Source organism: Suncus etruscus, chromosome 2, assembly GCF_024139225.1.
Source record: "Suncus etruscus isolate mSunEtr1 chromosome 2, mSunEtr1.pri.cur, whole genome shotgun sequence".
Lineage (NCBI taxonomy): Eukaryota > Metazoa > Chordata > Mammalia > Eulipotyphla > Soricidae > Suncus > Suncus etruscus.
In genome coordinates this window covers 99,280,834-99,352,922 of record NC_064849.1, presented here as the reverse complement: position 1 = coordinate 99,352,922, position 72,089 = coordinate 99,280,834, and the positions used below count along the sequence as shown (strand labels likewise).

Genomic DNA, 72,089 nt, shown 5'->3' with positions numbered 1-72,089 from the left:
TTTCTAAAGAAAAGTGGCTTGTTAGGAAAGGAAAATTTGAATAAAAAGAGTATCCAAGGAATTAAATACACATCAATCTTTTCTTGTAAAATTAAGTTTTAGTTTTTTTAATTTTTAATTTTTTAATTTTTTATTTTTATTTATTATTTTTTTAATTTTTGGGCCACACCCGGCGGTGCTCAGGGGTTACTCCTGGTTGTCTGCTCAGAAATAGCTCCTGGCAGGCACAGGGGACCATATGGAACACCGGGATTCGAACCAACCACCTTTGGTCCTGGATCGGCTGCTTGCAAGGCAAATGCCGCTGTGCTATCTCTTCGGGCCTTAATTTTTTATTTTTAATTATGAGAACAAAGATGCAAAGAAGAGGACAAGGTAAAGTTACAGTGGAAGGACAATCATCCATAAACAGAATTCTCAGTAGTCCCATTGCTGATATCTTAACTTTGAACTTTCAGCCAAAGAACATTAAGAAAAATAAAACAGAACCCATGTACAATTACTTTGTCCAAGTCCCCAGATTGTAATACATAATATTTCTTAGCAGCACACAAAGCAATCTAAAGCCATAAAACTTATGTAACTCCTTAAACATTGAAGGCAAAGTACTTTTTTACATTTCCATGCACATGCATATTAGTTTAAGTTAACCTCAAAAGTTTAAGTGGGTTGTTTTTCTTAAGGATTAGAGTCTAAGGAGCACAGTAAAAACGGTGTTAGAGTGGCAATTATTGTTTGCATAGGCCCACCAAAATATGAGGGACATGGAAAGGAAAAGCCTTGGCCTAAATACAAGAAGACCCTATCCCTAAAGTTTCCTGGCATAAGACCAACTCTAGGCTCCAGGCAAACTAGTTTGATCAATCCAAGTCATTGTCTGTAGTGCCAATACACTTTTATTTTTCACACAGTCTCTGTTGTTGGTATCATATTTCTGTATTAAAGATCCTGGAATCTGCATATCCTACATTGCAGTCAGGATTATGCAGAGCGTCCTCTCATTTCACCTCACAATTAAAGGCAATGCAGAGAGCCCTGTCCTGTAAGCAGGTCATGGTTGTTGTCAAGTCTTCTTAGTGTTAAGGGAAGTCTCTTTTGAGCAGGTCAATGTCAGAGCAGTGGTAGGGTCTTCCCTGGTAGAGGATTGCCTCCAGGTGTTGTTATAAAAACCTTTGGATGTTTTGTAGATAGCTTCCCTGGTTCAGGGGTGAATGGAGGATGCTCATTCTTCTGAGGCTTGTGCAGGTCATTATATCAATGTTCAGGGTGTAAGGTCCCATTGCACTATAAGATTTGTGTGTTCCAATCTCTATTAGATAAGAACTTATTTGTATGTATAGTATTTTTCCATTTTAATGTGCCTATGCAAACAAGGAACAATGCCACGTGGCATTATTGGTGCATATGGGGCCATAAGAACAAGTCCAACAATCCCCATGGCATGGTTCAATCATAAGCATTAAACTGAGGGACTCTTTCACCAAAATTCCTTATTGAACAGCTCACAAAGAGAAGACAAGATAAAAAGTGGGTAGAATCGCCACAGCTGAAGAGACACAGAAGTCCTGGCATGTGGAGTCTTCTGGGTGCAGCCCCTGCCTCTGTAATTTGTGTATGCATAGGGGAGGAGTTTCTCCCCCCCACCCTCCTCCCAGGGCTCGATTTACCAGGCAAGTTTTAGTTTTTAAACAAAAACTTGCTTGATAAAAGTTGAATTTACAAATATAAGTCAGACATTAAATGGTCCCGAGTGACAGTTCTCTATCTTTCAGGATGAGAAAAAGAATTCTCAATAACATGACAGTCCATTATGAAGTAATACAAAGAATGAGGGAGTCATGATACCTAGGTTCTTGCCTTGCCTTCATTCAGTGGGAATTGGAGTACACTTAACTTTCCAGGTTCTTCTCTCTACCCATGAAACAAAAGAATTAGACTGTCTGCTTTCTGGTAATTCTAAAATTTTAACATGGAACCATTCCTTTGGTATTTTTCCTATGTCTATTTTAAGTCTATAGTTATTCAAATAGGAAACACCACCTATACCTCTTTTTTTTAGGGGTTATATAATACAAGACTCATCTATTTGTTTTTTATTTAAGAACAGATGTCTCTCATCCTTTATTTAGAGTGATCATTTAGACATTTTCAAGGTCTTTATCTCTTGTCTTTATGCAATCATATGTTTAACTTTTTGCTCTTAAAGCAAAGATAAAGGATTTCTTTCTTTCTTTCTTTCTTTAAACCTGCCTTGCACAAGAACATTAAAGGATTCTTCTATTAGTTGATTTCAGCTACTTTCTTTCCATCTTTCAGAGTATACTGTTATGCAAGTAAATCTAGTGCCTAGAGATGTTATATTGTAAGTATACACTTGACATTACATGTTTGTAGTTGGACTTCGGTCATAAAAAATGAACACCCCCTTTCAGCAGTGCAACCATCCTACCACGAATGTCCCCCATTTCCCTCCTCCCCCACACCCTGCCTGCCCCTAAGATAGGCATTCTATTTCTCTCACTCACCACTATTGTCATGATAGTAGTTGTAGTTATTTCTCTAACTGCATTTACCAATCTGTGGTAAGCTTCATATCATGGTTGGCCCTTTCAAACCTCATCTCTATTGTCTCTGGGTATTATTACAATAATGTCTTTTATTTTTCTTAAATACCACAGATGAGTGAGACTATTCTGAAGTGTTTGACATTTGGTATTTTTGTTGCCCTCAGGTATAATAAAGTATTTGCTAAGCTATTAAAATGGTCAAAACCCCTACAAAATTGTTTTAGGCTAGTAGACAGACACCTAATCTGATGTCACACATGTGTAATACTTTTACAGTTTAATCAAAACAGTAAAATATGGAAATTTAAATTTTAATGTGTGTGTGTGTTTTCATATTTGATGGTGTTTAGGTTTATTCATATGGCTTTGTGCTCAGAAGTGACCTCTGGTGGTACTCAAGGAACCATATGCATTGCTGGAGATTTGATTGTGGGTAAGTGGAATGCAAGTCTAAAGCCTATAACCCCTGTACTGTCTCCCCTTCCCAAATTATATCTTAAAGTGCATGCAATCTATTGGGTTAGCAAGTTACAATTTTATCTATAAAGTTTAGAATCCAATTTTATTGAGCTCCTGTCTACAAAGTGTTAGTGGAGCACAGTCATATCCATTCAGTATGGACTGTTGGGGACTGCCTCTCATGGCACAATGGCAGAGTGGCGTCACTGAGATGGCTGTTGGATTGTCTGATAGATCTGAAACATTTACTGCCTGATCCTTTACAGAACTGTTTCCTAAATCCCAGCAATGGAGAAAAAAATTGAGCCAAGTAACTCTGTAGCAGGTACCAGGGGATATTTGGTTTACCCCATATCTATTTTGGTAACTGCAAAGGCAAATGTTTCTACTTGATTAAACACCAAATAATTTACTGTCATTTCCTCAAGATTTATTTCTTCATTCTAGCTAAATAGGACTTATAAATCGATATGTAATAGGATTCATTCTTTTCCCACACATAAAAATATTTCATGATAACTCTAATTCAGGAGTCTCAAATTCGCAGCCCACAGGCCGCAAACGGCCCTCCGTACAACATTTTGTGGCCCTGCCCTAGAGGAATCTTTTTTTGTTTTGTTTTGTTTTAGTTGTTTGGGTCACACCCCCCAATGTTCAAGGCTTACACTTTGCACTCAAAGATCACCCCGACTTTACCTCCTGAGGCCCCCAGGTAAATTGAGTTTGAGACCCCTGCTAATCTGTAATTCTCAGAAATGCAGAATTGCTTTTGTTTTATTATTTTGGAAAAGGCAGAGAAGTAGCCCCAGGTTTTGTCTATTAAAGAATCTTATCTGTAATGAAATCAATACATAGTATTTTTATTGTTGTTGTTATTGTTGTTGTTTTTTGGGTCACACTTGGTGGCGTTCAGGAGTTACTCTTGGCTCTTCACTTAGAAGTTGCTCCTGGAAGGCCCAGGGGACCATATGGGATGCCAGGATTCAAACCGGGATCTGTCCTGTGTTGGCCACATGCAAGGAAAACGCCTTATCACTGTGCTATTGCTCCAGCACCAATACACAGTCACATTTGGTTTTGTACTACACCTGGTGGTGCTCAGGGATCACTCCCAGCAAGCGCAGGGACTATATGTGGTGCCAGGGCTAAACCCTAGTTAGCAGTGTACAAGGCAAATGTTCTATCACTGTACTATCACTCTGGCCCAGCAACTTAAGTTGCTGAGTCTATCTTTTTAGTAGCCCTGGATAGTGTGCTGTTCCCATTAAATCTCTAAAAGGTGAATGTGGTTTAAAAAAAATAGCCCTGGAAACTCTGGGACTTTCTTTATGGAAGGGGATTGGGTCAAGCACAACCCACCCCCTCTTGCCTCCCTAGATCACCCAAACTCTCCTTAAATCCAGAATGTCCTAAAAATATCAGTCATCTAATGATACTTTTAAATCACGTCATAGAGACGCCTAGGTCAGTGGTTTTGTAGTTAATGCCATAATTGGAGTCACAGCTAACACATGCCTGAATGAAGTACTATATATTTAATGTCAGTGCTTGCTGGAATCTTATGGGTGCTCATCCGCCTTCTTGGCTGCAGTATGGGGGGGGTCACATGCCTTTAGTTGAGGTACTTTAGTTGATGTGCTACACCTGATTGTAGTGAGGTCCAGAAATCACTTGTGGTTTTTGGGGTCAACAAACAAGCTCATTCAGGGCATTCAGTAGTACCAGGGGTTGGCACTTGGCCTTGACGAGAACCCATGGCTTGTGAGACAGGTGCTTTAAGCCACTGAGCTATTCCTGGGGTCCTCAATGGAGTATTGAAGAGAAGGTAATCACAAGAATTGTACTGATCATTCTGGACAAGAACTGGGTGTTGAAAGGAGATAAAATGATAATGTATGGTACCTCTTCAGTAACATTATTGAAAACCATGCAATCTAAAAGGAAAAAGAAAAGAGAAAAAAGGGAGAGAGAGAATAAATTTTTCTGCCCCCAAAGCAGGCAGAAGGGAAATAGCCTTTGTGGTGGGAAATGTGCACTGGTGAAGGGTGTTGTACATTGTATGACTGAAACTCAATCATGAACAACTTTTGTAATTGTGCAAAAAAAAAAACAAACAAAAAAAACCCTCAACCCAATTGTATTATGAACAATCTTGTAACCACGATGTTTAAATAAAGTAATTAAAAAAAAGATTTGCCATTGATTACTTTCTTGCTCTAAGTTTCTGATCCTTACTTCCACAACACCAGGGCAAAACCATTTTCTCTCCACTTCAGAACCAAGAAAAGGAACAAAAGTTATGGAGTTGATGGTCAAATAGATGATTCCAGACACATTTGTGAGGCCTCACAGAAGATTGGGGTCCTACACAGATCTATGTCCCTAGAAAGCAAAATCAAATCAAATGAGTTTATTAGAAGCCAAGAAACATTGTGGCAAACCAGACAGGAGAGGAAAATGCTGCTGAAACCTGGGGTTACTTAAACACTTAAGAAAAAAGTAGGTTCCAAGAGTAGAAGAAAGTGGGGCCCAATATTTGCTTATTTAATTCTTAGTAAAATTTCCTCAAATTCCATTATATAGTGTTAGAGAGTAGCACCACATGGTCTCCTAAGTAATTATAACTCCTGAGCAGAGTTAGCAGTGACCACTGAGCACACGGGATATGATCGTGGTACCCTAAGCCACCCCCTAAAAAAATCCCAAAAGAAAAATATTTAATCCCAAACACCAAATCCCATTTTATCTTTTATGTGCCACCTTAAATATTTTTTTTGAAATCGCAAAACATACAGCTAAATAAATCAGTCAGTATAGGTTGCTTAAACCCAAAGTTTTTATAAAATGAATGTAAAAATTTCTAGATTAAATAACTTGCCTATATATCAGTGATAGAGCTCTTCCTGCTGCTTGTAAATCATAGAAAATCTCATTTGAGTACCTCAGTGAAATCACAGATTAGTGCTGCATTTTTCCAGTCTTTTTAATCTTGTTTTATCTCAAAACACCTCCAAAAAAAAAAAAAAAGAAAAAAAAAAAAGAAAAAAAAAAGATTGTGGTTGATAGAATCCTAGGAGGACAGTAATACAGAAACAATAAGAGAGCATGAGGAAATAAATGTATTTGAGCTGTGTTTTCAAAAGAAACCCTCAAGGCCACATTTCACTGCAGTTTCTGATAAAATTGAATTATAAATTTAATTAGGAAAATATGTTCTTGCTATTATTTACAGTGTTGGCAACACGCACAAACAGAAAACAACTCAAAGACCGGTATAATAGAAGAAAAAGGGTCGATAATGGGTTCCTGCTAAGAAGATAAAACCTGGAAGCAAAGTTTGAATTTCATTTGTTAGTGTTTATAAACTTTCCTTTCGCATCTAAAAAAGAAACAAATACATCAGCTATATGTTAAAAAATGAGATCAACATGCAAGGAGTCTACAGTTAATCCCATGACAGTATACTTCAGAGGTGGAGAAACCCTGTAACTCTTAGGCCAAGGGAATTCCTTCTATAATATCCCCAATACTTAATGTGCCTATGCAGGGGGGAAAAGAAAAAAAAAACACAAAGTAATCATCTTTCCACACATTTATTTATTGATTGATCGATTTTTTTTTGAAAAAATACAGTTTAATAAAACAAACCAAAAATCAGATACACCAAACAACTTCAGATTCCTTTTAGAGCTTCCTCATTGGCTCTTTTATGGACAGTCAGTTCCCCATGGAGTCCAGGCAGCCTGGGGGTGCACTCACGATGAACAGTCACCCCCTTCTCAACACATGAGTAACAGCAAATGCTGCTCAGGTGTGAATAAAGGCCCACGACCTGAGGATGGGAGCGGCAGGGCTGGTTTCCTAGGAGGCTCAGAAGGCCAGTTTCTTCATCAGCTGATTGATCGATTTTTAACATCTTTATTTTGGTGTAGATTTGAAGTTGATATCTCCAATTTTATTTTATTTCATTTCATTTTATTTTATCTTATCATTATTTTTCTTTTTGCACTCTGGTATGACTTGATTTCAGAACCGAGACTATTGTGTGGTGCTTGTCTTTATAGCTATAGTGCTCACTGGATATTTAATTTGATATTTCTTTCTGTATTGTTGTGGTGTTTCAATTACCTTTTTTATGTCCTTTCTCAAACTAAGGTTAAAAGCCTCTAGAAGGTCTCTGTCCATTTTCAAAGTATTTGACTTCTTTTTTTTTTAATTTATTTTTTATTTTTTCTTATTTTGTACCCCATTCTATTGCTTTTCTTTCCTTCAAACAAAACCACATAACTCGATTTATCTAGCTCTGCCTCTTAAATAGAGGGAGAAACAAGGGAGGGTACCAGGACCAAACAGATATATAACCACTAATAGTAAGCTAGACAAAGAGGGGTCCACCTACTTTAGCAGCCTGGGGGGTAATGGTGGGGTATATGGGTTTCAGAAAGGGAACTGGGATGGAGGGAGGACAAATTTGGTGATGGGTATTCCCCTGATTCAATGTTAATATGTACCTAAAATACTACTGTGAAAGATATGTAAGCCATTATGATCACAATAAAAATAAAAAAAAAATGAGATCGTAGTGCTCTTTGAATTACAGACATGTTCTTGAATTATGTGGATGTTCTTTTATCTTTTCTGCCTCTAGGGGGAAGTGTGTTTTCAACAATTCTCTATTCCGAAGGCTATTTCCTCATAGCTATAAGCTCTACAGGGGTATTTATTTATTCTACAATGCAACTTCAGAGATTCTTTTCTGAAAATTCAGAGGACCTTTATTGTAGAGGTTGCCAAGAGGTGGGGGTCAAAGGTGGAGAAAAAAGGTCAAAGTGGTGGAAAAAACCTCTTCCTGAGGTTTATAGGGACTTTCCTAAGAATCTCTATATATGTTGATCGTCCTTGGGAGTGAGGAGTGCCAACATCACAGAGCCAGAGAACGACACTTAAATACTTTCCAGAAAACTTGCCACCTAATTTTAGCAAACAAAAAATTAAAAATTATGGTTTGTGGATATCAATAAACTCATTTCTAAATCTTATAACAGTTTATCTTTTTTTTTTTTTTTTTTTTTGGGGGGGGGGACACCCGGCGGTGCTCAGGGGTAACTCCAGCTGTCTGCTCAGAAATAGCTCCTGGCAGGCACGGGGGACCATATGGGACACCGGGATTCGAACCAACCACCTTTGGTCCTGGATCGGCTGCTTGCAAGGCAAACACGCTGTGCTATCTCTCCGGGCCCTAATTTCATTGTATTTTGAAACACTTCTCTGTAACTCCCTTTTATTTTCATTCAGCAAGTAAAACACAGATGGAAAGCACTGAGCGAGAAGGTTAGCAGTCTTTTGAATGATGCTTCTTTTTTATTTCTTTACTTCAGTTTTACAAAATTGAAAAGGAAAAATATTTTAAAATTGAAGAATGATGGGGCTGGAGCAATTGTGCATTTACCTGCATTTACCCGGCATGTGACTGACCTGGGTTCTATCCCTAGCATCTCATATGGTCCCCTGAGCATCACCAGGTCTCATGAGCATTACTGAGTGCAGAGTGAAGATTAACCCATGAGTTTTGCCAGTGTGGAAAAAAAGAACAAAGAAAGAAAGAAAGAGAGAGAGAGAGAGAGAGAGAGAGAGAGAGAGAGAGAGGAGAGAGAGAGAGAGAGAGAGAGAGAGAGAGAGAAGAGAGAAGAAAGAAAGAAAGAAAGAAAGAAAGAAAGAAAGAAAGAAAGAAAGAAAGAAAGAAAGAAAGAAAGAAAAAGAAAGAAAGAAATCTAAGAAGCGAGTTTTTTCCTTTTGGTTTTTGGGCCTGAGTTATTTCTATTTTTTTTCTCACTCAACTCATCTAATATTATAAAGATTCTATTATAAAATCTTAGAAATCTTACTGTGCTGTATCCTTAAACCATATGAAGTTTTGCTATATACCATAAAGAATGTATTGATGATAGTTTTATGTGCAAAGTCTCTTTCATCTGGTATAATAGATGGTGCACATGTGATCTCTTACTCAATTCCATCATAAATATATACTCAGTTGATGGAGATATACTTAAACAATCCATTTATAACTGGCCTGGGGACTAACTTCTTCACATAGGCAGTGGGAATTTTATTTTTACTTTTAAAATAATTTTAATTTAATCTCCATAAAATATAGTTACAGAGTTGTTTCTGAGTTTCAGTCATAAGTGTCAAACCCATCCCTTCACTAGTGCACATTTCTTTTTTTAAAAACATCAAAATTTAACATTATTTTTTATATAACATTAACTTTGTTTTCTTCATAATATATATTTTCTTTTTAAAGAGTTATTTATTTTTCTTTATCAATGTCTTTATTTATACAACTTGATTACAAACATGATTGTAGTTTGGTTTCAGTCATATAAAGAACACCCCCCCCCTTCACTAGTGCGACATTGGCAGTGGGAATTTCTTTAAGACTGAGTGATTCTAGAATCTTTTCCAGTGGTCAAGGATGTGTTCAATAAAGCACCTACATGGAACGTGTGAGACATTCATTAAAAACATATTTTTTCCAATCCTAAACTTGGAGAATGCCATTATATATTTAGACCAACTTCCAACTGCTTTGGGAAAAAAAATCTAATTGGATGGGAAGAAAACAGATTCATAATGTTAAAACCTAGATACATCTATTTCTGGTGGCTTTCTATAATCTTGTGTTTATATTTATTGGGGAAAAATCCAATATCTGCACCTTGAGAGACATTTTAAGAGATGTTTTAAGCATCGCCAAGAGTCCTAATCCTGACTTTTGGGGTTCTACTGTGCAATTTGAGAGTCTCTTGCCACACATTGTTTTGTTAGGGTTTTGAGCCACAGATGGGAAAGGGAGAGCGGCGAGCTATGGTCCCCCCACCCCCAGAGAAGGATCCCCATGCGTTAACGCTGCCCTAACAGTGACCCCCGGCAGGGCTGAGCAGCGCCTGATGAAGGAGCGGCCTTCTTGGTGTCCCTGAAACCCCAGACTTGGCCTAAGCCCGCTCTACACTCCAAACCGAATCCTACCGCCCTTGGCCCGCGTCCCAGAACAGGGCAGAACCAGCGGGTAATAGGAAACCCGCTCCTTCACTGTCACCTGGTAACCAGTTTCCAAATCCAGCAAGACCCTAGGAATCTGGGATTTAGCTTGAGTCTGTCATCTGTCTTTCTCTCTCCTCCTCGGGGCTCAGGGGGAAGACTTAATTGCTGTGACTCCTTAAATCTCACTTGTCAATGTTGGGGGACTATTCCGGCGTGAAATTAGGCGCACGTCTTTCCTCCGACTGGCCAGCAACGCCTGCTCCTGAAATCAGCCAAAAGTTCTCGCAGGAGTTAGAAAGCCCTGCAGAAAGTCTCAGGTGCGCCCCGCGCAATCTAAAGGACCCAGGGGTTGAGGGTTGACACGTTGCCTCTTCTGACTCAGTTTAGCTCAGGGTGCGGGCTAGAGATAAGGAGGTGCCTTATTCGTGGGGAGCGCCGATGCTTTCCGTGGCCAGATCCCCAGGAACTCTAGTTGACGGTTTTCACTCTTACAAAATAGATCAATAGCTCTGGGCCTCAAAGGAGGGGAAAAAAAAAAACCCACCTAAAACAGATAACGCAAGAAAACCCAGCCGCCACAAAAAAACCTGAATCCAATCAACTAACCCCAAATAAACCGTGAGGCGGTTGCTGGCCGGCTGCGAGCTTTTGCCGAGAGAGGGCGCAGGGAGGCCTGAGATAGACGCGAATTCGTGGCCTGGGACGGCCGGGGAAGGGGAAAGACCACTTGAAAACCGTCTCAATTTATTTTAATTTGCTGGCCTTAAGTGTCAGCACTTTCCCACCCCATGTGGCGAGTTCGCTTTGCAAACGGCCTCGGTGTGCTACCGCGGGGCGCTGGCTATCGCCACAGCCGCCGCCCTCTCTCGGCCCTGTCCAAGCGTGACTCCACAGCCGGCCAGAACCACGCGGGCCTGGGTCTCCATCCAGGGCAAGCACCCTCTAGCCTTTGGCAGAAGCCAAAGCATTGCGTGAAGGTGCTCCGGGAAGCGGCGATGGGGCTTCCCGGGAATAGGTAGGGAACGGAGCGTGCGCCGACACCCAGGGGGACATTTGGGAGTGCAGACTCGAGGAGAAGGTCTATTTGGTAACCTGGAGTTGCTATAATAAAGCCCAGAACACACTTTGTTTTGGGGGGGGGGGGACCTTTTGAGCCTCTTTACTACCCCTCCAGAGCTAAATCGTTCCTTCGGCGCGGGAAGCAACAAGTCTGGCTTGCCAGCTCTCAGCGCGCCAGCAGAAGGTCCGTGCGCAAGGACGCAGGGATCCCCCAAACAGCGCCAGCTGCGCGACCACTCGCGGCCGGGAGGGAGGAGGCCGGCGGGGCGCTGCGCCGCGGCAGACTGAGATGCGCCCCACAGGCCGGCCTGCGGCGTTCCGGAACGAGTCCGCGCCCCGGCCGTCTGCATTACGACCGTGGTCTCTCTTTTTGACCTTGTGCCAGGGCCCGGGATGGTTCGGTGCCCGCTCCCCGTAGGTGCGTCTGGAGGAATATGGACAAAATGAGAAAGAGGTGAGAGCGAGTGCGTGCGTGCGTGTGTGTGTGTGTGTGTGTGTGTGTGTGTGTGTGTGTGTGTGTGTCTGTGTGTGTCTGTGTGTCTGTGTGTCAGTGGGGTTAGGGAAACCTCCAGATTCTTGGCATCCAAACCATCAATTCCCACCACCCCCGTTTTCTAATTTCATTTATTTTTTGGGTGTCGCGCGCGGGTGTGCGTGTCTGTGTGTGCACACGCACTTCTGAACATGCAAACATTTGCTTTGCCCATGCCGGGAGGCAGAGCGAGCTCGGGCCACATGCGGGACTCGCGGAGGCGCGCAGGGCGGCGCGGGCTCCAGTTTGTGCGGTGCAGGCGTGGGCCGCTGCGGCTTTAAGGGAAGGGCGCGCGGTTGGCGCGGGTTAGGGGTTAGGGACGGGGAGGGGAGGAAGAGATGGGGTGTGGGGTGGAGCCCTGATGTAAGAATGTTAATGAGAGGCTCCCCCAGCCCAGCCCCCACCACTCCTCTCCCCCCCCACCTCACCCTACCCCCCACCCCCGCCGCTGGAAATACAAGCCCGGCCTCGGCGCGCCTTGTGTGGTAACGCGCTCCCGCTGCTGCCACGCTATTTAAACGCGGACCATGGATCCAGGAACCGGCGCGAATCAATGAGATCAAACGCGAGGGGAGATGCACCGTCAATTACAAGCACTTGGACAAGTCTAACTTTTTTTTTTCCTTTTACAAATACGCTTTCAAAAGCAATCTTAGCAACGCCCAAATAAGAAGCCACCTCTAAGCAAAATAGCATATATAAAGGGAGGACGAATATATTTACAATCAGTGTATATAAATATCTTCCAGGCGCACAGGTTTACACCCGGTGAACTTTTTCTTCTTTCTTTCTCTCTTTCTTTTTTCTTTTTCTCTCTTTTTTTTAAACTGGTGATTTTGCAGAGAAGGACTCTTTTGCTTTCTTGTCTTTTTCAGCAAGTTACTTACAGAAGTGGGGCATTCTCTTAGCAAGCCCCAAAGGGGTGCAGGGACTTCGGAGTGAAGAGAAGGGGAAGATCGAGAAAGAGTGGGCAGGGGTCACAGGGCGAGTGAGCGGCCAGGGCAGGAGCGTTCCGGTGGCACCATGCCTTCCCTGCCGGTGCTGACTTTCTCCGCGTGCGCCCTGCTAGGCTGGGCAATGCTGGCTGGCTGCGCAGAAGGCGGCGGCTGGGGCGCGGGCGCCGGGCGCCGGGAGAGAGAGGCACAGCCTCCGCAGAAGATTGAGGTGCTGGTGCTATTGCCCCAGGACAACTCGTACCCGTTCTCCCAGGCTCGAGTGCGACCTGCCATCGAGTACGCACTGCGCAGCGTGGAGGGCAACGGCACCGGGCAGGGGCTGCTGCCGCCCGGCACTGGCTTCCAGGTGGCTTACGAAGACTCCGACTGTGGCAACCGTGCGCTCTTCAGCCTGGTGGACCGCGTGGCCGCAGCTCGTGGCGCCAAGCCCGACCTCATCCTGGGGCCCGTGTGCGAGTACGCGGCGGCGCCCGTGGCCCGGCTGGCATCGCATTGGGACCTGCCCATGCTGTCCGCTGGGGCGCTGGCCGCTGGCTTCCAGCACAAGGACGAGTACTCGCACCTTACGCGCGTGTCTCCAGCCTATGCCAAGATGGGCGAGATGATGCTCGCTCTGTTCCGCCACCACCAGTGGACCCGCGCCGCCCTCATCTACAGCGACGACAAACTGGAACGCAACTGCTACTTCACCCTCGAGGGGATCCACGAGGTCTTCCAGGAGGAGGGCTTGCACACCACCTCCTACAGTTTCGATGAGGCCAAAGACTTGGACATGGAGGAGATCATGCGTTACATCCAGGCCAGTGCTCGAGGTGAGCAGGAGCGTGCCCGGGGCCCCCTGCCCTAGCCTGCCGATCCCTCTCCACACCCTGGTAGGAATCCCATTGCCTACGAGGCTTGGCTTGGGAGAACCCAGGGAATGATGAGCGCGAGCCCATGGTCGAAGTCGACTGTGCGTGCATGTGCTCTGTGGCCCCGGAGACCTTTGGTGACCGAGCGTCCAGGTTGTAGGCTGGGAGTAGAGGGTCCCGGGGAGGTGGAGGAGCGGGGTGGAGATGAGGGCAGGCGGGAGGGGCATATGCGTTGGCAGCTGGTGCGAGCCTGGGTCCGACAGGTGCGGTTCAACCGCAGAAGGGTTTTCCCTTCTTTGATTCCATCTTTTGCGCCTGGCTTGCCGTTTAGGGGCGCACTCTGGTGAATGTCCCTTTCCCGGGTCTCCGAGTGTGTCGAGACCTAAAAAAAATGCAGTCTTAAAAAAAAAAAAGCACCCCCCATATGTACCCTTCGTAGAGCAGAAGCGCCTGCGGACTTTCTAGGGTTCGCGCCCGGCCACTTGGGTCTTAGGTCCGTCTGACCGTCCGCTTCTTCCCGGATCTCGACTTTCTTGTAACCGTTATTGTATCGCCTTTCTCAGCCCTTCTGCGGGCTCTTTGGCCCCTTGGAAGCCGGCGTTTGCCGTATTCGCCTTATTCTATTTCTTCTCCCCCCCCCTCTCTCTTTCTCTCTCCCCCTCTCTCTGTCCCCCCTCTCTTTTGGTTTTTGGTCACACTCGGCAGAGCTCAGGAGCTACTCCTGGCTTTATGCTCAGAAATCGCCCCTGGCAGGCATGGTAGACCCGCAATACAACCCTTCGGGAGTGCCCCCAGGAGAAGCGGTCGCAGCGTCTCTTTTGCCCGTGCTCGCCAAAGTTTTCCCCTTCCCTTTCCACTGTGGATCTGTGGGATTTTGATACAATAATAATTAAACTCAAGGCGTAGGGGGCGGCTATGCCTCCAGAGAACCCTAGGAAAGACGGGCGATCGCGGATACCCTCCCTGCGTAAGCCCTCCTGCTCGCCCATTTTACTGCCCAGTAGATCAAGGCTTGGCTGGTTGCGGTCCTAGCAGAGTGGCAAGATCCCTCTTGGATGAGGTCAGGATTGGGGTGCCTAGGGATCTCACCTCTACGCCCTATCGATGCGCGCACCTCTGGGGCAGCCGACTGGACAGGCAAAGCTCCGCTGGCCCGTACTTGGGGAGACCTAAGGCAAGAGGCACCAAGCCAACTCGCAGCTTGTCTGTGTCTGTGACTTGGCACGGCGGGACATCTGGGCGTTGGCCGAAGGGGATCAGCGCACTCCGAGGCCAGCGGGAGGTTCAGGAACAGGTGAGGGTGTCTAGGGAGGCCAGAGAGAATAGCGCTGCGGCCACCCCTTCCCGTTTGGCCACCTCGGAGTCCTGGTGGACGCCCTTGAAGGTGTTGATGGTTGGGGAGGTCAGGCCAAGTTTGGCATGTTGCGCTGGAAATCCAGACAGCTTGTGCCTAATCCCTGCAGGCTGGCTGGCAGCTGGTGGCTGGGAGGATGGCCGGGCGGCCAGGCGGGCGGGCAGGACACAGGAAAAAATGGCGCTCTTAGTCCGGGTATGCAACTGCCAAGCCCAGTGGCTAGAAACTCCCCATCTCCATTCTATACCAGCCCTCGGTTCTGCGGACCTCATGCCGCCTGGACTTGGGGAATCCTCAGCTCTGTGTTTTTGAGGGCTTGGAGCTAACCGGGTTGGTAGGGGGTTGGGGATGTGGACCTCCCAGTGCCATGAGATGCCCCAGCCTGCCATTTCCCGCAAGTCCGCAAGAACAGCTGCGATCCCTGCACGCATGGCCGCCCTGGTATGGAGCCCAGAGGGGTCTGTGTGTTAGCGCTGAATCCTGATGGGGGTGGTAGAGATCCAACCTGGGGAGACAGAGTTTACATAGTCCGCTGCTGTAGAATCGAGTTTTAGTTCCACAAACCTGTTCCCCAAAGTCTCTTTGTCTTTTAAAATTCGACCCACCAAGCTTGAGTGTGGCGTTGAAGAGCATGCTCTATTGACACTGTATGTTTTACAGGTGATAAAGTTACCATTCTTCTTCTGAAATGTGTTTTCAACAGCGACTTGGCCGATGTTCAGAAATATGGAACAAAATAGCACCTCCTCTCAGTTTATGTCCCGTACCCCATCCCTGCCCCCAACACACGGAAATTCTTAGTCTCTGGAGAGAATGATTACATGATCACAAAGCTTTCTCGTGGTTTGCTATAAATCACTTTTGCCATAAACGGGTATAAAAAGTGATTCTGTACCTTTTTTTTTTTTTTATAAGGGGATCAAGGGTTTGATTTCAAGATTCAGTTATGCTTTGGCCAGGAGAGATTCTTTTAAACCTCAGTTCCCTGCTCTCACCTAAAGCAGGATCCTAGGAATGCTCCTATCTTGTGGACTACAGGGAGGGTTAACTGAGCAAACAAACTGGAATGCCTTGAAACGAAGCCAGACAAGTACTAAGTACCCTCTGAACTGTGAGGTTTTGTTATGCTCTTGTTTAATAATCCCCTTAGCTCAAAGGTGAGGCTTGCTTTGCCTTGGGGAAGGGACACTGGGGTGAGGGATTCGCTCTCAGTCCCAAGTGGCTGTGGCAGCCCCCTGCCTAATTTCCTATTCTATGACTGGGGAGCTTAGAGATGGCCACCACTTCACACTGGTGTTGGTAGTTCTGATTTGTGCTTTCACAGTGTCAAAATGTAACTGACCCTCTTAAGGGTGTTTGAAAATTCCACATTAGACAGAAAACTAGAAAAGTTTTACTTTTGGAGGATAACCTTTTTTGAGGGGGACCTCTGTTTATCTTTAAAATCAGGTCACTTCGTTTAAGGAGATTTTTCCTTAAAGAGAAATCTGGGGGCCTGGAGATAGTTCAAAGGGCTTTAACCAGTTTGAATCCCTTGAACCAAATGCCCTCCCTGCCTCCAGCATCACTTGTTGTAGTCCTGGACGCTGTTCTCAGAACTGCAGAGGTTCTGATCCTTGTAGAATCCGAATCACATCCTTGGCCTTTGCATTGACCCAATTGCATTGGCCAGGTCAGCTGAGAACCACAAGGAGTGGCTCCAAAACTCCATGATCACCCCCCGGGAGTCTCCCAAAGGAAAAAAATTGATATAGCTGCCACTTAATAATACAATAAAATTCATTTGGCTATGTGCTCAACTATAGAAAATGACAGAAAATGGGCTGGAATGATAGGGTAGGGTGTTTGCCTTGCATGTGACCAATTCAGGATAGACCCAGGTTCAATCTCCAGCATCTCATAAAGTCGCCTGACCCGACAGGAGCTATTTCTGAGTACAGAGTCAAGAGTAACTTCTAAGCATTGTCGGGTGTGGCTTAAAAACAAAAACAAAAAAGGAAAAAGGGATATCAACCATTTTTTCTTTTTTTGTTTTTGTTTTTGTTTTTGGACCACACCTGGCGTTGCTCAGGGGTTACTCTTGACTATCAGCTCAGAAATAGCTCCTGGCAGGCACGGGGAACCATATGGGACACCGGGATTCGAACCAACCACCTTAGGTCCTGGATCGGCTGCTTGCAAGGCAAACACCGCTGTGCTATCTCTCCGGGCCCCCATTCTTTCATTTTAGGGATTTATCAAAGTCATAATTAAAATTTTTTTCAAAAAGACAGCAGCAAATACCACAGAACATCTGTCAGCATATCTATATAGAATATCTTCATTCCAGTAATATAATTTATAGTGATCAGTATTCTATACACAATGACAAATTTTTCAAATGGGTAGTTAAAATTTTTTTCAGATCTGCTTAGTGGCAGTATGGTAGCCAATGAGGTTTATCTGAGGCATGCTTATTACTAATTAAAAAATAAACTTTTATTTTAAGTAATAGAAGCTAGTTTTATTTAAGATACCGAACTAGAAGTACTTTGTATGAAGAACTGTGGTTTTATCCCTTTTATTATTAATATGTTATTAGCCTGGGAATGTATGACAACTGTAGCGATAACAGTATTTAATCATTCGGAGTCATTTATTTTTAGAATAAGCCGAGGGCACATGACATTGTGGTTGATCAGAGTTTCTAGGCAGAGAATTCATAATAAGTGTAAATAAAACAACAAATGCCACAGGGATATAAGGAGAGCAGTAAAAGGAAATGGAATAGTTAGAATTTTATGAACAACAGAAATAAAGGTGCAGTTTCTCTTGCAAACAACAATGATTAATATGTACTGTAGAAATAAAACTTTTTCCCCCCCAGGGGGTGACTGTGTGAGCTAGCCAGTTCAACGTTGGGTTCCAGGGAGGCTGTGCTGCTCAGGACCAGTGTATGTGCCTCTAGTACTCTTCCTACGTTGCTCAAGGGGCCCTCTGCAATGCTACTGACAGAAATTGGGGCTGTGTGCATGCCAGGCATACATTCTGGCCATTTGAGATGTTCCCTTCAATCCCTGTGAAAACATTCACCTCAGTTTTGCTAACACACTGGTGATTTAAAAGACTGTTTTAGGCACACATGCTTCAACACCACCTCCCACCACCAGAGTGTCATTGTGTCTCCATAAGCTCCTAGGTTCCTTCCCGTACACCACAACCCAGGAAGCTCAGTTCTGTAGATTTCCAGGGCCTATTGTTTTTGGTCCTAAGTTATTTCCTCACTATGTTTCTTTGCGTGGCACATAGGAGAGAGATTATCCTGTATTTGTTCCCCTTCCTCTGACTGACTTCACTCACCACAATGCCCTCTAGTTCCATCCATATAGCAGTGAATTTGCATGATTCCACCTTTTTTTTTTTTTATTTTAGAGCTGAATAGTGTTCCACTGTGAATATATTCCAGTTTCTTTACCTACTCATCTAACTTTAGATGCTTAGATCTTGTCAATTGTGAATAGTGTCGCAGTGATCATAGGGTAGATATCTTTTCTGAAAGTTTTAGAATCTTCTTTTTGCTCCCAATATTTTAATGTTTTGTTATCGTGTACTTTTTTTTTTTTTTTTTTGTGGTTTTTGAGTCACACCCGGCAGTGCTCAGGGGTTTTTCCTGGCTCTGTGCTCAGAAACTGCTCCTGGCAGGCACGGGGGACCATATGGGACGCCAGGATTCGAACCGATGACCTTCTGCATGAAAGGTAAACGCCTTACCTCCATGCCACCTCTCTGGCCCGTTATCGTGTACTTTTATGTCAAGTATTTTGCCATATGCACTTCAGGGGCTTGTAAGATAAACCACTTCAGAAATTGTCATCATTTAGTTCTGAAAAATTTCTCTTTCCCCCTTTTAGAGGGCTCTCATACCCAGTGATATTCTGGGGTTACTCTTGTCTCTGAACTCAGGAATTATTTCTGGCAGTGCTCTGGAGGACCATATCTCTGTAAACAGATATTCCTCAGGGGAGAAGGAGAAAGGAATGAGCTCAGTGTGAAGTTTTTTTTTTTTCTTTTAGACTCACTGATCAGACATTTTGCTTCTTTTCCTTCTTTTCCTTCTTTTCCTCTTTTATTCCTTTAGGCAGGAGTAGGGGGACAGGAAGAGTTGAAGAGTTGAAGTCTGGCCACCCTATCAAGAGATAGTCCAAATGGAAATTGGATAAAACATAATCCCTTAATATGGTTATGCCAGTGGGAAGGGTTTTAAATATCTGACAGACTTCTCTAGACAGCCCTTTGCACTGTTCTCTCTGTGAGTGGCTGCAAGAATGCCCTGCAACAGTGAGAAGCCTGTTTTAGAAGATATGGGAATCAGATGGATAAAGGGGTGAGTAATCTAGGATACCCCCAAGTCTTCAGCAATGAGGAGAAAATGAAGCAAATGGTGTAAAGTTTATACAGATGTGTAGAGGTGCACTGATACCATCTTTCAGCAGTAGTATATATTTTTTTCTTTTTTCTTTTCTTTCTTTTTGGTTTTGGCTTACCCCGGTGGTACTTAGGGGATATTCCTGGCTCTGCAGTCAGAATTTGCCCCTGGCAGGCTCAGGGATCATTTGGATTGCCAGGAATGAACTAAGGTTTGTCAAGTTTGGCTGCATGCAAAGCAAACACTCTACCGCTGTGCTATCGCTCTGGCCCAGAAAATATACAATTTCATCAAATACTGCAATTTAGGACCAGAGTGGTGGTGCAAGCAGTAGGGTGCTTGCCTTGCACACCCTAACCCCTAACCTAAACAGACCACAGTTAGATCCTCCGGCATCCCATATGGTTCCCCAAGCCAGGAGTGATTTCTGAGTGCATAGTCAGGAGTAACCCCTGAGTGTCACCGGGTGTGGCCCAAAAACCAAAAAATAAAAATATATTATTACTGCAATTTAGTTATTTAGATTGCTTAAATAATATATCTTCAATAATTAAGAACTATCTACTTGGGACCGGAGAGATTAGCATGGAGGTAAGGCCTTTGCCTTCCATGCAGAAGGTCTTGTGGTTTGAATCCCGGCATCCCATATGGTCCCCCTAAGTCTGCCAGGAGCGATTTTTTCTGAGCATAGAGCCAAGAGGTACCCCCTGGAGCGCCGCCAGTTGTGACCCAAAAACAAAAACAAAAACAAAAAAAAAGTAATTACTTAAGCAGGTTGTAGAGTTAGCTAATGTCTTTTTTTCCTAGAAAATATTATTGACTATTAATGGATACTGGCAGCTACTATGCCACTATGTCCGCAAATTTCCCACACATTGTGTTTATTGCCTGAGAGTTTGTCCCCAAATTTGTTTATATCACTATGATTTTTATTATAAGTATGTAATTTATTAGTATCCTGAATGTGTGCTACATCTGAGCAGAAAGAAAAGATTATCTTAAGAAAACCTTTTTATCTGATTTTTATTTAAGTTGAGGTATGCTTGACATGTAGTCATATTGGTTTCAGTGGTCCAAAGTAATGGTTTGCTACTTGTAAGTAATGCAAAATTGGGCCCGGAGAGATAGCACAGCGGCGTTTGCCTTGCAAGCAGCCGATCCAGGACCAAAGGTGGTTGGTTCGATTCCCGGTGTCCCATATGGTCCCCCGTGCCTGCCAGGAGCTATTTCTGAGCAGACAGCCAGGAGTAACCCCTGAGCACCGCCGGGTGTGGCCCAAAAACCAAAAAAAAAAAAAAAAAAAAAAAAAAAGTAATGCAAAATTGGTAATCATAGTTAAGCTTGTTGAAATCCATCCCTACATATAGATGCATTTTTTTTTGTGATAGGGAGTTCTAAAATATGCTTTTATGGAATTTTTCAGCTCTGTAATGCAGTGTAATTAATAAGGGCTTTGACCCCTTTCTTTTGGCAACTACCAATCTGTTCTCTGTATCTGTGAACTTGGTTTAAAAATAAAAACTATTAAAAACCCTCTGATAGGCAAGTAAAGGCAAGTTGCTAAAAATACATGTTCAATGAGATGGTCATCAGAGATCAGCCAATATGCCACAAATCTAGACAGATACTACACCCTGAGCATTGTGCAAATCTCTTTGGGTATTTGCTCCAATTTAAGCTGGAAGGTATGTGTTAAGGGCTTGCATAAGTTAGATCTCTTTTTGATCATGGAGCATGAGGGATGAGATTGCACATGGTAAATGTGCTTAGACACACAGCACTGCCCTCACTTTTTCACCCTCAGTCTGAGTACATACCTACAGAAAAAGAATGTATCCTTCAAAGAAGGTTGATTTTGATGGTGGGAAGATAAAGGCAGAGATGGGCCAGACATGTAAAGATAGACAAAGAAGTGACATAGGTTAGTATGGAACCCCATCCCATTTAGGATGTTTGTGGACATGCAGCCAATCCTAGGACACATACCTCTTGTGTATTTGCTGAGAGGACTGGTGCTTTTGGAGGCCCGAATCCCCCAATAGATCACCCTGGTCCTGATTCTATCACCACTGATACATCTCTTGTCTCCAATCTCAAGACTGGATTCCCATGCCCAGGTAAACACTGACTCAAACAAATTGGTCATCACAGTGATCTTCAGAACATTAAAACAACCTGCATTTCTAAGCATCTAATATACTTGAGTTCTGAGACTTTTTTCTAACCAGGATTCTCCTCTTTCTATGTGGGCAGCAACAGTTTGTGATTCGGGTGTTAGGTCAGTCTCTGAGCTGATCAGTGAATTAAAAAATTGAGGGTTGTCCAGCCATACTATCCTGGGATATCCTGGACTTCTCTGTGGTCCTCCTTGGAATTAATACTCTTAAAAGAGGTGTAAGTGCTGGTGTGGATGCAGGGAGAAGGGGGGCTCTTATTCACTGCTGTTGGGAATATTGGCCATTGGAAAACAAGATTTCTCAAAAAAACTAGAAATTGAGCTTTCAATAACTCAGCAATACAGATCCGACGGAATATACCCTAGAGTCCCCAAAACAAAAAGCAAAAAAGTCACCTGCATTTCTAAGTTTCATTGCAGTGCTATTCATAATAGCTAGAATTTGAAAGCATCCCAAGGGCCTGAAAACAGAAGAATTGGATAAAAGAGACTGTGGTACATCTACACAATAGAATACTAATGCAGCTGTTAGGAAAAATGAACTCATGAAATTTTCTTATCATGAAATGGATATGGAGAGTATTATGCTGAACAGAATGAGACAGAGGAGAGAGAGGGATAGACATTGAATGAATATACATAGAATGGATCACATTCATTTGTGGGATATAAAATACAAAAATAGCATGGATAGTTAATATGCCAGAGACAATGGTGGATGAGATCCAGGAGGACCAGCCCATGGTAAGAAGATTGTCAAAAAGAGCAGGGTAGTGCAGTAGGTGTAGAAAAGGGACCAATGTGACAAAGATAGCATGGATATGATCACTCTGGGGTGCTGAAAAGAGATAAAGTGATATGCATGATATTCCTTCAATAACAAAACTACAGTGTCTAAAAAAAAGGGAGAGAGGTAGAGAAGAAAAATGCAGTGTTCAGCCCTCTAGCCCCTTACTGCTATTGTGCAGGACACTTGGGCTTTTATTTATTTATTTATTTATTTATTATTTATTTATTTATTTATTTATTTATTTATTTATATATTTATTTTTTAACTTAAGCAAAAAGACAGCACCAAATCAGATCTAAAAGGAGAGTCTAGAGATCATAAGGAACATTGAGTTGCTTAGAAAGCATCCTTACTGCGGCACCTTGGAATTTGAGTCTTGACTCCCAAACAAAAACCTATTTATTTTCAGGATATAAATCCTACCTACTCCCTCATCTATAGATCTTGGAGGAGTTTTGTCTTGGTCACAAAAACTTGTTGGGCAGAGCTTTGGGTCTGGACACCAAGCGCCTCTGTAGTCAAAAGAAATGCTAGAGTCTCCGATAGAAGGCGCAGAGTGAATGGGCAACACATGGAACTGCAACAAGGCGAGCTTCGGGCCCCTGTTGACGGTTGCCAAGGCAGCTCTGGTGCAGCTCGGCAGCTGGTTTGATGTCTTTCAGCACCCCGAGTTCCACAAAGAGTTGCTCACGATCCCCAGGGGCTGGTGGTGCCAGTAATCGTGCACAGCGCAGGCTGCCAGGGGCTCCAATGGCTTGGTGCGTGCCTCTAGATCAGGGGTCTCAAACTCACGGCCCGTGGGCCGTTTGGTGGCCCTCGGTACAACATTTTGTGGCCCGCTGCCGGCCTTCAAATATCGCAGTATTCGCAATTATTCACTTACCGAATAATCGCAATAAAAATCGCGTTACCAGAGTAAGAGTCAGGAGTAACCCCTGAGCACCTGCCAAACCAAAAGCAAAACTAAAAAATAATACCTCAAATAAAAGAGTGGACCCTCCTTATGGTTTTATTTATTTATATTTATTTATTTTATTTATTATGTTTGAACCAAGCAAATCTGGTATTTATGTTGATAGCATTTATTTTTGTCTATAATCTTTTGTTAAGTAGGTCTTTCTTTTAATCTTCCTTCTTTTTGGCCACAGCCATCCAAACTCAGGGGGCTACTCTGCTCTTTCCTCAGGAATTGTATCTGGCAGTGCTCTGGGATGCAGGGGGGGGGGGGTCGTTCCTGGGTCAATGTCGACCAATGCCAACCTCATTAAGGCAAATGTCTTTCTCACTGTCCTATTGCTCGTCTATGTAAAGTAGTTTTGTTAAGAGAAAATATGAAAAAAGGTTGGGTGGTGGTGGTGTGAGATACATATTAGGAGAGAACATTGTTTACTCCAGAGATGAGCCTATTTGAAGTATTTAATTTCTGAAATAAGTTTTATACTTTTGGAAAATAAGTAAAAATGAATAAAGGGCCTTGTATAGCTTTCACCCAGATATTTTGCCAGTTGCCTATTATTTAAGCCATATATATAGCTTTAGCAGTTTGGGATCTCTTCCTACCTCTCGCCTCCTACTCATCCCCTCCCTTACCTTCCCATTATATTTTCCTTCCTTCCTCTTTCTTACCCTCTTCTTCCTCTTTCTCTGCCCTTACCTTTACTCCCTCCCTCTTTCCTTCCCTCATATACATAGATGGACACTGCTTCCTTATCTCTAAATAAATACTCAAGAATGTTTCTTAAGAACAAGGATATTATTCACTTATACAACTACCCTATAATTATGAAAAGCAACATTTAACACAAGTCCCATACTATAATGCAATTGACAAACTTTTTAACTTTTCTCCAGTTTTCTTAACACATTTTATAGCAAAACTTCCATCATTTATTATTCAAGGTGCTGAATCCATTCGAAGGTCACCATGGAGTTTAGTTTTCTAGTGTTCTACATCTCTTTCAGGCCAACATGCTTCCTTGGCCTGTCTGATTTTTTGTGAAATAGACTGCTTCCAGGAGCAGGGGACAGCTGTTCTATGACTGACCCTATAAGTTGGGTTTGTGATTGCTTTCTCTAATTAGATGCATCTTTGTCCACATTGATATTTATGTCCTGAGTCTGTTATCCCAGGAAGTTTGTTTATTGTGTTTCATGGTGGTGGCAGTGATGATGATTGTGGGTGGTTAATGGTGGTGGTTCTAATGATGGTGGTGGTATGGTGACGGTGACAATTATGGTGGTGGTGATGTTTATGGTGGTATTAATGTTGGTGGTGATGGTTCCAAGTGGTGATATTGATGTTGATGGTATTAATAGTAGTTTCTTCAAATGTGATGGGTTGGTTGGGTCTCTCTCCTCTGAAGTTACCATTTTCCCTTCCGTACTTAGTTCAGAATTTGTAGCAGTTTCTTTAGGATGATAGATGCCCTGTTCCTGTAAGCCATTCCCTACTTGTCTCAACTCCTGGCCTTCCTCTGCAGGGGTCCTTCACCATGTGGTTTGTTTTTTTTTCCCCAGTTGTGGTCATGTGTGCAAGCAGCGAAACCATCCGGGGCATCATGCTGGCCAGCTCACAGTCATGGGTGATCAACGTGAAGGTTTATGCCTTCTTCAACATTGAGCTCCTTCAAACAGTTCTTACTACGGTAACTGCTTCCAGAATTTTCTCTGCTGTCATGTGTATTACATTGGGATGGGACAATGAGCCAATGATGGGAGTTGACTTCAATAAATTACATTTTTATAAATAGGATTAATTAAATTAATTAATTAATTAATTAAAATTATGTCCTACTGACTTAAGATATAAATTATCAAACTATTTCATATTGGATGAGTTCAGTTTGGAGGTCTAAAAGATGTTCATAGAACTTGTATCCAGATTCTGTGATTATAAATTCCAGGAGTCGAAAAGTCTGTTATCCCTGTTATTCTTCTCTGTGTATTTGCACCTGTAGGTTGCAGTTGATAAAACTATTAAAGAATTAGTGAGATTTAGGAAGAATGTTTAATAGAAACAGATTAAATCTATCAATGAAATGGAATAGAATATGTCAAAGACTTTGACCACCTACCATATATATATTCTTTCACAGAATTGGTGTGTTAGTAATAACAATTGCATGTTTGTAATGAGCGTACATATATAATAGCAGTTATAATGATCTACTATGTGAAAAAAAAAACCACTTAGGTAAATAGAGGCAAAAATGTTTTAAATCCTTCTTTCTAGCCTCCTCTCCTTTCAGATCACTGGCTCATAACACCTCTTTATAAGGAAGTTTGGGATACTATCAGCATATATAACTGAGAGTATTTAATTGTATCTAGGGAAATCTCAAGTTTCTGTGATGGAGGATGTTTAAAAGGGAGGTGATCAAGATTATAGGTGCAACCCTCTTACCAACTAGCCATGCATTTAGGGTCCCTCTGAGATAGACATTGCTGGGTTAGTGGACATTTTCTGACATATATTGTATCCAGGCTACTCAAAAAGCAGAGCCTTTGCAGAGAGCTGCAAGTAATGTGCATCTCACCCCTGGCACATGTAGTTATGTTCCACTCTCATTCTTGCTGTAGACACAGTCAGGATTCAAACTTTAAGTATATACCTCATTTTATGCTGTGGAACCTAGACCAACTTGAGCAATTATTATATTAACATTATGTACAATATTATTGTACATAAACAGATAATAAAATACAGTTCTCACCAGTTAAGAAAATTTTCTGGAACCAAAAGCATCCACAGTTGTCCTGTGGAGATTTATGTCTTCTGAATGAACAATTCCAGGTTTCCTCCTCATGGTTTGTCTTCCCCATTTTTTTTTTGACCCAATGTGAGTTCTGTGTTCACTTCTTGATCCAATATCAGGATGTATTTGTATTACTGTTGGCTACAGTATATTGAGTTCATGGAGACCGTGGTAGAGACTAGTGAAAAATGGAAAACATTCTGTGTTTTGAAGTTGGTAATTACAAATCTAGAATTTTGGAGGCAATATATGTAGAATTGTACCAAGATAGAATGGACAGATATTCTACAAATGTGAGAGAAGGACTGGAATCTCTTTTCTCGTACATGTAAGGTTTATATTAGTCTTCTCTGCCAGTTCCCATAGCAGTATTGTAAAAAAACATGGGCAACATAAATGTACAAGGAAGAAAAGAAATGGACACGTAATTCTACTACCACCTATATGAAAATACACTGGAAAATTTAACAAGTGCACAGATTCTTTTTGATAAAAAATTAAAAATATTTTTTATTCAAATATAGTAAAGTGCACAATAGCAAGAGAGCTATCATGTTGTCCTTTTTTATTTGTTTGTTTTTTGGGGCCACACCTGTTTGATGCTCAGGGGTTACTCCTGGCTAAGCGCTCAGAAATCGCCCCTGGCTTGGGGGAACCATATGGGACACCGGGGGATCAAATTGAGGTCCTTCTTTGGCTAGCCGCATGCAAGCTTACCTTACCTCTAAGCGCCAACTTCACCGGCCCTTCATGCTGTTCTAATCACTATCTTAGTTTTAAATATATATGTTTTTCCCCAGGTTTTTTTTTTTTTGCTATTAAGAAAAAATGTTAGGTGCCAGAGGATAGTAGAGTGGGTAGGAAGCTTTTTCTTGCATGTGACCCAACCTGAGTTTGAAATCTGCACTTACAAATTGTCCTCTGAACTCTGTCAAGAGTGATCCCTGAGTGTATATTCAGGAGTAAGGCCCTGGTATGGTTTTACCCACTCCAAATAAAAAACAATGCTAGTTATTAGTATGTGTACACATGTGAGTTTATAAATATTATCTGTAAGAAAATTTCTAGAAGTAAATTTTCTGGGTCATACCTTATTATACATTTGTGTTTGGTTTCTATTATGGAGTTGCTTCACCAGAGGTTTTCCAACAATATAAATTGTTATACTTATAACAATTGAAGATTGTTTTCCAATATTCTTGTTAACCTACTATCATCTTACTTTAAAATTAATTTATCTGAATTTTAAATGTCTATAAACCAGTGTTTTTTATTTTCCTCATTTATCTTCTCTACTGTTTATGTTGATACTTTCATGTTCTTTCCCCATTAATTATTGAAGACAGCTGTTTGTATAACAATTTCAAATAACAGTGTGTTCTATCAAATTGTAATCATTTTCAATTTGGAATCAAGTTCAAGTAAAAACCAGTTTTTGTTTATTTTGATAGTCAATAATCTTTTTATTTCTTATATTGGTTAGAGCTTTCACAAAAATCACTCTATCATAGATAATTACTTGCATTCCTGGCATTTTTGCCTTGAAATTATGTAAAGTAAAATATAGTACCATTTTTACAATACTGTTAATAATAGAATTTAGGCATTGTTCCTTCCACCCCTTCTCTCTTGGAAAACTTAGTTCTGTAGGTCAACTCTCAGGTCTGTTACTACTGGCCATATTCTATTCCATTACTAAATTCTGTTTTGTCTCTCTCCCTCTGACAAAATTTACATAGCATGATATCCTCTAGTTCCATTCTTGCATGAGCAAATTGCATAATTTGATTTTTTATTATAGCTGTGCTTATTTACTCTATAGTTTCTTTACTTATATGTTTTTTGGTGTCCTTGGGTTATTTCTATATCTTCTGCTTTTTGGGGCCCATACCTAGTAATGTTCAGGGGTTACTATTGGCTTGGTACTCAGGAATTGCTCTTAGCTGTGCATAGAGGACCATACAAATGCTAGGGATTGAACCTTGGATGGCCACGATGCAAGGCAAATGCTCTACCTATTGTACTATTGCTCTGGCTCCCTGGGTTGTTTCTAAATCTTGGAAATGGACTTTTATCTATAGCATCCTGAGAACTTGAGTGCATAAGGAATTACATCTGACATTCAAATAATCAAAACTTCCATATATGGTGATATTTAAACTAACATAGATATTTTTTGGTAGAGCATTTTTTATTGGGCAACGTGAATTACAATTCTTTCACAGTGATATTCAAGGCACATAGTAATAGTGAATGAGGGGCATTCCCACCAACCAGTGTTGTCCTCCCTTCACCCTTATTCCCAGCATAGCATAGATTTTTTTTCTTGACACATGAAGTGGGGCAGTTCCAGGCAAGCATATGGTGGATGCATAAAGTCATTGGAGAAAGCAAGCTTTTACTGCTTTCTCAATCTTAGTGTATGATTTCCATCCTCAAGATCACAGAATCTTGTTAGGATTTCATGAATCATGTTTTAATTCTGAGCAAGAGGAAAGAGAAAGATAAGAGACAATAAGAGATCCCTTCATATTGTCAGTTTTCTTGTCAGGCTCCACTTCTCAATTTCTGCTTCTATACCATTGGCTCTCTTAAGTTCAGTGGATGTCTGGAAATGGTGCTTGATGCCTTCTTGCTGGTCCAGGGTCAATTTAGGAATCTTACTAAGGATGATGGGAAGAGATGGGATGTAGGAAGGCAATCATCCATATTTGCTCTGACCTGAGCTCACTACCTCTTCAAGGTATGAAGCCAGATACAGAATCTTCTGCAGTTATTTGACCTAGACCAAGATTCTGGAGTCCAACATAATAAAGGACCTTTATGAAATTTTTGTGTTCAAGGGAAACAGATAGATGTTCATGAGAAATTTTTCCACACCCTCCTTACCCATGTTTCCCCACACCCATTCTAAATAAGGCTTCTGTTTAATGATTACTTAATATTGAAGTTTTAAAAAACATGTTTGATAATATATCCATTTTTACTGGATTGTTTAGTCTTGTTGAGTTTCTAAGAAAACAGAAGTTTCAATTATTTTATGATAGAATTCAAGTTTGTAAAAATAGATTGGAAAGGACAGGTTTGAAAAAATGAGATGGGGCTATAGATTGTGTTATAAAGTTTTTGCTAGGAACTATGGCATTCTTATTTATTGGCAAATGCTTAGGGTCTGAGTTAGAATGAAAGTTATTTGGGCAACCTAACTTTATACCTACTAATATAGAGCTTTCTGACTTCCTGAGAACTCAAAGAGCACTGAAAAAAGAGGATGGAAAAGCTAGTGGAATGGTCCCTAAAGTACTAAAATGTCTAAAAAAGGGAAGAAGAGAAAAACTGGTAAGGGATTGGATTTATTCTATTTTGTTAGAAAAGTGATAAATGCACAATAATATCAAGATAAGGTAAGGAAGAAAGATGTTTTATCTTTCTTCTTAATAACGAAGATAGTTTTTAATACCCTATTTAGACACTTCCTTTTTTTTTTTTTTGTAGCCACACATGTTTGATGCTCAGGGGGTTACTCCTGGCTAAGCACTCAGAAATTGCCCCTGGCTTGGGGGACCATATGGACGCCAGGGGATCGAACCTCGGTCCTTCTCTTGGCTAGCGCTTGCAGGCAGACACCTTACCTCTAGCACCACCTCGCCGGCCCCTGACACTTCCTTTTTTACAAAACATTTTTATCATTCCACTGCCAGCCATTTAATGTCTTGGAGGAGTCTATACTTTGATGAAAATGTCAGAAGAGCCAGGATACCATTAACGAGTTGTGGCTTCCATGGTCAGACTACTTTTTTGCTCATTCACTAAGTGACTTTTGCACAGGCACCTCCTGCCCTAGACTCCTCATGCTTTCTGATGGGGTTCTCACTTCATCTTCCCCATAGATTTTATGAGAAGTTAAAGAATAAAATGCGACAGACATCCCCAGAGGTTGGCATTATTATTATAGCTATGAGAAATCCAACTCGCAAAACTCACCACAAGCATCTATTTTGGAGAGAGTGAGTTCACTTAGGAGAGTAATGCTTTTCTCTTACTGAAAATGGTCACCCAAGGTCAAGAGCCAGGGTGTCGTGTGGTCAGTCATGGTGAACTCCAGGCATTTGTTTCATGGCCATACTCTTGATGTCTCAGCACCTTTTCTGAAGTCTTGTTGAGTGACTAAGCTCAACATTCAAGCACTCTGGAAGGGCCTCTTTTGTGCTGGTGTTGAAAGGAGAAAGCTAGAACCAGTATAGTTTTCCCCTCTCCTGCTTGCCTGACCAACAGATTTGCTGAGCATAATGGTTGAGTATTGAGCAGGTTACATCTCTCTTCCACTAATCTTCTTTCCTTAATTTTTTCTTCTCTGTTTAGTGATAAGGCAGTGCATTATGACATCATCTAAGTTTCCCTGTATGTGTCATTTCTCTATCCTCCTCACTCAGAATGTGAGCTTGGGAAACAAAGGTGTGGTTTGGCGAAACAAAGCATTTACGCTTTGAGCAAAACCAATTTCTTTCCCGAAGCAACTGCAGAGAACACCTTCTTTGCCCTACTTTTCAAATATAGACTTTTTTTTCCTTTTTTTTTTGGGTGGGGGGTGCCTAAACCTGGTGACATTCAGGGGCTTGCTACTGACTATGTGCTCAGAAATTGTTCCTGGCTTGGGAGACCATATAGGACACCTGGGATTAGAATTTGTGGTCTGTCCTAAGCTTGTGCCACCTGCTCCGCCCCTATTTCTCCTTTCCTTAAAATCTTGTCCAGGACCATTGTCCTAGATCTGACATTATTACCTACTGTACTTCTGAAAGTGCTAGCCTCAAGTCACCAGTGAACCTCTTCATTACCAAAGCCATGAGTCAACCTCCGGGCCAAGCCTCTGTGCTCTGAGCTAGTAATGCAAGCGTAGCCCATGGATTTTCTGCTCTGCTGGGTTGTGCTCTGTTTGTTCTAGTGTTCTAGTCTGTGTTTTCTTTTGTCTGTGTTCTAGACTGTTATGTCTGGGTGTGGGTAGTCACTAGGAACTGAGCACTCAAAGTGTGGGTAAGTGTGGTTGAAGAGGTGAATTTTGAGTGTTTTTATTTGATGGAATAGTAGTTGATAGCTGATAGTTTATGGCAAGACCAGCAGCACTTGTATTCAGCACAAACTCTGGCACAAACATTATTTTTCTTCTGACACAGAGTAAACCCTATCTTCTGAGTCCTTGTTTTTGCTGATTCTTTGTTATGTACCCAAATTGTCTGTGCTTAGTCCTTCACCCTTCTCGCCCTGTACACCCTTTCCTCTCCGAGATGCTCAGTTCCTAGAGGCACAACAGTGGGAGGGAAATGAGACCCAAATCTCCTCTTCTGGCTCAATTTCCATCTCAGACTGCGGGTGTATGTCCCATATGTCTTCTGTGATGGGTGATCTTGGATTTACCATGACCTTAATTAGATTATGGTCATTTTCATTTCATCCCTCCATTTCCACCTCCCTGTGGCCTTGCTATCTCCTTGAATGATGAACAGATTTCTTTTCCTTTGGCGTCAGGGGTGATGCAGCTCCCTCTGCCTTCTTCTCACTCCCTCACTGTGCTGCAATCTTGAGATTCCTCTTGCCAGGCCTGTAGCTTCCATTCAAAGGTTTACTTTGTGTGTGTGTGTGTTTGTAAAAGCAACACACATGAATGAAAAATTCAACTGGATTCAGAAACATAACAGAAAAAAGGAAAAGATAAAGAAAACATGACTGTGATTTGAATCTCATAAAAAACCATAGTAAGTGTGTGTATGTATGTATGTGTGTGTATGTGTATGTGTGTGTGTGTGTGGAGAGAGAGAGAGACAGACAGACAGACAGACAGACTGACAGACTTCCAACTATCACCTCTGGTCACCTCTTGCCTGGATCTGGTGACTGTGACCCCTTGATGTCTTCCTGCTCTAATCCAGGACTGTTTTTCCAAGGCTAGTTCTGATCTTGACATTCTCTGTTTCGATCGTAAATCTCTAGAGGCACCCAGTTGTCCACTGAATTTAAATTTGTCCCCACTGACGGGGGAGTCGCGCCAAGCCAGCCTCTGTGACAGTCCCGCTGTGAGAGATGCTGCTGACCCTTTGCAATCCAGGGGACAACCACACAGGCGGGCGGTCGCAGCCCAGGTTGGGATGGGGAGGGAGGAAGCTTTTCCCTTAGGCTGGAGTGGTTTTAGCATTGTTTCTTATTGCTTTTATACTCACCCCCCACTAAAAAACAAAAATGACCTTTGAGATTATGTAGAAAGATTCATTGTACTGGATTTTATTTCTTTCTTTTTATGTCAAAGCATCTGACAACTTTATCAATCAACTCATATAACTAGATGAGATATAAAGATGCAGCAGAGAACAGTAAATTAAAAAACAACAATATGTAAATGTAAAAACTTGGGACGCTGTTAAAATTGGACTCAAAAAAGTTATACCATGCCATTGAAAGCTGATACATGTAATACTACTTTTTAAGTTTCAAACAATAGTATATCTTAAAATACACAAAAACCTAAAGTAAAACAAAAATTACCTAAATTTTATAAAAAGTATTTATGTATAATTAAAAATCAGTTCAAAACCAGCTAAGAAAAATGAGCAAATATACAGTACTCAGGGCTTACTCCAGGTTCTGTACTTCCGTTATTTGGTCTCAGGGAACCCTACATGTGCTGAAGATAGGCAAAGCACTCTGTATTGTCCCTCTTGCTCCATCTTTCTTGTGTGTCTTTGTGGTGTAGATTCAGTTATTATGGAGTTTCTGTCCTAGTTCTGCTTGTTTCTCTTTAACCAGCTCCTTTGTATGCACATAGCAATGAATAACTTGCTGCCAATGTAGAATGGTTTATTATCTGAATACCTCAACAAACAGATCCTTCATCCCTGCCTTTTCTTTTATTTCTTACAGAGGTTCTCAGTTGCCATCTGAGTGTCATTCACATTTCACACCATAGCCTGTGTGTCTGACTTTGCTAATCCTGCCTTTCTTTCCTCCCCTCCTCCTTTTCACACCATTCAGGGATAAAATCTACTTCTCCCACTTAGGACTAGCTTTATGTGTCCTTCTCTCCACAAAACCCTCCTCCACTGGACTTCTCTACACTCTCTAGTCCCCATCCAGGGATCCTGTAATACAGTTCTTTGTTTTCAGGTCCTTCTTTAGATGCTACACCTGAAGGGTGTTGGTGACTATCCAATTTAATTAGAGGACCACTGTGGAGACCATATAACTTGCATGTGGGACCCAGTTACTCCTTATTTTGTCTCATTGAAGCTATGATGAACCATACCAATGCCACCTGCTCTTTATGAGGCTTTTTCTACAAGAGCAGAGAGATGCCAGACACCCATTATTGCATACCCCAGAGGACCCCTTACTGCCCATCAGAGCTCCAGGCCTCTGCCATGAACTGGGACTTGACCTAATTCAATAACTGCAGACTGATCTTCAGATGCATCCAGGCAGAGCCATTTGGGAATAAGAGTGACAGTGCAACAGTATATTGTTTATAGGTAGAGGTCTGCTTTGCCTCCTTGGGCCTTGCAGACCATCAAAAATGAAATAATAGGGAAGGAAAATCATGCACATTCATGGTAACTTGCCTTTGGCTTTTGGTGACAGGGAGCACCACAAGGTAGGAGGAACCCAGCTTCTCTGTGACTCAGTATCCACATCTGTGAATAGAGGGGAGATTATTACCAAGTTATGGGATCTTGAGAAGATGAAATGCATTCTAAATGCTCAATAAGTAGAGATTTTTGTTATTATATTATTATTATTATTATTATTATTATTATTATTATTATTATTAGGAGTAATAGTATATGGACTTTGCAAATGTTAGCAGTTGTCATTTTGTTAAAACCAATGCATGGAAGAACTTGTCCAGCAAAATACTTGTACAGTATTGCAATGACCAAAGACACTCCCTTTACTTTCCTGCAGCAGGCGTTCACTCTGAAGAAATTCAAGAAAGATTTCCAACACTTTCTTTACACAGCACTAAGTACGATGGCAATGCCCAGCCCTTGTCATAGCAGCTGTTTCATTGTTATTGTTTTCCAGTGACGCAGTTCACCTCCAGGGGGACAGTGGTTCAGATGATACATATTCAGGCAGGGAGACAACACTTATTAATCTTGCTGCACGCCCTTCCTGGGACTGAAAATTTCAATAAAGTGGCCATTACAAGACAATGAACGCAATGGGTCTCTCTCTCTCTCTCTCTCTCTTTTTCTCTCTCTCTCTTTCTCTTTCTCTCCCCCCCCCCTCTCTCTCCCTCTCCCACTCTCTCTAGCACACACAACACATACATACTCTTCAAAGGGGGGGACACATGTCCCAAAGGCCTTCTTTCTTGATGGTTGTGACATTGTCACATTCCATCCTAAAGCAAACTTAGGACAGAGTGCCTCTTCCCCTAGCTGGAAAGTTAACACACCAAGACCACATTGCAGGGAAAAAGGTAGAATGGCTCCTATATGGTGACTGGCTTGGAATTATAAATATTTTTATTCTCCCGTAGGAACGGCTCGTGGAAGAGAGGAGACAACACGACTTTGAAGCTAAGTCAAGCATACTCATCTCTCCAGACAATTACTCTACTGAGGACAGTGAAACCTGAGTTTGAGAAGTTTTCCATGAGGTGAAAAGTTCTGTTGAGAAACAGGGCTCAATAAGGAGGATTACGTAAGTGCTTGATTATGACCTAGACCTTCAGCATCCTGAAACACTCTTGCTAATTAAATCAGAAGTGACAAAGTGTCCCATTCTGAACCATTCAAAAATTCCTAGGTTCAGGTTCCTGAATGTCACCGTTGCTTTCTCTCTGTGTATGTATGTGTGGTATTTTTTTTTTTTTCTGGCCAGTTTTCCTCCCTTCCTCCCCCACCGCACCCCCCATCACTCCACCCTCACTTACACTTTTCCAACTGCTTCAGGAAGGAAAATTGCTTTTGTGGTACTTGTGGTCATACTGAGCAGATGTCTGTAGACTTCCATCAACTCTTCGCTTTGCAGACTGGGGGAGAAGATGGACGGGAGGGGTTGCCAAAGTTTGACCTGCCCGGTTTTTCCAAAGTTTAGTGGCAGAAGTATTTTTGGGCTTTAGAAGGCTCTTCTGTTGGTGATGTGTCTTAGCTTCATGGCAAATCATGTGACAGTGTCTTGGGGTCCCTGCTTTTGTAGCTGTACCCTGCTCAGCTGGTGTGGATTTTCCCACTTTTTTTTTAGTATGACTGTTAATGGATTTTTTTTTTGCCCGAGTGGACAAGAGTTGACAGCATAGAGTAGGCTCAGGTTAAAGCCAGGAGATTCATGCAATAAGTGGGGACTGAGGCTGTTGACCAGGCCTGAAATGGTGGCATTGTTTTGATGCCTCTGGTCCATTTGCTGTGGTAGCTTTTCAAAGCTCAGTGTCCCTCCTGTAGATTTTTCTTGGCAAAGGATGAGATCTTTGGGGGATGGGGGGTGGTTCTCCTGGTTTTGAACACTGCTCACCCTACTGTGTTCAAAGCAGAAAAGAAATTTTATCTTTCTTTCTTTTCCTTGTTTCTTTCTCTTTCTTTCTTTCTTCTTTCTTTCTTTTCTTTCTTTCTTTCTTTCTTTCTTATCTTCTTTTCTTTCTTTCTTTCTTTCTTTCTTCTTTCCTTTCTTTCTTTCTTTCTTATTTCTTTCTTTCTTTCTTTCTTTCTTTCTTTCTTTCTCTTTCTTTCTCTTTCTTCTCTCTCTCTTTCTTTCTCTCTCTCTTCTCTCTTTTCTTTCTTCTCTTTCTTTCTTTCTTGTCTTATCTTTCTTTTCTTTCTTTCTTTCTTTTCTTTCTTTCTTTCTTTCTTTCTTTCTTTCTTTCTTTTCTTTTCTTTCTTTCTTTCTTTTCTTTCTTTCTTCTTTCTTCTTTCTTTCTTTCTTTCTTTCTTTCTTTCTTTTCTTTCCTTCTTTCTTTCTTTCTTTCTTTCTTTCTTTCTTTCTTTCTTTCCCTTCCTTCCTTCCTCCTTCCTCCCTCCCTCCCTCCCTCCCTTCCTTCCCTTTCTCCCTCCCGTCCCTTTTCCTCCCTCCCTCCCTCCCTCCCTTTCTCCCTCCCTTCCTTTTCCTCCCTTCCCTCCCTCCCTCCCTCCCTTCCTCCCTTTCTCCCTCCCTTCCTTTTCCCTCCCTCCTTCCTTTCCTTCCCTCCCTCCCTCCCTTCCCTCCCCCCTCTCTCCCTTCCTTCCTTCCTTCCTTCCTTCCTTCCCTTCCTTCCTTCCTTCCTTCCTTCCTCCTTCCTTCCTTCCTTCCTTCCTTCCTTCCTTCCTTCCTTCCTTCTATCCTTCCTTCCTTTTTCTTTTTTCTTTTTTCTTTTTTTTTGGTTTTTGGGCCACAACCTGGAGACGCTTAGGGGTTACTCCTGGCTCTACTCAAGAATTGCTCCTGGCAGGTACAGTGACCATATGGGAATGCCGGGTTTGAACCACAGTTGGTCCTGGGTTGTCCACTTGCAAGGCAAGTCCCTACTCCTGTGCTTTCTCTCCAGCCCCCTAGGGAACAACTTCTTTTTTTTTTTTTTTTTGGTTTTGTTTGGGCCACACCCGTTTGATGCTCAGGGGTTACTCCTGGCTATGTGCGTCAGAAATCGCCCCTGGCTTGGGGGGGACCATATGGGGACGCCGGGGGACTCGACACCGGAGGTCCTTCCTTGGCTAGCGCTTGCAAGCGCAGACACCTTACCTTCCAGCGCCACCTTACCCGGTCCCCAGAGACAACTTCTTAATGATGGATACTTGTTTATGTAGTCCCTGCCCATGCTGATAATAACAACCTTTGAAGCAACAGTGTTTCTCCCAATTTCTGGAGTAACTGACTCTATACTTCTTGGCTATGCCATCTAGGGTCATTAGCTTAGTCTCCCTGATGTATTTGTTCCTCTTTGTTGTGAAGATTACAGATAAACTCTCTGAGGTGCTTTAGTATTCTCTCCTCTCATCAATAAATGAAGAAATGAAGCCTCTTTTATACCACTGATATAATTTTAGACCTTATTATATTTTTATAATAGGCTATTCCATGTGTGTGCAAATGGGTCTTATAAACATCAAAATCTTAAATATTGTGCATAGTCATCTGGATTACTATTTGATTTTCAAATCAGCATTGTCTAGTAGGTAAGATACATAATATAAGCCACATATATAATTAAAAATTTTAGTACCTATATTTAAAGAACTGTTAAAAAGACTTTAAGTAGATTAGTTTTAAATGCAATATATCTATTATGTATCTCAAATATAAAACTATTTTAGCAATTCAATCAATATATAAAATTAGAGAGGGAGATTTTTTTTTTTGGGCCATACCCAGCGACACACAGGGCTTACTCATGGCTCAGTGCTCAGAAATCACGTCCTGACAGTTTGGTGGACCATATGGGATGCCAGAGAACAAACTACGGCTCTGTAATGGGTCGCTGCATGCAAGGCAGATGCCATATCCACTATGCTATAGCGCCAACCCTGATTTTATATTTTATTATTTTACAAAGTCTTTGAAGTTTACTATGTATTTATCCTTCAGCATATCTTTTTGATTTGAATCTTTTAAAATAGTTTTTTCAGGGGGTGTTCATATCTGGTGGGTGCTTAGGGCTGGCTTCTGGCTCTGCTCAGGGATTAGTTTTGGTGGCTGCTCGGGTGAATCATAAGGGATACTAAAGATTGAGCCCAGGTCAGCCAAATGTAAGTCAACTTCTACCCACTGTGCTCTCTCATCTTTTTGCTTTTAATTTGGGACCACACCTACTAGCCTTTTGTTTGAGTCTCTTCTGTCAGTGTCTCTTCCACCTACATGGTATGTTCATTGGTCATTGAGTGATCTACATGGTACCTTTACCAAATAACTGCCTTATATCCAGCTTAAGTGCTCAGTCCTTAATGTGTGACTAATGACTCACACATTGAACAGAGCCTTGTTCTAAACTTTAAAATGAAGATTATATATACTCAGGTTCATTCTGTATATATCAACATCAGCATATATTTACTGTGGGTGTTGGGGAAAAGGGCCTTTATTGTGGGGCATTTTTTCTTTTTTTCCTAGTTAGTTGGGAGTTTTGTGTTGGAAGAATGATGCTCTTAGTTAGGATTATAGAAACAAACACAACACAACAAATATTGAGGTTTATATAGTGTAAAGAAGTGTCGGGTTGACAGAGAAAGGGAACGAGCTAGAGACCATATTGCAGTATTGCACGATCACCAGAGCACCAGCACTCTTGGATTAAACTTAGTCCACCATATCTCCAAACCTTTGAACATTTTTATTTCCTAGAACCTATTTTGTAGAAGGGTAGTTGTGGGTTCAGTCCACACATTGCGTGGGTTGTGTTTTCTATGCTGAGTCTGGTCTCTGAGGCTATAATAGGTCAGCCTCACTCTATGATAGGGTGTGTGGGCAGTTTGGTACATGCATGTTAAGTCATAGAAAATAGGATTTCGGGGCCAGGAGGAGATACATGGAGGTAAGGGCATTTGCCTTTCATTGCAGGAGGTCATTGGTTTCGAATCCAGTGTCCCATATGGTCTCCCCCGTGCCTGGCCAGGAGCAATTTCTGAGCCTGGAGCCAGGAATAACCCCTGAGCACTGCTGGGTGTGACCCAACTCCCCCCCCCCCCACACACAGAAAAAAGAAAATAGGATTTCACTAAGGCCATGGGCCTGGCATTACTGTGGTTTCCTTCTATCCACTGTCTTACGTCAATGTCTTCACCATCTTTATGCATCATGAAGAATTATTTTGAAAGTCCTCTTTTTCTTCTTACAAATGATCCTGGTGGCACTCAGTTCCTTTGGGACCCATCATAGTTGAATGGGGTCCTTTCACTACCCTTTGTGACAGTATGGACTCAGGGATCAAGGTGTGGCCCTGCTGCTTATCATCATTCTATCAAGCATAAAGTTTTTATTTCTGAAACTCTGTCACTGTTCTGAAACCACTCACTGACTATAAAATGGGAAAGAATTTTAAACATAGAGGACATGAACTTAAGGCTTATATACAAAGCATAACAACAGTGCACCAGGATGTAGTTAACAGTTACTGACTGGTAGGCAGCTCTTTGTTCTCTAACTTTTGTGCCTTATTACTCTAGACCAGTGATGGGGGAATCTTTACTCCCTTCAAAGGACAAGGGTTTCTTCCTCTTATATTTATGCTTCAGATCCTACTCAAACCCCCCCATTTTCTCAGGATGGTCCTTATCACCCCAGACTATATCATGACATTTTACTACCTTTCCAGCACAGCCATCCTTACTGGTGGTTATCAGTAAACCTATGTGGTAGATTTTTTGTACTGATTTTGACTCTTCCTTTCCAGTTCACTAATACCATGAGAGTCCCAACAATGTTTATTCTTGCTGACTCATTCTGTCTTACTGGTGGCCTATCATGTAGAAGCAGTCAGAATGTCAGCTGTTACTGTTGGTGCTCATAACTTTAGTTATTATTATGTCAGAGACATGGAATCTGGCCCCTTTACAAGTAGTGGAAACTTGAGGCCAGAGAAAACTACTATTTTATAGTCAGTAAAGCTGTGTTGAATATCTGGTGTCTAGGCCTAGTCAGCTAGACAAAGACAGAAATTCAATTTCATGAATACTGGGGGAGATTTTTTGGGTTGGTGGTGGATAGTAATGGTTTTTCACCATGAAGAGTTCTAAAGACGTCTAGGTCCTAGGGGATCATCAGAAAACTGAAATGAGAAGTCAAGCCTTCAAGTAAGTATCAGTGGGGCTCTGACCAGTATTTTGTCAGCCCCTGCCTACCCTTCTCTGGCATTTTTCTTTGGGGCTACCCACATGTGGAGAGGCTCTTAATCAAGGGTCCTATTAATGTGGTGTCCGGCTTCCACCAGTGAGCAGTTCCAATTCTAGAGCCCGTGGTATTTGGTTTTAGAATGCGCTGTGTGGTGGCCAAGACAAGGATTAGTTGCCATCCCAGGGTCCTGGTTCAGTGACTTTCTTTTTCCACTACATCAGTCTGACCCTTTCAACAACAATGTGCCCAAACTGGGGCTGAACCCATGACCTGAAGATTAAGTGTCTCAGGTCCCACAAGTTGAGCCTGGCAGGCAACACAGGCTGAAGTATTTCCTTCCTTTCCTTTGTACCCTGCCTGCCCAAATACACACTCTTATGGCAGATAGCAGTTTCTCTTTACTCTTTCATACACTTGACACTGTCTATCTGGGACTCAGGTCCCTTTTCATTTGCAGGTGATCCATTTTCCTTGAAACATACATTTTTATTTCTTTCATTAGTAGATACAGTTTATTGAGATCCTAGAGACCACTGTCTTGAACTCAGTGTCCCAGGTTGGGTAGAATATTCTTGTCACCTAAAATACCTTAAGCTGGGGATTGAACCCAGGTTGCCCATATGCAAGGCGAGGACCTTCTCTGCTGAACTCTTGTTCCAACTCTCTCAGCTTCTTGACTTTTTGTTTTTCATGGGATGTATGTTAGATGAATAGAATTTCTGGATCAAAAAACTTGTCCCATTTTAATATTTTGAGACATCTCCATATTTTTTCATAGATATTTAACCAGACAACATTAGATAATGGGTGAGGGGCTCCTTTTTTTTACCACCTCCCACCAGCACAGATTGTTTGATATGGCACAGTTGTTTGATATCACTCTTATCTGATTTTCAATGGAAATAGAATTGAGACCATGACTGATTCAGCAGAACTTTGACTACTTATTTTTATCTAATCCTGTTTGTTTACATGAATAGTATAGGCTGCACTGAAAAAATTTTCCCTTGGAAAGACAGGAAAAAAAAAATCTAAAAACGAATGTTTTTTTTAACCTTATATTCTAAATCCTTATTTTTTATTCTGAAATGAAAGAAATAATCAGTAATTTATTAATTCTGGACTAACCAAATAGTTCAGGTTTTCAAATTCTAGTGTTTTTCACACTATGTCTATAGGAGGCAGATTTAAATTTGTCCCTGCTTTCTCAGTCAATTTAGACTGAGCTAGTGTTGGAGATCATCTTTCCCCTCTGGCAGCTTCTCTGACTTCTCAGTCTGTAAATCCCAGTCTTGGGCCTTCACCTATTCTCCCTATTGTTCTTGCAGTTCTCATACCCGCTCACTGGCTGGCCTTTGAACAGTTGGGCTCTGCCCTTGGGTGAAACTCACTTTCTTTTTTCTGATGTTGTTGAAATTAAAACAGCATATGACTTTCAAAGATAAAAACATCCTATATACCATGAATGTAAAGATTCGTATTAAATGAAAAACAAAGAGTATTCTAATTTCAGAGACAAACAGTACCTGATCTATACTCTTGACTACTGGGCTTAGATGTTCATAATTCTTGATGGCATCTAAGTGTTTGTATTTACCTACAAATTTCTAAAATTGTTTTATTCATATTGATATATCAATTTAATTAACTCTGGTTCTCCTAAAGCAAGAATACTCCTTTGATGCATTTTTAAAATATTTTTAGGCTACACTCAGTGAATGTTCAGGTGTTACTCCTGTCTCGAGCCTAGGTATTACTCCTGGGAGACTTGGTGAATCATATGAGATACCAGAGACCTATCCTAGGTCGGCTGCCACATGCAAGACAAGTAATCTCTCCACCCCTGACTCACTTTCTAGTGTAATTTCTTTTCCTCCTATTCATTCAAATCCTTTAACTATAACTTCTAATTATAGGATACATTTAAAAATAAAATAAAATTTAAGGAATGAAAAACCTAGGTTTGTATAGTTTACAGTAAAACCATGTTATGTTTATATAACTCTTACATTTCTTTTCCTGTACAGATTTACAGTACTGTAATAGAAGGGGTTTCATGCATGCAACAAACAGCATTCCATCCTCACATACTTTCTCCACCAATATTTTCTTCCCTTTATTAGTGGTTTTTTTCTGGGGACGTTTTCTACTTTGTGGAAGGTTTGGGGGTTTGAGAATGTTGACTTTGTAAAAGGGTTCCTAACACTGTTGTTCAGTTAATCCATCTATTTTCAGCCCAGATATCTCCAGAGGTAATTAAGTATCTCCAGCCTAAAGTCTTTGCACTGTAATTTTTTGTTGTTGTTTGGTTCTCTTCCATAGTCCTGTACACACTTTCCCACTCTCCTGAGTCAGTAATCCATTTCCAACGTCCAAAATTTTTTGATGTTACGACCAATTAGAACTTGCAAGTTTACATTCACAAATTTTTATTTGTTGTCATTTTAATGGGAATTTTGAAGGGAAAGACATGTAATTTATTTATTTTTTATTTTTGTTGTGTTATCATTACATTATGAAATTTAAGGGATTATTGCTTAACAATAATTCAGGATTACTCTGGAATTATTAAGCATTTTTATTCTAAATTTTAATTGACTCCTTACTTAATATAAGAATTACTATGGGTCATTATGAAATTTAAAGATTATTGCTTATGGAATTTGGTTGCTTATGGAATTTAAGGATTATCTCTCTCTTTGTAGATAGAATCTTCCTACCCCAGTGCTATTGGTGAGGGATTTGTTGGGATTGTAGATTGAATGGCAAGTGTCTCTGATTATTGAATCTCAATAGCACACATATGTTCAAAGATACTATAGTGTTTTAGCTGATGATGGAAGGCAGACTCTTATTTTGTTTCTGTTTTTTGATCCAACTTGCTGATATTCAGGAGCTTACTTCTGGCTCTTTGGCTCAGGGATTGCTCCTAGCCATGCTCAGGGAACCATATGTGGTTCTGGGAATGGAGACTCAGCCCAGCTGTGTACAAGACAAGTGAGTGCCTTAACCCCTGCAAAGATTTCTCTTGCCCTGTGAAGTAGAATCTTGTTATAGTAAAAAGTAAGGAAGGGAAGAGGGAAGGAAAGGGATTATGTGTTTAAGAAAGAAAGCCAGTCTGTTTCTTTAATCCCAAATACTCTAGTCTTTACAAATTCTTGATTGTTATCATTTTTTCTTCTAGTGTTTATTGGTTGTTTGTTTATTTTTTTGGCACTAGTTCAGTGTTTGCTTTTTCCCCACTCCTAGACATAGTTACTTTCTATGATTTTTTTTTTCTCTTTTTGGGCCACACGCTGTGATGTTCCTGGCTATGTGCTCAGAAATTTGCTTCTGTCTCAGGGGACCATATGGGATGCCAGGGATCAAACCCAGGTCCGTCCTGGGTCAGCTGCATGCAAGGCAAATACCTACTACTGTGCTATTGCTCCAGCTCCCTTTCTATGATTTTTGAGAAGCAATTATATACATTAACATAGATTTGTCAGATTGATATACAAGGATTTTATTTTACCTATGCTCAGGATTAAACTGTTACTTCTTTTAACACAGCTTATGTTAAGTTTTTATAAAATGGTTATTTTCTACATCTATAGGGACATCATCTTGGAATTCTGTTGTGAGTGTAAGTAGAATTTTAGGCTTAAATAATTTATTTATCTCTTTTTGATTTTGGACTACACCCAGCATTCCTCTGGACCTTACTCTTCAGCTTTGTGCTAAGGACAATATTCAGAGGATTCTATGTGATGCCAAGGATTGAAGAGGGTCAGTCATGTGCAAGGCAAGGACCTTCACGCTATATTATTTCTTTGGCCCTAAAATAGAATTCTTTTTTAAAGTCAAGTCAGTTTTATGCTTAAATATTAGGATGCTTCCATAAAAATTGTAGAGCTTTTTGTGTCCTAGCAGGTTACTTTTAATTTATGACAAGGGAGTGATAGCGTTTTGACCCCATTTCTAGATCTATTAGGGCTCTTTTAATAGATAAAGTAATTCAAATAAAGTAATTCAAAGAAAGTGCTTGAGGACATTTGAAGAGTGAAACCTGCTAAGAGGACCCAGCATGGAGATGCAACCATGCAGAACAGTAGGGGCCCAACTATCCTCGAGTTGCAGGTCAGCTGCAGTGCAGAGCAGTGCAGTGTCCAGTGTTGCAGACAGCACCATCCAAGGCAGCCCATCAAGAAAGGGACTAGAGAGGCAGAGCTTTTGTCATGGACTGGTGAGCTGGACATGGACCGAGAAAGATTTTGGCAGGTCCCCTTTCTTTATTTGCTTCATCTACCTTAAAGCCAGAGGTGGGGCCCACCTGCTTAGGAGGGCTTTTTCGTTCCTAGTTTCTGTTATTCTGTGTTGAACATAGTTTAAAGTAAAAAACAAACAATTTCTTAAAAATTGGTGACACCATATTTATAGCACTGTTAGTGACAGATTTCCTGCATACAATGTGCCATGGAGAACTACATCCCTCCACCATGGTCACAGAGTCTCCCTTTCCACCCCAATCCCCACAACTGATTTATAAAAACATTCATATTAGAGCTCGAATTTCACTGTTATCATCATGTTTAATTGCCAAGCCCCTTTGTCCTTTATTGAAAAAATTCACTGTGGAACACCTACCACCTTGTGCATATTTTATAGGAATCTTGTGGCAATAAATTATCTGTAGTTTGTCACATAGCATCAGAAAAGCTTGCTGGAAATTTCATGACTCCCCAACTTTAAAACACATGGGACCAAAGATAATTCACAGGGATGGAACATATGTTTTGCTTGCCTGAGGCCCGGGTTGTCCCTGGCACTACCTAGCCATGGAGCACCAGAAGGATTGACTCCTGAGCACCACTGGGTATGGCCCATAAACAAATACAAATTAAATAAAAAATAAAATAAAATACCAAGAATCAGAATTTTCTTTAGCTTTCAATTGGCCATCATTCTAAGGCAAGCAACTGTTTATAAATGCAAAACTCACGTTTGTGTACAAAAATTAAATAATTGCAATTCTCATCTGCAAATACAGCTGCAAATGTAGTTTTGCAAACACAGAAGTAGATTTAAGAGTAGATTAGAAACTTAAAAAAAATACAAACTATTTCTCCAGCGTTAGAGGAGGCTTTTTTCTTAGGAGAGAAAGGTGTTTTACTTATAAAGAATGGATAGTCCATTTCCTGATGAAATAATGCTACATCCTTTGTACACTGGCTTTCAAATTCAGTTTCATACTTCTTAATGCATCCTCTGTTCTTGACTTGGGGTAAATTTTGGTAAATGCTGTTTTTATTTCTAACCAGGCATTCTGAGCAGGGGGTGATTTTATAACCTTGGGTATTTGCTCTTTTGAGGTTAATGGGCCACCCATAGCTTGTTTTTTCTCCTGATTTAAAGTTGAAAATTAACTAATTAAACAAATATCCCCATGGTGTTGGATGCAGGGCAGTATTGTTAGGAGGTTGGGGTGTGTTTGACCTTCCCTCTTCCCTGCTCTCCCCCTGACACTCAGCTATGAAATGGGAATCTGGAGAAATGGCAATTCATCTAGCTGAGGGATTTGAACAGAGACAGAGTTTAATAAATCATTGTTTAGATAGGCCCAACATTACAGCTCAGAAAGCCCAAAATGTGGAAAAACACTTTTCTCCCCTACAGGGTCGGGCGGGCTGTGCTGGAGAGCTGTCTTTCTGTCCATACCAACTCGTGCTTTGACACTGGCTTTGCACAGAAATGGTGTGGGAGGTGACAACAGTTGAAAAGCATCAAGTCATTGACCACGTACTGGCCTGACATTTTGCACCATCTTGTCTGAGAGAATTTCATTAATAGTATATATACCCTTACTGAAACTTGAAAAAAAGGTAGTTCTGTAAAACTAAGGCAAGAAGAAAAGAAAAAGCAGCCCAGTAAGCAGTATTTATTCCCTCTTCTTCTAGTGAGATTATGCACAGACAAGCTTTTGTGTCTGCCAGGGCCACATCAGAATAGGAGACTGGCCCCCATCTCCTTTCAAACATCCTTCCCTCCCTTTGCCCTTACCCCCCTTTCTTTAAAGTCAGCCAGGGAATAATTTGTCCAAATGAAAAGGTCCTTTCAGGCATTGGAGGGCCTTGCTAATTGTATTTGAAAGAATAAAAGCAAACCACAAGTTGGCTTTTGACAACAGAAAAATGAGTTCACATGCCAACATATTAATAAGATTAGTTTTATTAGGAAAATGTAATCAGTAGGACCATGATGCTCAGGAGGAATGGCTTTTAAAAGCTATTCTTATTTTTTCTAGCTAAAAAAGCAACAGTGAACTTTCAGAACACATTTCAATAAAGGTGATGAAAATGAAAACAAATGCATCACTTTTATTTTCTTGAAATAAAGGAGGAATTGTTTGAAAATGTATTGCTATACAATAACTTAAATAGTTTTTCAATGACACTAACTTAGGATATTTTCCCATTAAAGTGGCCTTTTTGGTTTGATTGTCATCCTATAATCATTTGCCTGTGACTTCCACATATTGGCAGATGTGAATTTATTAATTGCAAAAATGCTGTTGAGCCCGTGTACTCTGACAATGTTCAAGGAAGAACCAGAGTACCTATGGAAAATGACTTTTTCCAAACAACAGGCTTCATTTTGGTCTTTTGGAGGATTACCATTATGTTTTAATTCCTTTCTATTTTTTCCATTTATGTGTGGTATACTTCATGATATAATTTCAGTTAGATATTTTGCAATAATGGTGACAATATAATCAAATATGCCTTAATAAAATAGCAAGGCAATGTGGAAATATGTTTCACAATGGAAAGGCTAAGCTGTTCTACTTTTATTTCTTTATTTTCCCCTGCATGGCCCCTGCATGGAATGAAGAACATTTCAACTCATTTCCACAATGGAAACAAATGAGCTTTCTTTTTAGAAGTCAGGTCCCTTTAAATCAGTGGTCCTCAAACTACGGCCCATGGACCACATATCATATTTGTTCCCATTTTGTTTCTTCACTTCAAAATAAGATATATGCAGTGTGCATAGGAATTTGTTCATAGTTTTTGTTTTTACTATAGTCTGGCACTCCAATAGTCCGAGGGACAGTGAACTGGCCCCCTGTTTAAAAAGTTTGAGGACCACTGCTAAATACTGATCCTGGATGAGCAATTGGTTTCACTTGGTCTAAGAGTACATGGTCCTGCTGTAATCATCATTCCTGCTAGCATAACTGAAAGAACATTGACTAAAGAGTAGTGAATGAAAGTTCCTTTGAATGAAAGAAATTTTTCTTTTCTTCTCCTTTCTTTCTTTCTTCTCTTCTTTTCTTTCTTTCTTTCTTTCTTTCTTTCTTTCTTTCTTTCTTTCTTTCTTTCTTTCTTTCTTTCTTTCTTTCTTTCTTTCTTTCTTTCTTTCTCTTTCTTTCTTTCCTTTCTTCTTCTCTTTCTTTCTTTCTTTCTTTCTTTCTTTCTTTCTTTCTTTCTTTCTTTCTTTCTTTCTTTCTTTCTCTCTCTCTCTCTCTCTCTCTCTCTCTCCCTTCCTTCCTTCCTTCCTTCCTTCCTTCCTTCCTTCCTTCCTTCCTTCCTTCCTTCCTTCCTTCCTTCCTTCCTTCCTTCCTTCCTTCCTTCCTTCCTTCCTGTCTGTCTGTCTGTCTGTCTGTCTGTCTGTCTGTCTGTCTGTCTGTCTGTCTGTCTGTCTTTCTTTCTTTCTTTCTTCTTTCTTTCTTTCTTTCTTTCTTTCTTTCTTTCTTTCTTTCTTTCTTTCTTTCTTTCTTTCTTTCTTTCTTTCTTTCTTTCTTTCTTTCTTCTTTCTTTCTTTCTTTCTTTCTTTCTTTCTTTCTTTCTTTCTTTCTTTCTTTCTTTCTTTCTTTCTTTTCTTCTTTCCTTTCTTTCCTTCCTTTCTTGGTTTTCCTTCTTCCAGTGTCTCTGAATTTTTGAGGGCTTTAGGAACTCAGCATTTCTCTTTCACTATTCAGTGTCATTTTCATTTTCATCAAGGCACCAGGAGTTCCTTCCATAGATTAGTTTCACCAAGGTATTCCATTTAAGAGAAGGCTTTAGGGAAAGGAATGCACAGGTGGTATTTTGCTGTCAGTTAGAATAGAGAAAGGAATCTCACGTGCCATTCTTTCTCGAGGAGAACCTGTCTAGGAAACATTTGTTTAGTCAAACCATTCTGTGGACTGACAGTGTGGTCCTTCCAGGATACAGCTCTTGTTCATGCAGCTTTGTGCTTGGTCAGTGTCGTAGTGACTAAAATAATGCATTCTGTACCCCTTGACAGGCTCGTGAAGGGAAAACTCTGAGTTTAGCCCTCCAACTTGGAGGAAGCGAGGCCTGCCAGCTCCTGCCAGCTCTGCTGGCCACTAGACTCACAGAGGATTCTGGGGTTTGATGCTGACGGCTGCCACAAGTTTTTAAAGTCCTGGGGCAGAGTTCTGCTTCAGAAGGCCTGACCACGGATACTGCAATCTGCGTGGGCGGATGTGGCCAAGCAGCCCATGCTGGTGGTTCAGTAAATATTAATTGATGGGCATTAAAACAATCAATGATCCCAGGTCATGCTACCTTCTGTGCCAGAGGCTTTAATCTGTGAAATGGAGAAAACCACATGAAGTTGCTTTTGGAAGTTATGAAAAGTGATTGGGAAGGGGTTTTATATGCTTAAGCACTTTGAGTGTTAGTGTTCAAAAAAACCAGCCCTTGTAGGTAGGAGAGGACCAGCCTGTACAGGCAGCAGAGGGTAGTGGCAGTGTCTAAGAGTGTCCTGTCTTGGGGTGCAGCCAATGGTTAAAAGAGAGGAACTGAAATAAGTGTGGTGATTCTACTCTTTTTTGAGTTATGGAATTTGAGAGTAGGTCAAGCTGAAGGAGATTATTTTGGATTAATACTTTATCTTTTGATAACACACACATACACACGGAATTTTCTGACATGAATTTGCTTCCTGTTATAAAGGTCTAAAATTACTCTTGCTTCCTGTGATTTGGAGATAGGGAGGAGGTGAGCAAAGGATTTTTTGCAAGGGTTGTGCCTGGCTTGAACTCGAACCAGAATTATGGTTGAAGTGGGCACATGTAATACATGTGTCTGTACTAACTTGTTGGGTCAGGGGGGGTATAATATTTTTTATTTTGCATAATATTCAATTTGATGTTTGGCCTAAATGTTTGACCTTTATGAGTTATGTTCCTTACTCTGTTGTTTCTGTGTGGGATAATTGCTCAATTACTGAATTCAGGCCACAGTTTTTAGATTATCTGAAAGTTTTTTGTTTGTGTTTTTGGGCTATGCCCAGCTTTGCTCAGTCTTACGCTTGGCTCTGCACTCAAGGATCACTCCTGGTAGTGCTTGGAGTACCATCTGAGTTGCTAGGGATCAAACTCAGGTTAGCAGTGTGAAAAACAAAAGTTCTGCCCTCTGTACTATCACTCCAATGCTGAGATTGAATATATCTCTTATTTAAGTAAAAAGTTTTTATTTGTGTGGGGTGGAGAATAAAACAAGTTTTTATTTGGAGGTACTGAGGAAGGGGAGAGAGAGAGAGAATGAGAGAAAGAGTAACAAGTGACGTGCTCAAGAGAGAGTGAGGGCTTCTCCAAAGATAGAGAGCCCTGATATATAATGAGAGAGATATGGAGAGAAAGAGAGAGACTCAGAGAGTCCAACTATACAACCCAGCATGAAAGTCCACATATCAACTGGGGGAAATGAGGCCAACATATGCTGGGTCACCATGTATCCAGGCAACACATGTATTGAGTTGAATTTCTTTGGTAGCAAGCAGCCCTATACCAGTTTGTTACTCCAGTTTGCCTTTTGTTGTTGTACAAATTATATTTACTTCCATGTGTGGCCCTTTATTCTTTTCTGGACTCAGTAGTAAGATTTTTTTCATGGTAAACATAAGTACAAGAATTTCTTTGGCTATATAGATACTGATACAGTTCATTAGTACTCTGCAGGCACACACAATTTTGTTGACTACCAGATCTCATTTTACCATATAAATAATTAAACCTGTGGGTGGTGACTGATGAACTGGACTTGTATACATACTTTGAAGCATTCACCAAGTCCTATCTTTGGGTAAGGCACTGTGCTAAGTCCAGGAAGGCAATCCAGTGCCTATGTAGAAGATTCTTGAAGGACAGGGAAGAAGAGACACAACACAGAGGAGACTCCTAAATGAGACAATTATTAGTATTTGTGTGAAAAAGAAAAACACTCAACACATTTGGAGAATGGTGAGTGAATAATATGGCTTGATTGGGTGGGGGTGGAGTGTATTTGGTGACAGAGTGGTTTGAGAAGGTCTCCCTCTTTTTTGAAATTGGTCCACACTTGGTTGCCAAGATACCAAGTCTTGGTCTACATTGTAGGGTTCTTCTTAGTCTCTTTTGATGATGCCTCTTTCCCACTTGCTTCACAAATATTGGTGTTTCCCAAGGCACTTCCTCTTGGCTCTTTTCTTTCTAAATACTGTTTTTGGGCAGCACATCTGCTCACTTGGGTGGGATGTTACCTTACGTGTGGAGAACACTTATATTTGTGTCTCCAACTCCAGTCACTCTTCTGAGGACAACCTTTGCTTCTAATTTTCTCTGCCTGAATAAGACTGTGGTCTCATTGCCTTATATAATAAAAGGACAACCTTGTATTGGTAACCATTCTATTCAGAGCCCTGCCTGATGATGCAGCAATGGGAGGAAAGGAGGACGAGTTTGAGCTCAGAGAACTTGTTAGATGCACAGAAGAAAATGGGAGAGTTTCAGTTATTTTTTCATGAATTTTTAAGGTTCTAATTGTGATCAGATCTAAGGTCTTGCTACTCAAAGGTGGCCTGTTGTAACAGCATCCACACCATCATCAGCCATTGAGACATTGTAAACAAACAGATCTCTCCTCCTTCCCCACATCTTTTAGGATGACTGTCTGTGAACATGATCCCCAGGCAGATTGGGGGATGTGCATGTGAGTGTGTTGGTGAAATTGAGTGGAGATAAATTTTATTGCCCAAAATGGTGGTCAAAGAACCAAGAGGTTTTGGTGTTGAATGAATGGATAATGCACAGGGACATTGAAACAGCCCGGTATGAACGCAATAATGTGGGTGGAAAGCAAGAATGTGCACTGCCTGCCAAACTCCTTAATGAATTCATTATGCCTGGGAGTAAGGGAGGGTCCTTACATCAGATGACAGTGATATTTGACATCTCAGTTCTTTGAGAACACAGTCTCTGATTTGTTCCCTCCATACTTTATGTCCTGTGGCTCAATTCTTATAAACATGTAGAAGGTCTTTAAATAATAATTTCATGTAATGAGCAGTGGAATTTAAGAATTCAGGCCCGTTTGTCTGCTTTTAAGTTAATTTATAAATGTATTGGGTAAGCAATCCTGGAGCTGTGTTTAATAGTATAATACCTAATACATATAATCTTTAAAATTTTTATTTTGGGGCCACACCCAATGAAGTTCAGGGGTTGTTTCTGGCTCTGAATTCAGAAACTACTTCTGAGAGGCTTAGGGGAGCATAAGGGATGCCAGGGATTGAACCCAGGTCAGTTGTGTGCAAGGTACACTGTACTATTGCTCTGGCCCTATAGTCCATATCATCTTTATTTTTTTCCCACTGGCAATTAATTAAAATGTATTAGAGAAACTTCATTCCTTTTAGCTTATGATATGTAGATAGTATATGTCTATATTGATATGTAGATAGTATCTTGGAAGTCTTCTACATGTTCATGTAGTCCTATTCAGGCTTTGAAGAGGATGCTGGTATGCCTAGTGCTCTGAGGGTCTGAATGTCTGTCAGTTCATTTTTAGGGAGGAACCATGCATGACTGGTAAAGGTGCTGGGCTAGAGTAAGTAAAGCTGAGTGTCCACTATAGCTCTGTCCTAGTACTGTGAAGTTAAATCAGGCAACTGATAGGGGCTTCAGTTTCTCCTTCTTGTCATATATTTGGTCTTGAACCATCTAAGGATATGGTCCAGTGCACTTAAGCAGAATATAGTCTAAATTCTCTGTAAGTTGTCAAATTCTGGAATTCAGCTATTCTTGTAGGCTGTTAAGAATTCCTAGGAGATTAAAATAATGCATATCTCTAAGACACATATACAGGAGTTTCTTTATTGTATTTATTATATTTATTAAATTTGGTGTCATTCTGCCATTCAAAATTAATTTAGATAACTTTTGAAAGAGTCTCCTTTACATGAGTAGAATATGCTAAGTACCAAACATTGAAAAGAAAAAGAAATGAAAAAAATCTTTTAATTGTGCAAAGGTACAGGAAATTTTTTTATGAAATAATGTTAAGTAAGAGTCACAACTTCAAAGTTTATAATAAAATGTAATATGATCCAACCTTGTGAAGATGAGGGCATTCCTTGAATTTTTTGACTATAAACCTGAATGACATTTTCAGGATAATTGCAAAGATTGACAATTTTTCCTGGTAGTAAACATATGAAATTCAATATTTGCATAGTTTCTAAAGGTGCCTTAAAATAGACTTTTGAATGATTTTGTTTAGTTCATTGTGAAGGGTCCAAAATGGGATTAAGAAATCTTTTAGGTTGATATTAGAGATCCACGTGTCTTAATTTTTTTTAAGTTTAATTGTATTTTGTTTGTTTTTGAGTCATACCAGATGATGCTCAGGGATTATTGCTGTGATCAGAAATCACTTTTGATGGTCCTTAGAGGACCATATAGGATTTTAGGGAGTGAACCCAGGTTGGTTATGGCAAGGCTTATCTGCAATATTCTTGCTCCAGCTTCAGATTACAAAATTTTTGGTTCAGTGATAGAACCAAAGACAGCAGGGATTGAACTACCCTTGTTTTCCTTGTGCAAGGAAAGCCCCATAACCACTGTTCTCTCTCTATCCCGGAAAAAAATCTTTATCATTTAAAAATATAAATAAAATAAGAGGGCAATAGTGTGAAGCTTCAATAATTTTTTTTTAGTTTAAATTAGAGAGGTTCAAATTTGCCTGACCTATTTCCTTCCTTACAGAAAAATAAATCACACCTGCTGTGGAAATCTACCTTCTTTAAAGTGCAAACAAAGCACCCTCTTTCTCCATTATACCAATGCTACTACTGCCCCCCTGGACTAGTCAGTGTCACCCAGAGATGTTATTGTTCTTGGGTCTCCCTCATGTGACAGTAGCAATATCTGCCTAGGAACATTTTATAAGGATTAGATGTGATAGAAATAAGATGTTCATGTAGTTTCTAGCATGCTGCATAGGCTCAATAAAAAGTAACCATGATAGCCATTATCTGACAGTAAAGAACATCGTTCAGTTCAACATTTGTAAATCCATTTGACCACAGTACTGCTCATTTTAGAACCATCTGTTCGTTTTGCAAGGAAAGATTCTGCTCCCTAGAACAATCTGGAAAGCTGAATAGAGGTTTGAGCAGACTGCTCTGGGAGTGCTTTTCTGAGCCTGGTGCTCACACCCCCCTTTCTCTTAATTAGAGTTCCAGGAGACTTGAAAAAACTGGGTCAAGTGCTCTGCCATCCTTGAAAGGCACATCAAGTTGGATAGATTTGATTTCTGTTCTGACATTTTGAAAGCAATGAGACCAGAAGTGTCTTCCACCCCCACCTTTGCCCTTGTGCTTTCTCCATCTCTCTTTGACCTGCTGATCTCACCTGTGCCCTTCATCTCAGTTCTGTTTCACAGCCATGCTGTCTAGACATGTGTCTATTGCCTCTGCCACAACCCATTGCCTTTGCTTTATACACTTTCTCACCCTGACATTGAACCTGGCAGGAAGGAGCACAGACCCCTGGTAAAAGAAGCCAGTGAGTATTCAGTCATTTTGGGTTGTCACCAGGCTTACCCAGAGGCTTTGATGGGATATGTCAAGAAAAGGATTTCTGAGCCATGTATGATGACTCAATTTTCTCCTCTAAGCCTTCCAGAGTTATGGGTGATAGGTCCCTGTCTGGGAGTTTGTGCAGGACACAGTGACTGAGCATTCAGCATTCAGGGGTGGTTGGATCCTCACATGAATTGGGAAGAACATGGAAGAGTCATTCTCCTTTGCTTACACCCTGTTCCTGACAATTCCAGCAGCTAATTCTTGGAAGTCCTCTTCCTCTGCTCTCCAGGAGGTGCCAGAGACTCTCCTTGCTGAGATTTACCCCTAAGTGATAAACATGTTCTTTTGTGGCACCTGTGTCTTGGCCATTGGCAGCCTGGGAAGTAAGCAAGCAACCAGGACCATGCTTTCATCTAATTGCTCACGTTTTAGGTGTTGGAAGAGAAAAGGTCTGCTTTGCTAGGTAAACTTTATTTAAATTTCTTTATTTGTAGACTGTCAACTCTGAGATAATTTTCTAATCTAGAGCATGATTATGAGAGTAGAACTGATGGGATGGGAACTGGGATGGAGAGAGTCCTTGGGACACCTTCACCCCAGGAATTCATAAGCCCAGTTTGGAGAGAAAAGCCTGTTAGAGCCAGGAAGGGAGATTTCCACCATCTGCCTGACTCCTAGTAAGCCACTTACCCTTGGAGCTCCTCTGAGTTCAACTGGAATCAAGAGATCTGTTTGCAACTTGACCTTCCCCAATGCAAATGAGAGTCAGCCAGTGGTTATGGGTCACCTCTGCAAAGGTAGGTCCAACAGAGAAGAGCAGACATAGGTGTCTGTCATTAAGAGCAAGACCTTTTCTATCAGTGGTGAAGAGGTTGTAGCCATGGAAGTTCCTGCTGTTTCCCTAAATTGTAGACATGTAACTTCATGTTTTGAGAGAAAATTAAACTAGAGCAATGCTATAGATTTACTCTGTAGAGTTGATATGCACAGTAAACGACCTTCCTGTGTAGCATGTCCTAATCTTGGGCTCTTTACTATCTCCTGAGGCTCAGGAAGGCAGGACAGAATTCATTTTCTGGGTTCTATTATATATTTGTTTTGTTTTGTTTTTGGGCCAGATCCTCCATTATATTCAGGCTTACTCTCAGCTTTGCCACCACCAAAGTGTCTCATTCCCAGTTTGCCCTTGAACCAAATAAGAGGGTCATGGTCTTGTTTCTTAAAGACACTAGAGAAATTCTTCTTAACACCATCATTTTCACTGTAACCACAATGGTTTGTGGTATGGAAGATAGATCTACCCTGAGATGGGCTTGTAATCACACAAATGGCATATGCACACCTTGGAAAGGGTTTATGTAGCATTTTGGCTGCTTCCTAGCCCCATCTTATCCATCCTTCCTTGATTTGAGGACGCTACAAGCAAGTTTCTATAGGAGGTCCAAGAACTCAATTATTCTGTTACTCATTCTCAGTTTACTGAACAGCTCAAGCCTTCAGCAATTTTGGCTTACTTATATAGAACACAGCATCAAGGAATCCCCCCAGAATTTGAAGATATCTATCTCTATCTCTATAATCATATCTATATCATCTCTATCTATATGGACATAGAGATAAAGATTTTTATGGTTAGTTAAAAAACAGTGAATGGGTGTGGAGAATAATGATGAGTGAAGGGGTGGGACAGGTACAGAATCATCTCTCATAGGCAGAAATATAATAAGAAAGCAAATTCTCAGAGGCAACCTGAGAGCTGGTCTTCAGTAAGAAGTTTACTACAATGGGGCATGAGGGAGAACCAATTGGAACAGGAGACTGGAGCAGTGGTGTAGGGAGGTGGATACTCTGATATAGGTGTGATGCTGGAATGTTTAATTCATGAAAACCTACTATTGACAGTTTGTAAATTATGGTGCTTAAAATTTAAAAACAAAACAAAACCATAACAGCGGCAAGATTTCAATTTCTTCTGATTTAAAAAACAAGCAGGTGTGGGGCCTAAGCGATAGTACAGCAGGTAGGGCATTTGCCTTGCAAGTGGCCAACCTAGGTTTAATTCCTGTCATCCTATATAGTTCACTCAATCTGACAGAAGCTCAGAACCAGGAGTAAACCTTGAGCTCAGGTATAGTGTGGCCCCCCAAGAAAACAAAAACAATAAAACCAAGTAGGCATGACTAGCAGGTGCTATCATACTTGAAGGCCAAAGGCAAAGATGTTGTCACACCTGACTTTGACCAATTAGAATGAGATAAGGGTTTTCTCCTTCCTGCCTCCTTTCTATCCTTGTTGGGTAATTGGTTCTGTGTAGTTCCTGCCAGAGGTCACTCATCTGACTGAGCTTCGTGGTACTTGCACTTGGCCATGGTTTCAAGTGGGGGCTGTGTGCTGAATTGAGGTGCATAAGGCCTTCTTGGGATACTACCTGGGGTTTTCTGTGGTGCTCACATTTCCCTGTCATAATGCTTTATACTTCTTTTATATTGCAATGTTTGTTAGGGATTGCACCCCTTTTTTTGGTACATACCCAGATTTCAGTCTTGGGTATGTTAAACTGCAGACCTGAGCAGCTCAAATAGCAGAGTTGCCGGAATTGTGCCTGCCACATAAGGGGAATCAGGGATTTGGACACATAGCCATGTTTCTAGAAGGCAAGTGCACTATTATTGCTGGATTCTGGGACTGTACTTGCTTGTTTGGGCAAACTTTTCAGAATGACGGGAAGAGGATAACTGGTTTCTATGAGCAAGAGTGTAATCTCCTATTGGAATATTCCTTCCCGAAGAAAGCCAAACAAGATTCATTTCTAGGGTGTTTTAAAGTATCACATATTTAATTTTTTGGGGGCCACACCCGTTTGATGCTCAGGGGTTACTCCTGGCTAAGTGCTCAGAAATTGCCCCTAGCTTGGGGGGATCATATGGGACGCCGGGGGATCGAACCGCAGTCCTTCCTTGGCTAGTGCTTGCAAGGCTGACACCTTACCTCTAGCGCCACCTCTCCGGCCCCCAAAGTATCACATATTTAAAGAAAACTTTTTTAGATGTTTATCACAAAAAACAGGGACTGGAAGATGGTATAGTAGGTTGGGCATTTGACTTGTATGCAGCCTATCCAACTTTGATCCTCATCACCTCAAATGGCTCCCTGAGCATCCGAGTGATTCCTGAGTGCAGAACCCTGAGTAACCCCTGAGCACTGCTGAGTGTGGCACAAAAACAAAAACAAAAAAGATTACCCTGGAGCTCGCTCCTCCTTGAGTGGTCCCATTCACAGCTGCCTAGGTGGAGGCTTTGCTCAGTTTAGTAGAGCAGTGGTACAGCTTAGTAGGAAGGATAGACTCTCCAGCTCCTGAATTAGATGGTTTTCTTTCTGTCTTTTTGGGGTGGGGTGGGAGTGAGGTGGGGAACATATCCAGTGGTGCTGGGGACTATAACCTGGCATAGTATCAAGGACCTAGCCCTACAGTGATAATGCTTAAGGGACTATGCAGTGCCAGGTATCCTAAACACAAAGCCTACACTCTGGCCCTTGGAGCCATCTCTTGAGCTCTGACTGTTTTCTTAACTTTTTGTTTGACATTTAACTGGGAAAGGCCACATTTAGGAATTTAATGAAGACATGTCTGATGATAACACAGTCTTCTTGGCTAGAAATGATCCATAGTAGAAGAGTGTGCTCAGGTGCGGGCATCCTTTTTCCTGCTGCCTGTCTGTCAGGACTTTGAAATGTATAAGTGTTGAGGCCAGATGGACAGAGCAGATGACCTTGTTCCCTTCAGCCTGGAGGGCCAGTGCAAAGTCTTCCTTGGGCAGTTTAATACTCTTGGCATATTTTTCTTCTTCATTAACTTTTTTTTTTTTGCACTTGTACTGATCAGTATTTAATAAAGTGCTAACGGGCTTTCCTCCCATTATACAACACATGTGGAAGTGAGAATGTTCTCCTGGAGAAAAGCGGTCTCTAGGTTTTGCTTTTGACCTGAGATCCTATGAGATAGGTGTTTCAAAACCTCCCCTGCAGCAAGCTAGGGTGCCAGTGAACGTAGGTGGGGTCAACAGCTTGCCTGCTAATTTTGGCAGGAAAGGGAGACACCCAGTCATTCTCAGAGGAGAGAAGGTACAATTTGCGATCCGTTTGCAAAGTTTTCAGCACCCATTTCATCTCTTTTACCCTCAAAGTTTCAGGAGGAAAACAATCCCAGTTCATATTTCTGAGTTGGATGATTGAACCTTCTTCCTATGCCGAACACTAAGAGGAAGTGCTCAAAGAAGTTTCAGTTTTCTTTTTGCAGGGTAGGGGGGTCTCCCAAGTGTGCCCCGAAGTTCGGGGAACCCCTCCCCATTATTATTAGCCATTCTGTCTGGCAGTTACATCACAGGCCGTAGATATGGTGCACACCTATCTCATAGATATGGTGCAGCTCAGTCCCTGTTGTGCGGGCATTATCTGAGACATGTGGTAGTGCAGGGGGCCCCTCAGGCTGTACCTGTGAATGTCTGGTGCCAGGGAACACATGGAGTTGGGGGTTGAATAAGGGAGAGTCACATATAAGGCATGTCCCTTAACCACTGTGCTGTCTACAGCATACAGAGGAAGGGTCAGAGAGATAATGGGGCCAGGACCTAAGTACAATACTCTGAGTGGCTAGTGGCATGGTGGCCTAGGAGTCAGCTGAAGGAAGAAGAGAGGTGGAAAGGCACTTACAGTTTAAGGGGGAAATTAGGCTTTCTAGTTATAAGGAATATAGAAGGAGTAATCTCTTATTCCAGTGTGACAGACCAAGGGAGATCTCTGCCCTTTTGGAATTCACAGTAAGAAGTTTAGGCCAGCAATTTTGTTTGTTTATATATGTTTGTATTTATTTGGGATACACCTGACATTTAAGACTTATTCCTAACTCTACTCAGGGGTAACTCCTGGTAATAAATGGGACCATCTGTGAGTATAAAGATTGAATTGGGGTCAGTTGCAGGCAAGGAAACACTTTAGCCTGTACATTGTCTTATCTCTTGTTCCTAGGCCAGCATTGTTCTAAAGTACCTGACAACTCAATGATGTTTTGATTCTGTGACTTCTTTATGTGGCAAGATGGCTTTATGCCATTATTAAAGAAGAGACATTTTTACAAAGAATTCATTTTCTTAGGGCCTGAGAATGAAATGACACACTGAAATTAAATGACACACTGAAGTCTGCCTATGGCAGCTCATTAATTCACCGACATGCATACATTCCTAAAGTATGATGGCTTCATAGCCTAAGCAAAAATTTCATCTTCCTTGGACATTGAATTAGCATAGCCAAATCAGCAGAAAATCATCATTGACTAGTAGATGTTATTTCTACCCCATTCTTCCTTGCCTAACAAAATAACCCCGTGAAGTCTTGGACTCAAGGGTTAAGAGTAAAAGCCAATGTCTATCATGTGCTTTCCTTGTCCCAGGAACTGTTTGAGATGTTTGATATATGTGCAATTAAATCTCCAGAATTAAGGCCAGGGGGAAGGAATCAGAACTGAAGCTGCATGAAACTGATATGGAAGTAGAAGATCCTGGAGAGGGAAGTGACATATCAGGACTAGCAGGTCCTTGTGAACCAGTCTCTTTCTGCCTCCACCTCTCCTGGAGGGCCAGAAGAATGTCTGCTGGGTTGTACAGATCACTCTTGGGATGGAACTTAGAGTATGGCCTTGGGAAAGGCCTAGAATTTATTGGGTGCCCAGCATAAATAAAGAGTCTTTATTTCTACTAAGAATAAAATGGGTTAATGTGTGTGTGTGTGATAGAGAGAGAGAGAGAGAGGGATAAAGAGAGAGCCAGAGAGCTAGAGAATCAGAGAGAGAGACAGAGTGAATCAGAGAGAGACATAAAGAGACAGAGACAAAGAAAAACAAAGAGACAGAGACAGACATAGGCAGAGAGAAAAAAAGAGAGAGACACTAAACTAGTTTTCTAATCAGAATTAGATTTAGAATAGGAGTTAAAGGTGGACCTCTACTTTTTGAAATATTATTCTCTAACTGTAGAAATAACACTAAACAGTGAGTGCTAAGTCTCAGGTACTATTGGAGGAGTTCTTTTATTTTCCTTTTGGGCCACATCTGGCAATGCTCAGGGCTCATTCCTGATTATCTATCTGCTCAGGAATCATTCATGGCAGTGCTTCTTGGACCATGTGTGGTGCTGGAAATCAAACCATGGTTGACTGCATGCAAGACAACACTCTCTCAATTCCCCCATGCTATCAATATAGCCCCAGCACTCCTTATAACATTATCAAAATCTACGGAGTCAGAGACTATTAGTTTCTAGATGGGGGAGACCCAGATATGCTCATGTGCAGTTAACAAATGACAGAGCTGGGTAATGAGCTCAGGATCTTTGAACCTATTCTTCTGAACAGCTTCTCAACATTGGCTTTTGGCAAATCCAAGTCTTTGCTTTCATGATACAAACAGAACACAGCACACTTTGAGTAGGATGAGAAGGAGCAGAGCTGGCTGACCCGGGTCCTTTGGGAATGATTATGGATTTGAAGTAGGTGTTACATGTTAGTTGTGGTTCCATGGGATGCTACTGGTTTCTATTTCCCAAATGAAGCCAGAAGTGCACCTCCTAGAGCACGGGTCCTCAAGCTTTTTAAACAGGGGGCCAATTCACTGTCCCTCAGACCATTGGAGGGTCTGACTATAGTAAAAACAAAACTTATGAACAAATTCTTATGCACACTGCATATATCTTATTTTGCAATGAAGAAACAAAACAGATACAAATACAATATGTGGCCCACAGGCCATAGTTTGAGGACCACTGCTAGAGTCTCATGGTGGCTGTTCATAGTATACCCAATTCATCCAACTTTACTGCCCTTTCACTCTGGACACTGTCTCTTAAAAATAAGAATACTCTGATTTTGTTGTACTTTTACACAACTTGTCAGCTCCTCAAGGTTTCTACATGCCAAATTTATAGTTCAATGATAGGTTAGGAGTTTTCAAGTTATACTTCTAGATAAGGTTCAAAGAAATAAAGTGAAGTCTTGCAAATTTACAGGTAAGTTTCTTAAGGACTAGAGCCCTCTTACTTAATAAAACATTGATCCAGAGCTATTTCTGTTCCTGTTCTTTGAGCTTGACATTAGGTAGGGATAGAGAGTGGTCAAATGTCTACTAACTACTCAACACTAAATTGGAAAGAGAAATTAAGATCTTGCTTCTAGGATATAGAAATTTCTGGTTTTCAGGCATAGCCAGACATTACCCCCATCTTTAGCACCAACCCACTGATAGATGTTTTTTTTTCAGCAGTATTTGGATATGAATCACGGAGCCTACTTTTTGTTATAGTCCACATTCAGAGACTGATTTTAACAAGTCAAGGAGGTTGCTGAAGGTAGAGAAAACCAACTTGAGTTGCCTTGAGGTAGAGAGTAGACTTGCGGAAGGACTGCATGTGTCCTGAGCAAAATTGGTTTTGTTTTGCTTTTGCATTTTCTTTTCTTTCTTTCTTTTTGTTTTTTTTTTTTTTTTTTTTGGTCACACCCGTTTGATGCTCAGGGGTTACTCCTGGCTAAGCGCTCAGAAATTGCCCCTGGCTTGGGGGGACCATATGGGACACTGGGGGATCGAACCGAGGTCCTTCCTTGGCTAGCGCTTGCAAGGCAGACACCTTACCTCTAGTGCCACCTCACCGGCCCCGCATTTTATTTTCTTATTATAATTTAGATAGCTAGTACAATGTACAAAGTTATTGACCTATAAAGTTATTTCACTCTACCACCACCACCACCACCACCACCCCTGCCACCACTATCACTGCCAAAGTGCCCCACCACTTGCCTGTGTTATTTCTCCTCTGATCTTCATTTCCCATCAACTTTCCTCTTCACTGCTTAGAAATCAGTTCTGTAATATAAGGAAGGCCAAGGGTTTGTTTGCTATTTTCTGTTGTGACATTGTCTATTGCTTTGTTTTGTCTCTGTTCCACAAATGGTCGAGATTATCTGATATTTCTGGTATTTATTCTTCTCCCTCTGGCTTACTTCATACAGTACCCTCAATTTGCTCACCCAGTAAACAGGGACAGTGTGCTTGACTTCTGCCCTCTTACATCTGCTCTCCAAATTCCCACACTGGGGAGGGGGTCCTCACTATCAGAGATTCTTATTGGCTGTTTTCTCCATCATTGCTGACAGAACTGAAGCCTAGAACTTGTTCACCATTTTATGTTCACTTTCTTCTTCCTTGTGGCTCCTTTGATGTTTGAGCTCACAAAGCCGGGATTTCCTTTACAGGTTAACATGTTTGTTGAAGGATTCCATGATGCCATCCTGCTCTATGTCCTAGCTTTACATGAAGTTCTGAGATCTGGTTACAGCAAGAAAGATGGAGGGAAAATTATCCAGCAGACTTGGAACAGAACATTTGAAGGTGAGGGTTCATCCTGATGCTGACTGAGTGACTTCTTTTCTCATTCTGTTCTCCTCTCCTAAGAGTGGGAGACCTTCAGCATTTCTCACCTGTAAGGTAAGGAGAGTAAGTGAAGGTAAATCTATGCTACAAGTTGTTGTAAAACTTACATGACACTAAATGAGAAGACAATGTGAAAAAATTCCTCTGAAATAAAAAGCTTCCTTGTCTTTTTCTGATTAGTAGGTAACTACATTCTGGATCATCATTCACAACAGAGAATCAGTTTATTATGAGGACTTTGGTCAACTTTAAAAGCAATAATCCCCTGTCTAAACCTGGGTAATTTGAGACAAAGGGCAGGCCCAGTTGACTATAAGAAACCTCCTATATTTCTACTTTAATATAGTTTTAAAATGGTGAATACTAGCTGATGCTTTCTTAAGAACAGAGAGGTAGAATAACAGGAACAAAAATATAGCTCATAATTGCAACACTCATTTAGCCTTCTATTGACATTAAAAAATTGTATAAAAACGAGACCGTCTGTGGCAAAAAATTTAAGCAGTACAAAAATGTACAAAATGAGAAGTGAAAGTTTTCCTTTACTCCTTCATTCTCTCTCCCCAAAGTAACCACTATTAACAGTTTCCTATGATTCTGCCTAAAAATATTTTGTGCATTCTGCCAGCACATATGCATTTGTATATCTTATCTAAAAAATTCAGATGAAACATATCATACTCTGAATGCCATTCTTCATCTTCCTTAACTTTGTAACTTAAGTGTCAAGGGAAGACATTTTCTATATGAACTCTCATCGAACCAGCACATTTGAAAAGTGAGAGTTCCATAATTTTCTACCATATGTCTGTGGAAGAATTTCTTTCATCACATTTATTTGTTTTCAGTGTTTGCCACTATGCATAGCTCTATACATCAGCATCTTACACATTGTGAAGAATCTTTAGTCTATCGATAGACTACAAGGAACATTCATAGTCATGGGTTTTCTGGATCCACAGCATGTTGGGACCTTTAAAGTGCATTTTAATGTATATTTGGTTTTGATTCCTCCCTAGCACTGAAAGAAAGAGATTAAAATGTAAACATAGAAATTAGACCTTACCACATAACATTCAGAAAGATCTACCAGCCTATATAATCTTGACAGTAGTGCATGACTTTTTTTTCCTTTTATCTCACCAAAATCCAAAGGAAAAGAACACTAGGTTCAATATGGCGATAATCCAGCTTCTGAAGCTGATCATTCTGAAGCTCTGCAGATCTCAACCTAATACTTGCTCATTCATTGATTTATTCATCAAATATTTGTTAAATAGCTATGTGCTGCCTACTGTTCCAAGTGCTGAAGATTCTGCAGTGGAATACAGACATTTCCTCAAACTAACTGAACTTTTGTAGTAGTAGGTGAACTACAGAGAGCTGTGGAGGCAGGTCATGTGGGCTTGGGAGTTGTGCTGAGGAATATGGGTTACAACCTTAGGGAGAGAAAAGGTACCAGAGGATTTTGTGGGTCCTGATCTTTCTAGAGTCTTTGAGATGAGCCCATCTATGGTTTATGTGAAGATGAACATAGAATAATGGGAACCATTATTTGAGAACCACTGATAGAGTACAGGTCCCTGGCTCTGCATCTTAGTCACCAACTAGTAACCTCAGTCCTTTGAATTTATCACCATTAAGTACTTAGAGACTTGGATGAGTTGGTGACATTCAAGGGCCCCTGCTATTCTGAAGCATCCACTTTACCTTCATTCCATCAATAAACTTAGGACTATATGACATTTATTTGTAAATTTTAAACAATGCAATTTTTTTTTTTTTGGTTTTTGGGCCACACCCGTTTGACACTCAGGGGTTACTCCTGGCTATGTGCTCAGAAATCGCCCCTGGCTTGGGGGGACCATATGGGACGCCGGGGGATCGAACCGCGGTCCGTTCCATGGCTAGCGCTTGTAAGGCAGACACCTTACCTCTAGCGCCACCTTCCCGGCCCCAACAATGCAATTTTTAAACAATGACATGAATAAGTTCTTCCCAAGTCTATGATCTGGGCACACATCTTTTCCTCCATTGGATCTGTCCACTTTACTGTCCAATTAGCAATTGAAAAGGGTAGGACAGTCCAGAGGAGCCACGAGGACTCAGCTCAAGTTGTCTGAGCAGCAGCTATGGTGTCTACAGGCAGTTTTCATTCCTCCTGGTGATTGTAGTGAAAGTACTTGTACTCAAAGTGGGAGTGGAAGCTGAATGAATTTAGGCACTGTTAAACATGCACAATGTCATCTCCAGGATTGTTTTGCCTAACTACTGGCTGCCTCAGGTAGAAGCTGAAATCTAATGGGATAATTCAGGGGGCACATTAGGACAGAGTCAGTTTCCCAGAAGCTGTGCCCAGTGTCTTTAGCATGTGTGGAAACACCCTGGGTAGTAAGCCACATCCTTTCTTAGTTATTTCTCACTACCTAGTGTGGTCATTTCTTCTTGATCTTCTGGCGAAGTGTTGAAAAGGGCAAGGCAGGCACTCACAATAGTTGCAGTTCAGTTTTATTTAGCACTTAAATTTTTCTATAAGCTATCTTGTTCAATTCTGTGACCAGATCTACAAAAGAAATAAGAAAAAGTCCTAAAACAATTATTGATTCAAAATTGACATTATATTTACCCAAATGTAATGGTAGTAGAAGCCAAGATAAGTTTTGAACTCGACTTACAGAGAGAACTTATTTTATTTGCCTAAACAATGATCAACCTAAGGGTAGATCCCAGAAAGAATTTTATGGCATCCGTACAAAGCAGAGCCCTGCCTTTGCTAAGATTAAAACAACAATTTTAATTTTAATGGCCACTGTAAGTGACCATTAAGTTGTCACCGGAAAACTACTCTGGCTGTTATTTGACAAATTTGGATTTTATTACCATGAAAACTATGACCAACTCCCAAGGCTTTGAAGAAAGGGCCTGAGAAGAAGCTAAATTTCTTCTCTGTGTGAGAGATCAGAGTGAGATGGTAAATAGGACTGTGGCTCAAGCCTTGAGCTTCTCTGTAGGCCAATAGAAATGGAGTTGGAAAAACTCATTACGTATGTACAGGAAAATTCTGCTGCCAACCTGACAATCTCACCTTCTATACAATACTCTTAGGTGAAGTCTCACTTGCTAATCGGCCACCCTGAGGGTTCACACCCCATTTCTTGGCAGAATTGTAATAGCTTAAAGTGTAATGAGGTCTTGAAATACTAGGGCCACCTTGTCTTATAAAATACTCTTCAAAACACTTAGCAGGACACTCTGTCATGGACACTTCAAACACAGTGATGAATGGTTTTGAATAGTTAATATATTTGGAGATAAATGTATTTAAAAATGTTTATCATCTAAAGATTTTATAAGCTATTAAGTACAAACATGGCCGAGATAGGTGTACCCTCTGTAACAAGGCCAAATTAAAAAGACAAAAAAAATATCAGGATTTGAAGCCTGGGTGATATACAGTGTGTAGGGTGTTTGTTTTGCACACAGTAGACCAAGGTTCAATTCCCAACACTCTCTATGGTCCCTGCCAGGTGTGATTCCTGTGTGCAGAGTGAGCAGTAAGCTCTGAGCACTGCCAGCTGTGGCCTGAAATCAAAAACAGAAAAAAAAAAAAATCAGGCTTCATGATTAGCTCCATTCTGGTTCCAGCAAAATAGACCAAAGTCTGGAAAAAATCAATGGGCTTTTAAACCACAACCCAAAGGACAGTAAACCCAAATACCTACTCTCTCCAAACCACACTAGAGGATGGAACTTTCCCTTGGGATTCTTTACCCCAGACATTCCTCTTACTTCCGAAGAGAACCAAGTCAATTGAAACACCAATTATGAATGACAAAGAAGCCTACAGCTATTCAGAAAGGAATCATATTAATTCACTAGAGGGAGGCTGACAGAAGCATTCTCCTTAGTTACTTAGTATATGAATATGATCATATAGACCAGCTTAGTAACCACGTATTTAACAGTGATGCTCTTAATCACCATTGCTATTGCAGATGTGAAGTCTCCTTTATATATTTAGAACTTTTCTCGGTTGTACTTTAGTCTGACATTTCCCCAGATACTGTCTGGCTCAGGGACCTTGAAAAAATACGTTACAAGATTAGTCTAGAACACACCCAATTCATCATGGCTAATTTTGAAAATTACAGGCTTTCTCCAATACCTCATAAAAAGAGCTCTTCTTTATCTGAGTGCTCCCTGAGCACCCAACTGGATGTGCTCATTCCTCTGAGTCAAGCAGGCTAACTCAGATTTCCTCTTCTAGTTTCTAGGCATAGTGACCACCATACTCACTCAGGACAGAAACAACTAACTTCTCTTAAACCAATGTTGAAGGTGCTTTACTTGTTTAGCTCATTTTATTTGTTTTAGCAGAGGGTGGATATACCTTTGATCTAGAGACTCAGATGCCTCTTTTACAGTCTAGGAGACTGAGACTTGAGACCTTGTCCCAGGTTACTGAGCTAATAATAAAGATGGCTGGGATTCAAGGGAAGCTTTTGAAATCGGATGCCAACACACCTATACCTAAGCTGCAGCACTAAGTTTATTGCAGCTGGAAAAACATTTGGATGGACTGTGAGTTAGTGGACAAATATGGACCAGCTCATGTCCTTAGTCCTGGGGTCCTGTGATCCACGAAGCAGTGCCTAATCTCCTGTGATTCAAAAGAAACAGCAGGAAAACATCTCAAGGAGTCCTGGGGTGGCAGGAACTGAATCCATGCAGGGTCCTAGGAATGTCCTAGGCCATCTCTTCCCACTCTGTTGCTTTTTTGTTTTTAATTAACATGCAACTCTGGGCTAAGTATGCTTCTTACAGTGTGAGCCTTTATTATTCTTTTTATAACATAGTCCCCAAAGAAGGTCATTTATTTCTCTTTCTTTTCATTTTAAATGGAGAAATGTTAAGAATTTAGGAATGCAGACACAGATGAAATTACAATGTCTCTCCAAAGGCCAACAAAAATGCTCTGAGTTGGATGAGATTCCCTGTGGCATGAGTTTGTTTAAAAAAAAAAAATCCTGTCGATTTTTTTTTTTTTTTTTTTTTTTTGGCGGTGAACTGTACTTAACTGACTTGGAGACTGTCACCTCTACTCCTCTAGGGATTGCTGGACAAGTTTCTATAGATGCCAATGGAGACCGCTATGGGGATTTTTCTGTCATCGCCATGACTGACGCGGAGGCAGGAACCCGGGAGGTGAGCTGTTAACTGCTTCTCTTTGCTGGTATTTTAGGGAATGGCTTTGTTTCGAGCTAGCAGAATGTCCCCAAAGCATCCTCCAGAGAAAATGGACAGAACACCTGGTTTTCTCAGGTTGGGGGCTCACTTCTAGTGGAGGACTAGAAGGATCATCTGCTGTAGAATTTCCTGGCTCTTGAAAGGTTTTTGTCAATGCTTTTTTTTATAAAAATAATTAAGTGTGTGGTGTAAGGCTGTGTGTGTGCCCTTGGTCCTTGCATCTCAGGCTTAGAAAGGACCCCACCTTGCCCTCACACTCCCCTAAAAGTACTTTGTACCTTCAAATGGTTGACCACATGTTCTACTCTGCAGCATAGGGTGGAATAACACCCTCTCCATAGCAAAAGACAGCTTTTGAGTTGTTTCTGTGATCATTTTGCAGCTCAGCTTTTCACTGGGGGTAGCTGATATAGATTATAGAGGGTCAATAGAGATGAAACCCACTTGTCAGGGGGCACCCCTCTCCTGCACTGACCCTCCCCATCTTCCACTTACCACTGCCTGCCTCCTACTTCTGAATAAACCATTTTTTTTGTGCCTTGGAAAGCTGCTCTTCTCTCTGCCTTAAGAGCACCATGAACCACTCCAAATCTTCTCTTACAAAGATAGCAGAAATACATCCCAATAGCATGAGTGATAGGGGGCCCCTGATATTTCCTTTGGACACAAAACTTTGACTTTCAGTTGGTATATTGTTTGAGTTTTTGTTTCTGTCTTTTCCTTTTGTCTAGGTTATCGGTGATTACTTTGGAAAAGAAGGTCGTTTTGAAATGCGTCCAAATGTCAAATATCCATGGGGACCTTTCAAGCTGAAAATAGATGAGAGCAGAATTGTGGACCATACAAACAGCTCTCCTTGCAAATCATGTAAGTTTAGGGACTTAATTTGCTGCCATGTTTCATCACCTCTAGTTTTGGTATAAGGCACATTTAAAAGACTAACACTATCCAAAAGCCCATGGCTTGGGAAGTTCAGATTTCTAGGTGAACCTGGTAGAACATGGGAACAGGTCACTTCACTTGCACTAAAAGTTTTTGTCTTTTTTTTTTTTTATCTCAAATGGTTAAAAGCTTCTCTCTCTCTCTCTCTCTCTCTCTCTCTCTCTCTCTCTCTCTCTCTCTCTTAAATCTCATCATAATCTCATAGTGTTTGAGGTTTCTACTTTCAGGAAAAATAAAGGGTTTAACAATAAAAAAACCTCCTACTTAGTTACCTCTCCTACTGAGTCTCAGCCTGATTTTTTTTTTTTTTTTGGTGTTTTGGGCCACACCCGTTTGACTCTCAGGGGTTACTCCTGGCATTGCACTCAGAAATCGCCCCTAGCTTGGGGGGACCATATGGAACGCCGGGGATCGAACCGCTGTCTGTCCTACGCTAGTGCTTGCAAGGCAGACACCTCACCTCTAGCGCCACCTTCCCGGCCCCAGCCTAATTTTTTTTAATAATAATTTTTATTGTGACCAAAGAGTAAATAACAAATCTTTCACAGTAGTATTTATGGTACATAGTGACAATAAATCAGGGCCATTCCCACCACCAGGGTTGTCTTCCCTCTATCCCATTTCCCAGCATGTGTCCCATATCTCCCTTTTGTCCCCCGGAGTGTTAGTGAAAATGTTCCCCTCTTTGTATAGCTTGTTGTAGATAGGGTATCTATTGTTATTGACTTTAGGTTTGATGTTTAAGCAGATCATTTTTTAATTCCACTCAATGTTCATACGGCTGTTTGGTCTTGGTACCGTTTATTTTTATTTTCTCCCTCAATTCATGAGGCAGAACAAGTTGATTCAAGTTGTGTGGTTCTGCTGGAAGAAGACAAAGAAAAAGAAAAAACAAAACAAAAACAAATAAACTAAAAGATAGCAACTACCAAAAAAAAAAAAAAAAGAAAAGAAAAGAAAAAATGCACCCAGCAACAACAACAACAAAATCACCAAATAATAACCACAAGAGTGAAAAAAGAAAAAAAAAAGTGGAAGAAAAAAGAGGAAAAGAAAAAAAGAAAAAAAAAAAAGGAAGAGTGCTGGTGTGGCAAGGTTTTGTGCCCCCCCCCTTTTTCTTTTTACATAGGCACAGTAAGTATTGGGGAAGAAAGGAAATTCCCTTTCAGCCGATTTTTTAAAGTAGTTGTCTTTCGATCCTTTAGACCCAAACAGATAATATTTCTTCAACACTTAAAAACTGACCAGAACAGTTTTACAAAAAGGTATATAATCTCATGTGTGTCCTAGTCATAAATATAGAAGCAATAGGATTGGCTCATAAGGATCTTGCACCAGAGAAAATTAGTGGAGATTCTTGCTTGCCATAGACCTTTTTCTAAGCTAGTGGGGGACTGTCAAGAGGCTATTATATGTATGCACATTAGGGTTGGGGACCAGCCTTTTATCTGTAGGTAGTTGTGAAATCATATGATGAGTGTTCCACAAACCCTAGTAAGAGAGAGAGAGATTCCCATGCCCCCAATCTGGGTGGAACAAGAGAGGAAAATCTGGTAGCTCTTCCAATGCAGGAAGTAATCCACACAAGATTGGGAAAGAATAACAGACCAGGAACCCACATTGAAAGCTGTTCACCCACAAGCCAGCTGCTTCACCACGTGGCAAGCTTCCTCTCCAGGCTTTTTTGGCAGTCTTCATTGGGAAAATAAAGCCCACCTCCAAGAGCTGGGACTAGGCCAAGTGAAAACTGGCTAATACCAACATTTACTAACATATAGGTGATAATTATAGAAGGGATAGTTGTAGAAAGGAATAGAACCTTCTCTGCACTTATTGGGCTTATCTTTGAAATTCTACTCCGATCATCAACTGATGTGCCCCTAGGAATGTCCTTTCACCCACTCAAGCCTCAATAGTCTCATATGTCCAATGTGGGAAAAGTATCTAATATTTAGGCCTAGTGTGAGAAAAATGCCATCATACATTAAAAGTTTTCCATGATGCTGTTTATCACTTTCAGGGAATAACTGGGGTACTCTGATTGTTTTCAATTGTTTGTCACAATTTCACAAAGCATATAGGGGCCATTTGGACATGAAACCCTGGCTTTGGTGAGAGAATATCTAAAAACAGAACTATTGGCCCAAGGAGTGTTTCATCGAACCTTTCAGCACTTTGAAGTATCATCTCATCTGTGAACATCAGGGCCTGGTCAACTCCATACATGGCTGATCTGTCTAGTTTGTCTGTTAGGGACTTCAAAGAATTTAGCTTTCTGGGAAAATTTCAATTTTCAATTTTCTTCAGATTTTTCTAGAACCTGTCCATGGTACCTACATGCTTGTACATAATTTGAACAAATCCTTAGAAGCTGTTTTATGGTTTGCATTTACATAAAAGAATATAAACATATGGAATTTCCTAGAAAAGTCCTTCTTTAAAAGATAGGAAACTGAGAAACACTTTCCAGTCAGTGAAACACCAGGCAGTTCTGACTGTTTCCTGCAATTGATTTTGATATTCTCTGTTTCTTTCTCAAGCAGGTGGCCTACAAGAATCAGCAGTGACTGGGATTGTTGTGGGAGCATTGCTGGGAGCTGGTTTGCTACTGGCCTTCTACTTTTTCAGGTTGGAACTGTTTAAAGTGTAAAAGCTTAAAAACCTGCCTTCTTTGCCATATCATATATATATATATATATATATATATATATATATATATATAATTTTTTTACCTTGGCTTAATTTTATTTTATTTTTAAAAATAGAGGTGCCTGCACTCATTTTCAGAAGAGGAGGAGGTAGCTCAGAACATTCCAGTCTCTTGTCCTGTACTAGACTCAGTACTTAAAAAACGATATGTCTGCTTACTACTGTGGCCGAGCCCCAGGCTTGTAGAGCTGTAATAATTTCAAGATACTGAAAGGTTTACACTATGAGGGAGGTCCACTCTTTTGTCGTTTTTGGTGGTTGAGTTGTGGCTTATTCTTAAATCATTAGACCAAGACTACTCCATTTGAATGGAAATATAAAACAGAGTGTTTGAAACTCTGGGAACAATTGAATTCCTGTTCCTTTAGTCACTTAATCGAATCTTTATCTAGGGCTTTTCCTGGGAGTTGGGGAGCGAATAGACAAGAGTTAGCCCGCCAGGCACCCAGGGAAGAAGGGGAAGGCTTGTTCTATGGCATTTCAGAAAACAGGCCAATTTTCTTCCCTGAATAAGGGCATCATGCCTTGGGGCACACCACTTTAATCTCTGACCAGGGTTTCATATTCTGTCACTTCTCATTTATCAACTCCAACCCTGATGTCCCTCAGGGGCATTCTTTGTAAGAGAAACCACAGTATGTTGCAGCTGAGTGAGGTTTTATTTCTACATTCACTTTCCCTTTACCCAGGAAGAAATACAGAATAACCATTGAGAGGCGAAACCAGCTAGAAGAAAATACCATTGGAAAACATCGGGAGCTACGAGAAGATTCCATCAGATCCCATTTTTCAGTGGCTTAAAAGGAAGGCTTCTTTCAGCCCGAGATTCTTGGAGGAGATAGCAGGGATGAAAGCGTGAGGTGGAACTGAAGGGGTGCTCTTGAAGAACTCATTCTTTTAAGCAGTTAGTCATTTCATTGTAAAATTTCTTTAGAAGCTCAGGAATGATTATTAATCATCATCTGCCTCCTGGCCTTTCATCTCTTGATAAATGTAAGAATATAACGGCACTCTGTTAAGATGTTCATACTATTTCCAGGGCATGCGATCAGATTTATGGTTTGAAAATCTGATGTCTCCACATCTTGATGGCTTTTGGGGGCATTCCAAACTAGGCTGTAAAATGTGGTTTTCTTAAATGAA

At 41.1% G+C, this 72,089-nt stretch overlaps 1 protein-coding gene across 1 annotated transcript; it reads left to right on the top strand.

Moving 5' to 3' along the window:
* Positions 1 to 12,582: 12,582 nt before the first annotated feature.
* Positions 12,583 to 71,747, top strand: NPR3 (natriuretic peptide receptor 3). The gene is given in 11 exon segments (XM_049769042.1): positions 12,583 to 13,432; positions 24,714 to 24,829; positions 30,802 to 30,812; positions 34,482 to 34,594; positions 34,597 to 34,626; positions 34,629 to 34,645; positions 61,871 to 62,006; positions 67,159 to 67,253; positions 68,027 to 68,162; positions 70,778 to 70,865; positions 71,636 to 71,747. Coding segments are annotated over 11 exon segments (1,599 nt in total). The 5' UTR covers positions 12,583 to 12,687.
* The last annotated feature ends 342 nt before the right edge of the window (positions 71,748 to 72,089 follow it).